Here is a 61,120-nt window from a genome sequence, read left to right as displayed (position 1 = left end):
AGGGGAGAGGAGAGATGTTATTGGGGGAAGAAGATATTGGGGGTCAGGATATCATGGAATATCGGGAGTGGGGAATATCTTGGGGAGGGGAATTACATGGGCAAGGGGGAATATCAATGGGAGAGATTGGAGGCAGGTATCAGGGACGGTGGAGGGGGAGTGTCATGATGGGAGTGACACTGTGGGAGTGGAGGAGCGAACATCACAAGAGGAGTAACATTGCAAGGAATGGGGAAATATCATGGGGTGTGGTTAAATGGAAGGGATCATCACAGAATGAAGCACAGCAATGAATGGAATATATCATAGGGAAAAGCATGAATAGGGTAGAATATTACAGAGAGAAAGGGAATGGAGGGAAACTATAAAAAGGGTGAGGAAATGGAGAGGTATTATCACACGTAGAGGGGTATCACAGGTAGAGGAAGAGTAGAGGATGTATAATACAGGGAGAGGAATGACTGGGGTAGATAATATGACAAAGCGAGATGGAATGGAGGGAGATTATCACTGGGAGGGGGGATGGAGGGGACTTATCTCAGTGACAAAAAGGTATATCATAACATGAGGGGAAAGGAGGGGGACTGGCATGGGGAAGGGATTATCATGGAGACGGTGGATAGGGGGGATTATCACTGTGAGGAAGGAGAATATCATAAGGTGAGGGAGAATGGAAGGGACTTTATCACAGAGGGAAGGGATTATCATGAGGACAGGAAATGGAAAGGGAATATCTTAGGGTGTGGTGGAATGGAAGGAGATTATCACTACCATAGTGGGAATAGGTTTAATACAGGAGGATAGAAAATAGAGACAGTTATCACAGATTGAAGGGAACGAAAGAAGTTATCAGAAGGAGAGGAAAATTGGATTAGAAGTATGGGGATGCAAACAGTGAGGGAATGCCATGTTATCACAGATTTACTTTACCACAGGAGTGGGGCATGAAAGGGTTATCAGTAATGCAAGGTGATAGTCAAAGATCAGAAATAGATGGGTAAGTATCACACAGATATGGAAGAAAGGTTAATTTTTCATTGGGGGAAGCTCTAATAGTGAAAGGCTCTCACCGGGAGAGTTAATGGAGAAGGAATTGAGGATCTTTCTTATCGGGAAATGTTTGATCATTTTCATGGGATAGAAAGGAATGGAGTCACGTTATCATAGAGTGTGGGAATGGGCAGGCATTATGAGGTTAAGGAGGAATAGAGGGGGAGTAACAGAGGGTAGGCATAAAATGAAGAGGATTATCAAGAGCAAGATAGGAAAGAAGAGCATTAATCACAGTGTATGTTGGCCAATAATCACATGGAAGGAGGTAAGAAGAACGTAGAGGGATAATCACATGGAAGGGGGTAACAGGGAATGGAGAGGAATGTGGTACTGGAAAAGTATAGCTGGTCAGGCAGCATCTGAGGAGCAAGAAAATCGATGTTCGGGCATAAGCACCAGACTCTCAATTCTGATCTCCAGCATCTGCAGTCCTCACTTTCTCCTAATGGAGGGGGATTGTCAAATGGGAGGAAGTAGCAAGGAATAGATGGAGATTATCTTTGGGTACATGGAATAAAGAATGATTATGATGAGAGTAACAGAATGCAAGAGGATTATCATGAGGGGGTGTCTCATGAACTACTTGGAAAATTGCGCTGATACTTGAGTCCCACTGTTGCTAGAGTGTTAGAGATTTAATCAAATTACTCAAAGTCCCCAGTTACTTATCTGATGAACTCAGGTTAACAGAAAACACTGATTAAGTTTCTATACTTAACAAGAAACTACTATTAGTTACAAAGATGTCGATTCTGACCAAGGACAAACAAAACAATAAATCATCAACATAACTCTACTATCTGGAACTCTGACACCTTTTTTTTTGTAAATATATTTATTAGCAATTTTTTTTTACTTTACAAACACATAAGATAATTGAAAAAAAAATCAATAACAAATATCAGTATAATAAAAAGAAAAAAAACACAAATTACAATACAACTACTACCTACTAATCACTAACCTACCCTATAATACAAAGCAAACCCTAACACTGTGCAAAGCAACACCAAAAAAAAGCAAAAAAAAACAAAATACAGAACAGCTATGCTCGGCGCTGAACTCCCAAACAAAGGAACGGGAGCATTGTATTAACCCGTATTAACTCGGGAGACCCCCTCCAGGGCTCAGGGCTTCACAAATCTAATCATCCTGGTTAAACAGACACCCTAGTTAAGATAACTGACAAATCTATATCCAAATAACTCAAGTAGGGCTGCCATGTCTTATAAAAATTGTCTGTTGTGTGGTGCACCATGTTGTAAAAAGGTCCAAGGGTATGTGCTCCATAATTAATTTCTGCCATCCCAGCAAGCCCAGTGGGTTCTCAGACACCCAATTCATCAGAATATTCTGTGCACAGTATGCAAGAATATTAAATAGTTTCTTCCCATGCCCATCTAAAGATGGTAAATTCGGTAGACCTAAGAGGAGAGATATCAGGTTTACTTTGACTTCAGTCCTCAATACCCTCCCTATCTCTCCCGCCACAGCGCTCCAATAAACACAGAGCCTGTGGCATGTCCAGAAGCAATGAGTAAGAGTATCTACACTTATTTTACATTTGGGGCACACTGAAGATGCCTCTTTTTCAAACTTTGCCAGACGGTCTGGTGCCAGATGAGTCCTGTGCAGAACGTTTAACTGCATAGCGCATGTCCTATTACTGATTGAGATCTTTCGAGCATTCTCCCATATGTTCTCCCATGTTTCAGAAGAGATCTCCACAGCCAGCTCTTGCTCCCAGACCTCACATAAAAGGTTAATATCCTGCCAGGCCCTGCCACCCAGCAGGCGATGGAGGGCACTAACCGAAAGGGTGCTTGTGAAATGTAGAAACAACCTCTCTGTATCGGGCTTATAAGGCTTAGTGAGAAGCATAGTCTTCTTCTGGATGAAATCCCTAACCTGAAAAAAATGGAAAAGATCTCTGCTGGGCAACCCATATTTGCAGCTCAGTTGCTCAAAAGACATCATAACCTCCCCCTCAAACAAGTTTCCCAAACTATAAACTCCTCTTGCTGCCCATAGTTTGAACCCTGAGTCCATGAGCCCTGGTCAGAACCCAGGCATGCCAACTCTAGGTGTAAATGGCGAAGTCTTGGTTAAACAACCCTCACTCTGACGCATTGCCCTCCATGCCTTGACTGTACTAGGTTCTGGCAATGGTCCATAACTGTCCTCACTATATCCATGAACAACAGGTTCACAAGAAAGCACTTTGCCTGGGAGGCCTCGATATCCAGCCATATTGAGTTTGGATCGTTACCTACCCAATCACAGACAAAGGACAGCAAGGAACTCAATTGATACCTCCTGATGTCTGGAAAATCAACTCCTTCCCCTCCATGAAGCAACTGCAATTTCGTAAGTTTGATGAGGGGCCGCTCACGATGCCATACAAATGAACCAAACCGCCCCATAAACCTCCGCAGTGTTGACCTGGGAAACATTATAGGGAGCATACGCATGGGATAAAGCAAACGATGAAGAACATTCATCTTAATGAGAGATATTCGGCCCACCCATGAAATTGGAAGAGCCTCCCATCTCTGGAGATCTTGCCTAATATTGTCGAGTAAGTGAGCAAAGTTAGTCCGAAATAACAGATCAAACTTGAGGGTAATAAAAATGCCTAGGTATCGGAACCTGCCCGTGACCACTTAAAAGGGAACTTAGGGCCACCTTCAACTTCTGGCACATCCTTAAGGTTCCCCAAAGGCATAGCCTCCGATTTTGCAACGTTGATCTTATATCCTGAAATAGTCCCAAATGAATTGATACATTGTATCAATTGGGGTACAGAGGTCATCGGGTTCACTAAAAACAGAAGGACATCAACTGCATACAGTGTAATCTTGTGTGGCCTCGATCCCACTTCCGCAGCGGTTATGTGGATGTTCTGATGAATGGCTTCTGCCAGCGGCTCTATCACCAACGTAAACAACAACAGTGCCGACTACCCCTACCAATCCTAAAGTTCCCAGATTTCATCCCATTGGTGATGACCGTGGCCAGAGGGTGGCGATATAAACCTCTACCCACCAGCAAAGACTCCACCCAACCCAAACTGTTCTAAGACATAAAAAAGATACGGCCATTCCACCCAGTCAAATGCTTTCTCTGCATCGAAGGTAGTCACCAACCCCTGAATCGATCGTTGCTGACAAACTTGGACCACATTCAACAACCTTCTAATATTATTAGAGGACCTACGGCCCCTTATAAAGCCTGTCTGGTCCTCTTTAATAATATGGGGCAACACCTTTTCCAATCTCAGCAGCAGGATCTTAGACAGAATCTTGAAATCTGAATTTAATGGAGAGATGGGCCTGTATGAGGCACAATCCTCAGGAACCTTTCCCTTCTTAAGAATTAGGGAAATATTAGCTTCTCTCAAAGATGGTGGTAAGCATCTATGCATATAGGAGTGATTGTACATCTCCAACATCGGCCCTGACAGAATTCCTATAAACTCCTTATGAACTCACCCGGAATACCATCAGGGCCAGGCGCTTTCCCACTCTGAAGTTGCCTAGCTGCCTCCTGTATTTCCGGAACTGTCAAGGGGGCATTAAGGAGAGAGGCCTGTTCCAAGGTTACCCCTGGGAGGTCCAGGTTTTAAAAAAGGTCTCCATTTTAGCCCTCCTGTCCTTGCAACTTTCAGCCCGATACAGTTCAGAGTAAAAGCTCTGAAAAGCCTCATTAATCTTTTTAGCGTCGAATGTAAGGACCCCGGCGCTGTCTCTGATTGCAGTAATGGATTGGGGAGCACGCTTTTTCCTCGTCAGGTACGCTAAATACTTCCCTGGCTTATCCCAGGCATATTCGAACAGCCTTTGTCTAACAAAAGCAAGTTCTTTCTTTGCGTTTTGTGGCAGTATTGAATTCAAGGCAGCCCGAGGGCCGTGATCCGCTGTAGCTTAGTCACCGAAGGCCGCGCAAAATGTGCTGCCTCCGCGGCTTTCAACCGCGTCTCAAGTAGACGCTGCTGTTCCTCCTTCTGTCGTTTCCAGCTTGCCGAATAGGAAATAGCTAATCCCCCAGCAAAGGCCTTAGCAGTCTCCCATAGCATAGATGGACTACTAGCCATGCCTGAGTTGATAGTCAAGAATTCCTGAAACTCCTTCAAAAAGTATTCTACAAATTTGAAATCCTTAAGGAGAAAAGGGTCCAAATGCCAGTGCCGCAGACCTAGCCCCTCACTCTTGGCCTTAACCTCCAAATACACTGCTGCATGATCAGAGATAGCTATATTCCCAATTTTACAACCCATAATCAAATCCAGAAGGGCCGAGGAAGCCAGAAAGAGGTCAATCCTCGTGTGATATTTATGTGGGTTTGAAAAAAAGGTGAAGTCCCTGCTGGTAGGGTGAAGACATCTCCAAATATCCACCAGCCCCAACTCCTTGCATAAGTCAACCATCTGCTTGGCCTGTGAAGAAATAGTTGGGGGCCCACAAGGCATCCTGTAAACTGTCGGATCCAAAAGACAATTAAAATCCCCCCCTATAATAATGTGCCGCGTTCCAAAAGCACTCAACTTAGAGAAAGCGCTAAACAAAAATTTGAGGGGACGTGCCAGAGGATAGAAAACATTTAAAATGCCATATTCCTCCCCATATATCAGGGCTTTAAGTATCCCAAACTGTCTATGCTCATATTTCACCTGCTCTAATAATGTAGGTAAGTACCGCCACTCCCCTACTTTTAGTAGTAAAAGATGTAAAGAATACCCGGTCATAACCCCCCCTGTTGTAATTTCAGATGTTCCCCATCCTCAAAATGGGTTTCCTACAACAAAGTGATATCAACCCTTTCCCTCTTAAGGCTAGAAAGCACTTTTTTCCTTTAAACAGGCGAATGACTTCCCTTAATGTTCCAGGTGCACCATTTAATAAGACCCTTAGCCATATCCCCTTTCAGAGACCCTTGAACCCCTGGGAGGGAGACCCCTGCTTATAAAGCGCCGAGCATAAGTAAATAAAGACTCATATAGTCGAAGAACTATATATACAAAAACTACTTTGCTGTAACTATAAACAACTTTTACTACCAAAAAACTACAAAAAACCCAACTATAAAACCTTGAAAGACTCTTCCCCCTGCCCACTGGGGACACTCACCCTACTCATCCCCTCCTTCACAGCTCCTTCAAACCCAGACTGTGCCCCAGCCTTAGATCGGAAAAAAACAAGGAGATGATCCTTAAATCAACAGAAAAAAGACCAAGTCAGGATGAGCACTCCACCCATCCCAGGCTTCATGTCACCCCTACTTGTGACTAAAAGAGAAACAGAAGAAACAAAAAAAAGAGGAGAGACAACAAAGATCATCCACAAAATTTCCCATCAGAAAATCCAGTTAATAAAAAAAGGAACAACTTATTCCAAAGTCTTTTACCCCCTTTCCAAAAAGGAAGTTATTAGGGAGAAAGAAAGGAATAAAAAAAAGGGAAAACATGGGGAAAGGTAGAAAAGAGAACAAACATTAACCATATTCTTCAGGCCAATCCATCTATTTTAAAATGTCCACAAAGTTTTTAGCTTTATCCACTGAGTCAAATATATAATCTGAGTCCTCATGGCTGAAACAAAGTACTGCGGGGTATCTCATGGAGTACTGGATGCCCAGGTTCCTCAGCCTCTTTTTAATTTAATCAAAGGACTTCCTCTTTCGAATTACAGCTGCAGAGAAATCCTGGAAAAACATGATTTTTGACCCCTTGTACAACAGTGCCTGTGGATCTTTTCCCAGGGATCTGGAAGCTTCTATGATATTTTGCTTGTCCTCATATGAATAGAAGTGCACTAGGACCGAGCAGGGGCACTGCACTGGGCCTGACCTGTGCACTGTAACCAGATAAGCCCTTTCAATCTGAAGCCTGCTGGACTCGATGTGAAGGCCCAAAAACTTCAGTAGTCAGCTTAGAAGCTGACTGGCTGCTCACCTTCCTCACCTTCAGGGAGCCCGACAATTCGGAGATTTATCCTCCGATCTCGATTTTCGAAGTTGTTGATATGGTCACGCAAGTCCCGCACCTCTCACTCCAGCACCTGGATCAGACTGGAGGAGGACTCCAACACAACTTCCAAGGCCTTAGTTCGACCCTCCACCTCCTCTAGCCGCTCCCCAAGACTCTTGATCTCCAGCTCATGCTTCTGCAGCATGGATGCGATAGGTTGGACCTGGGCATGAATCTCCCCACGGATCTCCGCAATTGCAGCCCCAACTTTCAAGGTAAGTCTCTCCATCGCCGCAGCCAATTCCTGTGAGTCTGTCAGGTCCTCGGGGGGTTCAGGAGAGGCTGCTGCAGTCTCTGGTATGCCTGGTGCTGCAGGGGAGTATCCGCCCTGCTGCTGTTTGCTTGCTCCTTTTCCCTTTGGCATTCTTCCCACTCCCAAATATTAACAAATATGTGTTCTGTAAGGGTTTAAATTAATAATTCCACCACATAAGTTGGCCAAGGATGGCAAAAAACACCGGTATGCCTTGGCTGTTAGGCAGAGCTGTCCACAGCAGTTCTACAGAATTGCCGCCATCTTGCCGAGTCCTGACACCTTTCTTAAACCCTGACACACATACATATACATAGACTGATAAAGCTAAACATAAGATGGATATTGTGGTGGAGGAAAACAGTACTGGGAAACAAAGTTCAAAAGCATCTTTGGCTTCCCAAATCCTTCTGATCTGCAGGTTTCTAATCCTTTCCAAGTACTGTACTGAAGACACGAACTACTACAGTCTCTCCATCTCTGGCTGAAGGTAAAAGCCTATAGTAAATTGTGTGACAGAATAGCTAGCTGTCTTCCAGCTCTTGTTTTTATCTTCCAGTTTTGTTTACTTACTGCACTGAGGTTCAGACATTTTCTCTCCTCAAGTCTAGAGGCTCTGCCTCTGTATTGTTCACACCCTCTCTATTCAATTACCTTGAAGCCAGTAAGAGGGTTATTGTCGTGCTGATGGCTCCTGGCTTCTGCAATTTATCCTCAATGCACAAAGCAATCAATGATCTCTCTCTGGGTGAAACTTGCTCTGCACTTACCCATAGGCACCATGGCATCTTATACATCTTCGCCTAATGCTTGAACAAAACGAAAAGTAAATACAACTCACAATGAGTTCCAACAACTTGTTTGTAAAGGTATACCAACTTCTTCCACAGTGTTTGGAAAAGCTGACCTTTTTCCATCTTGGTCCACAATCTAAAATAAAGAGCAATAAAAAGGTGTGGTCTTTACATACCTTTACCTTTACAAAAGATGAAACACCATTTCAATAAAGCGTTTCATCATAAGGTAAATGACACACAATAAAACATGATTTGGAGGTGCCAGTGTTAGACTGGGATGTACAAGGTTAATCACACAACACCACGTTATAGTCCAACAGGTGTATTTGGAAGGTCTGGCTTTCGGAGCACTGCCTGTTCATCTGGTGTTTGTGGAATATAAGACTGTAAGACACAGAATTTATAGCAAAAGTTTCCAGTGTGATGTAACTGAAATTATATATTGAAAAAGGCCTGGATTGTTTGTTAAGTCACTCATCTTTTAGAATGATCATGTTAGTTGCAGTTCTTTCATATGTAAATCCCATAATTTTTTAAAAGCTACATTCTCAAATGAACTTTAACAATAGATGCCATGTTGGCCCAGATAATGCATTGAAGGTGTGAGGTGCCCTGTGTGAGGCTGTCTGTGCCCCAATGTTCAGACTGATTCTATTTCTAAAAAAGGTATTTACAGAATCTTGCATAGATTCATGCAGTTTTTGAGCAAAATAAAATGTAATTCTACAAGTACAAATTCACCTCACAAATGTATATGTATGTGTGTGTGTGTGTGTATGTATATGTGTGTGGAGGGTATGAGTGTGAGACAGTGTGTGTATGTGTGTGAGTATTAGTGTAAAGGGGAATAAGTTTGTGAGAGGCTGTATGTGAGAGTCTGGGAGTGTATGTGTGAGCATATGAGAGAGAGCTTGTGTATGAGAGGGTCTGCGTGATTGTATGGGTGTGTAGGAGTATGTGTGTATCTATGTGTGTGCGTGTATAGTGCAGTGGGGTCACCTGTAGTGTGACATAAACCCAAGATCCCGTTTGAGGCCATCCCCATAGATACCGAACTTGGCTATCAGCCTCTGCTCGGCCACTTAACATTGTTGCCTGTCCCCGAGTCCGCCTTGGAGGATGGTCACCCGAAGGTCCAAGGTCAAATGTCCAGACTGCTGAAGTGTTCTCCGACTAGGAGGGAATACTCCTGTCTGTTGATTATTGTGCAGTGTTGATTCATCCATTGCCGTAGCCTCTGCTCAGTCTCGTCAATGTACCATGCCTCGGGGCATCCTTGCCTGCAGCATATGAGATAGACAACATTGGCCGAGTCACATGAGTACCTGCCATGTACAAGGTGGGAAGTATCCCCACCTGTAATGGTGGTATCCGTGTCGACATTCTGACACATCCTGTAGCATCTACCATGACAATGTTGTATGGTGTTGTCCTGAAAGCCGGACAGTTTGCTGCGAACGATGGTCTGTTTGAGATTTGGTGGTTGTTTAAAGGCGAGAAGTGGAGACATGGGGAAGGATTTGGCGAGGTGCTCATCCTCATTGATAACATGTTGCAGGCTGTGAAGAACATGGCAGAGATTTTCAACTCCTGGGAAATACTGGACAACCCTGTTGGTTACAGCTCATGTCTGTCTCCTGAGGAGGTCATTATGGTTTCTCACTATGCCACATCGGAACTGGCAGTCGATGAGTTGACCATCGTACCCTCTTCTTATGAGGCCATCTTTGAGTACTTCCAAGTGCCCGTCACATTCCTCCTCACTTGAATAAATCCTTGTATGCGTAGGGCTTGTCCATAGGGGATGTCAGTTTTAATATATTTCGGGTAGAAACTGGAGAAGTGTAGTATCATGAGGATATAATAAAACATGATACTTACTACTATCCATCCTTCATTCCCCTCCCCTTCTCATACCATGTACAATCATTCAGCATTTCTTAAAACTTTAAAATATTCTATCTTTTACACCCAGAACAACGCACCGATATCTTCTCCAGCAATGTGAATAATTTTAATAAACATTTGACTCACATCTATTGTCTGGCCAGCTGAAGAAGGATCATCTAAATATTGGAACCAGGGAGCAAAGACCATTGAACTGACTTTCCAATTTTTATCGTACATACAATAATCTATTTCTACCCGATTTGTTTGTCTGTATGTGTGAGGAGAGCTTATAAAAGGATTAGAGTTTTGATTGGTAGTGTTGCATGCCAATGATTTATATTTGTTTACCTGTAGTTATAATATAAATAATTATAATAAGTAATCATTCTTTGTTAGTACAGAAGCCTGTCCATGCTTTCTGTCAACCTTGGTCAGAAATGAAGGTAAGTTGGGGTACTGCCCATACTTTTTAAAAATGATTTAACATTTGGTGCGATGCTGGAAATAATGGGGTGTGATTATAGAACACGCTACCCCAACTGGTTATAACATATTGTAGTACATCCTGATGTATGTCCACAGTCTTATTGTACTTCTTAAGTGGTCTTACTAAACCCTCCCATTGTTTGTCCTTTAAATACAAGAACACAGCTAACTGTTCCAGTGTTGCTTGTTGACTTGGCAAAATGTCAGATGTACGTTTTATAAATTTTACCTTTCCTTTTATCTCAATCTTCTAGTATCTGTTAGCTTCCATTACTTTTGCCATCTGGCACAGATATTCATCTTTACCCTCTTCCCTGTGATGATATTGTTTCAACATGTTTAAATGACAGAATTGACTCTTCTTCCTGTGATCAAAAGTGTCTATCAGGTAACGTCACTCTACTAATCCTAACTACCTTGTAATGTACCACTGAACTTTGCTTTTGGAAGTTCACCTCACAAAGGCAATCATCCAATACTTTATCTCTTTGAAACATTCTAATTAGAGACATAGAGATGTACAACATGGAAACAGACCCTTCTGTCCAATTCATCCATGCTGACCAGATATCCCAATCCAATCTAGTCCCACCTGCCAGCACCTGGCCCATATCCCTCCAAACCCTTCCTATTCATATACCCATCCAAATGCCTCTTAAATGTTGCAATTGTACTAGCCTCCACCACTTCATCTTGCAGCTCATTCCATACACGTACCACCCACTGTGTGAAAAAGTTGCCTGTTAGGTTTCTTTTATATCTTTCCCCTCTTGCTCTAAACCTATGCCCTCTAGTCCTGGACTCCCCCACCCCAGGGAAAGACTTTGTCTATTTATCCTATCCATGCCCCTCATAATTTTGTAAACCTCGATAAGTCACCCCTCAGCCTCCGACGCTCCAGGGAAAACATCCCCAGCCTGTTCAGCCTCTCCCTACAGCTCAAATCCTTTTGTTGCATGATCATTTGCACATTCTTTCATTTTTGCCTGTGAAATTTTAAATTTCCTTCTGCTACTTTACATACTCATTAGAGGCAAAACAACTGCAGATGCTGGAATTCAAAGTAGACAAGCTGGAAAAACACAGCAAGCCAGGCAGCATCAGGAGGTGGAGAAGTTGATGCTTTGGGTGTAACTCTTCTTCCGGAATGGGGGTGGGTGTAAGGGGAGCTGCAGACAAAAGGGGTGGCGGGGGCAGGGTGGTGAAGTTGGGATAGGTGAAGACAGACAGAGAGTCCGACCTGGTTGGTCAGTGGGAGGAATGAATCAGGTAGGTGGCTGGGAGAAGTGGAAGGGAGGGATAGGTGGCTGGGAGGAGTAGAAGGGAGGGAAAGGGCTGGGAATGGAGTCGGGGGATGGGAAAGAAGTGAAGTTATTTGAAATTGGAGAACTCAATGTTGAGTCCTCCATGCTGCAGGCTGTCCAGCTGGGAGATGAGGTGTTCCTCCAATTTGCGTTTGGTTCATTGTGGTAATTGAGGAGGCCAAGGATAGTCATGTTTGAGAGAGAGTGGGAAGGGAAATTAGAATGGGCAGTGACTGAGAGGGTGAGTCAGCCCCTGCAGGCCCAGCTGAGACACTCGGCGAGCCATTCCCTAAGTTTACGTTTGGTCTTCCCAATGTAGAGAAGACCACATCGGGAGCACCTGATGCAGTAACCTAGGTTGGATGAAAGGCAGGTGAACCTTTGTCTCACCTGGAAGGACTGGTTAGGGCCCTGGATGGAGGTGAAAGGAGTGGTGTGCCGGCAGGTTTTGCATCTTTTCCAGTTACAGGGGATGGTACCTGAGGGTTCTGGGGGGGGTTTTGGGAGGGTGGTGCAAACCAAGGACTGGCAACGAGAACGTCCTTGTGGAAGGCAGAGAGGGATGGGGAGGGGAAGTTGTTCTTGGCATGGGGTCTAGTTGGGGTTGGCAGAAGCATGGTGGCTCAGTGGTTAGCACTGCTGCCTCACAGCACCAGGACCCAGGTTCGATTCCAGCCTCGGGCGACTGGCTGTGTGGAGTTTGCACATTCTCCCCGTGTTTCCTCCGGATGCTCCGGTTTCCTCCCACAGTCCAAGGATGTGCAGGTCAGGTGAATTGGCCATGCTAAATTGCCCATTAGTCAGAGGGAAATGGTCTGGGTGGGTTAGTCTTTGGAAGGTTAGTGTGGACTTGTGGGGCCAAAGGGCCTGTTTCCACATTGTAGGGAATCTAATCTAATCATGATGTATTGGATGCAGAAACTATTGGGCATGTAGGTGAGGACAAGGGAGGCTTTTTTTATTGCATTGTGGGGGGTTTAGGGTGGTGGAACAGGGATTGGAAGTGGTATGGTGGAGGGCTGTCTGGATGACAGAAGGGGGAGAAACACGTTGTTCAAAATAGGTGGACATCTGGGATGCTTGGGATTGGAATGTTTCCTCATCTGAGCAGATGTGGCGGTGGCGGAGGAATTGGAAGAACAAGCTAAAGTTCTTGTAGGATTCTGGGTGGGAGGAAGTGTAGTTCAAGTAGTTGTGAGAGACTGTGGGTTTATAGTAAATATCCAACTGGAAACTGTCGCCAGATATGGAAGTGGAGAGGTCAAGAGGATGGGGTAGAAGGTGTGGGCAAAGTCAATGAACTCCAGTTCAGCCCTGGGTGCAGGATGCTGCACCGATGCAGTCATCGATGTTACAGCAGTTAGGGCACAGTGCCTGTGTAGGTACTGAAGAGGAACTGTACAACAGAGCCGACAAAGAGGCACATGTAGCTGGGGGCCCATCCATGTGTTCATTGCAACCCCCTGGATTTGAAGGAAATGGGAGGAGTTAAAGGAAAAGTTAGTAAGTATGAGGACCAGTTAAGCGAGGTAGAGGATGGTATTGGTGGAGGGGGACTGGATAGGTCTGTTGGAGAAGAAGAAGCAGAGGACGTTGACACCATTCTTGTGGGGTATGGATGTGTACAAGGACTGCACATCCATAGTGAAGATTAAGTGCTAGGAGCCAGGGAACTGGATGTTACTGAAGAAATGGATGGCATGATTGATGTTGCAGATGTAGGTGGGGAGTGCCTGGACCAAGGGGGAGAGGACGGAGTTGAGACAGGACGAGATGAGTTCAGTGGGGGACGAGTGTGCCAAGACAATGGGTGAGCTGAGGTAGTTGGGCTTGTGGATCTTGGGGAGGAGATAGAACTGGGCAGTGCAGGGGTGGGGGACTATGAGATTGGAGGCAGTGGAGGGGAGATCATTGAAGGCGATGAGGGCACAGACCGTGCGAGTGATTTTGGCCTGATGGGTTGCAGTGAGAGGTAGGACATGGGGCAAGGGGAGGTAGGACATGGTATTGGAGAGTTGGCGTTTGGTCTCTGCAATATAGAGCTCCGTTCTCCAGTCTACCACTGTCCCGCCTTTGTCAGCGGGTTTGATGATGAACCAGGGGTTGGTGCGGAGAGACTGGAGCGCTGCACATTTGGAGGTGGTGATGTTGGAATGAGTGAGGGGGGTGGGGAAATTGAGACAGCTGCTATCACGTCGGCGGTCAGCAATGATGAGGTGTAGGGTGGGTACAAGGCCGGCGGAGGGGGGGGGAAACAAGTGGAGGAGGAAGAATGGAGGCTGGAGAGGAGGTCCTCAGAGGGAGGTTGGGTGTTTTTGTGCCACTTTCCCTCCTGACCTCCAACTCCCTGAGGCTGAATAGACCGTCCTCAGTAAAGGGCTCATGTTCATGCCCCTCCACCCCACATCCATGAATTCCACTCCCACCACGACATAGAGAACTTCTTCCACCACCTCCACCTCCGTGTCTTCTTTTTTGACAAAAACTGCCTGGTTTGCTGTGTTCTTCCAGCCTCCTGCTTGTCTACTTTACATACTCATGTCAGTCTTTCTAGAAACATGGACATGTAATTCAACATTGAGGATTCATAGTTTTACCTTAAGAATTTTTTCTTAATTTTTTTTAATGGAGATACCTTATGACCATAAATCAATTCAAATAGATTCAACCTGGTAGATTCATTTGAGAAATCGCTGATAGTAAATAGTAAGAAATCTAAACTTTTGAAAGAGGAGCGATTGGGCTTGTATACCCTTGAGTTTAGAAGACTGAGAGGGGATCTGATTGAGATATATAAGATTATTAAAGGATTGGACACTCTGGAGGCAGGAAACATGTTTCCGCTGATGGATGAATGCCGAACCAGAGGACACAGCTTAAAAATACGGGGTAGACCATTTAGGACAGAGATGAGGAGAAACTTCTTCACCCAGAGAGTGGTGGCTGTGTGGAATGCTCTACCCCAGAGGGCAGTGGAGGACCAGTTTCTGGATTCATTTAAGAAAGAGTTGGATAGAGCTCTCAGGGATAGTGGAATTAAGGGTTATGGAGATAAGGCAGGAACAGGATACTGATTAAGGAAGATCAGCCATGATCATATTGAATGGTGATGCAGGCTCAAAAGGCAGAATGGCCTACTCCTGCACCTTTAGATTAGATTAGATTAGATTAGATTAGATTAGATTAGATTAGATTAGATTACTTAGTGTGGAAACAGGCCCTTCGGCCCAACAAGTCCACACCGACCCGCCGAAGCGCAACCCACCCATACCCCTACATTTACCCCTTTAACCTAACACTACGGGCAATTTAGCATGGCCAATTCACCTGACCCGCACATTTTTGGATTGTGGGAGGAAACCGGAGCACCCGGAGGAAACCCACGCAGACACGGGGAGAACGTGCAAACTCCACACAGTCAGTCGCCTGAGTCGGGAATTGAACCCGGGTCTCTGGCGCTGTGAGGCAGCAGTGCTAACCACTGTGCCACCGTGCCGCCCAATAGACCTATTGTCTATTGACTCAATCCTATGAATTTTCATGACAGTATGCCTTAATCATGGTTTTGAGAGTCTGATACTACCTCACTAAAGTTCCGTGACTGCAGATGAAATACAGTTTGTAGGATCAATGAATCCCTACATGATGGAAGGAGGCTATTTGGCGCATTGAGTCCACACCAACCCCCCCGAAAGCTTCCCAACCAGACCTATCCCCATACCCAATCCCTGGAAACCTGCATTTCCCATGGCTAACCCACTGATTCTACACATGCTTGGACACCATGGGCAATGTAGCAAAATCAATCCATCTAACTTGCACATTTTTGGACTGTGGGAGGAAATCTGAGCACCCGAAGGAAACCCACGCAGACATGGGGAGAACGTGCACTGAGCTGCCCTCTTCAATTGACTTCCAATTGTTTTAATCCAAACTACTGATGATGACCTGGAAATCTTTAGATATCAAGTTAGAATTCTGATAAGATTGTATTTCAATTTGTCGTCCATAATGAGTGTAGTAGCATCCTGCATCACCTTCAGTCTCAGCTTCAGTGTGAGCTGTATTTGCTAACTTACATCTGCTATCTGAACCTCAATTAATGAAGACACACAAACATGTCTTTTAAATTATCCTCATTCTTAAAGAGAGTTTTGACCACTGTAACATCTGCTTGTGTTGTTATCCTGGCCTCTGGTGAAGACATTTGTTCCAGCATTGCTCTGATCACCAAATATGATAGAAAAATACTTGAAACCTGTTCTTGTAACTGTTCCATCTCTTGAACTTTCCATAATAATAAGGTAAGTTATAGCTTTCATTCCAGCCATGCCCAAGACTGTTCACTCCATTCACAGGTTGTTTTTAATGACTACTGGTCCAGGTAATAAGTCACATTCCAATTAGAATTTGTACAATGGAACCAGCATATACTCTCCACTTTTCACACACTTCAGTTTTCATTGAACTCTCTGGAAGTAAAACGAAACACTTTTCAACCATTAAAGTTCAAATAGCCCATACCACTAGTATATGGTTGTATTCTTTGATGTAAACAGGGTGATCTTCCCTTTAGGAAAAAGAACCAATTATTTCATTACACTAATCACCTCTCCTGTGCTAAGAAGCAGTGTTTATCTATGGTCTCTTACATGTATCTACTCTTTGATCTGTGGCATTTTCCTACATTTTGCTTTTATGATGTATACTGGGGAACCCAAAAAGTCCCATGGGCTTCCCTCACAACTTCAGAATTCTAAATAAATGTGTTCCACTTTATTACAATGGAAACACTTCGGTTTGCAATTTTCATGTTCACCCTCTGTATTTTCCTTTCAGAGAAGGAGAAGTTGAGGGCATTCCCAACTGTCCATTCTTTACCCTAGCTACTTGCGTTCCTCACATTTTCCCACTTTCTATACCTTCCATATATATGGGAGTGACTCAGAAAAGGTTTAGTTTTTGAATAAAATCATAATCATCAGTCATTACTGCTGCCTGTCTAACAGTTTCAACCATTTGACCTTCAACATGGGTTCTTATCACAAATAGACTGATCACTCAAAGGGTTTTATATATGGTGTCAACTTCTCATGCTCATAACCAACTAATGTGTGACAAGGAACAACATTAGGCCACTTGACACTTTCAGGCAAAAGTGAGGAATGCAGATGTTGGAGATTATAGTCGACAGTGTGGTGTTGCGGTTGCGGTTGGAGGGGTGGGGTTCGAGGGCGGAGATATGGGAAGTGGATGAGATGTGTTGGAGGGCATCATCAACCACGTGGGAGAGGGAATTGTGGTCTTTAAAGAAGGAGGCTATCTGGTGTGTTCTGTGGTGGAACTGTCAGTGTTGATGTGTTGAGACGGTCACCATTGATGGAGAAACGTGGACATTTTCTACAAACCCACCGACTTCCACAGCTACCTGGATTACACCTCCTCCCACCTACATCCTGTGAAAATGCTATCCCTTATTCCCAATTCCTCCGCCTCCACCGCATCTGCTCCCAGAAGGATCAGTTTCACCACAGAACACACCAGATGGGCCTCCTTCTTTAAAGACCACAAATTCCCCTCCCATATGGTTGATGATGTCCTCCAACGCATCTCATCCACTTCCCTCTACCCTCGACCCCCACCCCTCCAACCGCAACAAGGCCAGAATGCCCCGGTCCTCACCTTCCACCCCTCCGTATACATCACATCATCCTTCGCCATCTCCACCACTTACAAACGGACCCCACCACCAGTGATATATTTCCCTCCCCGCCCTATCTGCTTTCTGTAAAGACCGTTCCCTCCATGACTACCTTGTCAGGTCCATGCCCTACAACAACCCACCCTTCCCTTTTGGCACCTTCCCCCGCCACTGCAGGAATTGCAAAACCTACACCCACACCTCCCCCTTCACCTCCATCTAAGGCCCCAAGGAGCATTCCACATCCATCAAAGTTTCACCTGCACTTCTACATATGTCATTTACTATGTCCGTTGGTCCTGATGTGGTCTCCTCTACACTGGGGAAACCAGCCGCCTACTCGCAGAGAACTTCAGAGAACATCTCCGGGACAGCCGCACCAACCAACGCCAACGCCCTGTGGCCAAACACTTCAACTCCCCCTCCGCCAAAGAATACAAGCCCTGGGCCTCCTCCACCACCAAATCCAAGCTACCCGATGCCAGGAGGAAGAATGCCTTATCTTCCATTTTGGGACCCTCCAACTACATGGGATCAATGTCAATTTCACCAGTTTCCTCATTTCCCCTCCCCCCACCTGGTCCCAGATCCAACCCTCCAACTCGGCACCACTCTCTTGAACTATCCTACCAGTCTGTCATCATTCCTACCTACCTGCTCCACACTTCCCTCTGACATATCACCATCATCCCTCACTTCCATCTGCCTTCCCAACTACCTTTCCCCACCCCACCCCAACCCTCCTACCCACATTGCTGATGAAGGGATATGCTCAAAACATTGATTCTCCGGCTCCTAGGATGCAGCCTGACCTGTTGTGCTTTTCCAGCATCACACCCTTGACTCTTCTAAACTCCAAAGCCTGTCTAGCCTTTCCTTATAAGACAGCGGTTTTCAATCAGTATGCTACAGTGTGCCGTGAGAACTGTCCAAGTGTACTATGAAATTTTGTACAAAGATAATAGAAATCAAGAGAAGAAAGTGAGGACTGCAGATGCTAGAGATCAGAGTCGAAAAGTGTGGTGCTGTAAAAGCACAGCAGGTCAGGCAGTATCAGAGGAACAGGAGTGTCAACATTGATATAACATTGTAAAACAAACTTGAAATATTATTGTATTTGATCATTCTTGATTTGTTGTATCCACTCTGTTACAAAATTTACCAGTAAGACAGTAACCACAGTAAATCTAATTAAACATGACATTTATGAACACCCAATTCAGCTGAAAAAAAAAATTTTGCCATGGAATTGTTTGCGTCAATGAAATACAGTCATAGAGTTGTACAGCACTGAAACAGGCCCTTTGGTCCAACTTGTCCATGCAGCCAGATATCTTAAATTAATCTAGTCACATTTAAAGAATATCCCTCTAAACCATTCCCATTCATATATCCATGCAGATGCCTTTTAAATGTTGGAATTTTACCAGCCTCTGCCACTTCCTTGGTAGCTTATTCCATAGTTCACACCACTCTCAGCGTGAAAAAATTGCCCTTAGGTCCCTTTTAAATCTTTCCCCTTTCACCTTCAATCTATGTCCTCTAGTTTTGGTTTTCCTGCCCTGGGAAAGAGACCTTTGTTTTACACCCTATCCATGCGCCTCATGATTTTATAAACTTCTATAAGGTCACCCCTCAGCCTCTGATGCTCCAGGGCAAATGGTCCCAGCCTATTCAGCCTTTCCCCATACCTCATAACACTCCAACTCCAGCAACATCTTTGTAAATCTTTTCTGAACCCTTTCATGTTTAACAATATCTTTCTTGCAACATTTTACCTGAACACATTTCACTACTCACCTTTGTTTTGCATTTTGGATATGAACTTCACCTTTCCAGCTTCTCATTTTACCTATTCCCTTCATAGTTCAAAGGTGTGTATATTTTACTTCTTCTGATAACACTGTCAGTTCCTTTGTTTACTTTTTAATCACTTGATCTTTTACTTGTTTAAGTCCATCAGCTTTGTAGATCCCTTACCTCACTTCTAGGTGATTTGAAATGCTCTTTCACTGATCGTTGCAGTCTTCTTTGTTCTTGCTGTTTCTGTTTCAAAGTACCTTCAAAAGTCTTTTCATGTAATATTTTTAATTTTAGTTCAGCAACTAACACTCCTATGTTGCAAAAAGCAGCTCTGCTTACTCCATTTTTTTAATGAGTAATAACGTGAATTTTCCTTCAATATATCCAGCTCTCATGTGCACAGAATTCTGAAGAGGTATAAAATGTTCAGCGCACAATCTTTCTTCATAAATTGAATCAAACAGAATCTTTTCACAAGAGGTCACTAGACTTCCAATTCTAAAGTTAAAGCTGACATTAACTCAAACTCTGATGGAGAATTTGGTATTATCCAGACATCCAAAATCAAAATAATGAAGCAAGTGTGAGAATGAAATCATGATGGCAGTAAAAACAACAAACATTAATAAAGTTACATTTTGTGACATTTTTAAGTGCAGCAAGAAATACTCCCTTTAGTTGTAGATGTAGTTTCTAGTCATATAATTAGCAATTTTTGAGTTGTCTCACTGAAAAGATTGGAATCACTGTTATAAGGCAATCTGCTCATTCCAGATATTTGTATTGTAACGCTTCTTTGAACTGCTTCCGATACATTAACATCCTTCCAAAGGTACAATGACCAGTACTGTACACAATACTCCAAATGTGGCCCTGGATAGCTGAAGCACAATCTCCCTATTCTTGCATTCAATTCCCTTTGCAATAAAACATAACATTCTATTAACTTTTCTGATTATTTGTTGTACCTACATCCCAACTTTCTTGCACTAGGACACCAAGACCTCTCTGCATCTCAGAGCACTGCAACATCTCACATTAGATTGTATGTTTTTTTATTCTGTCAAAATGGATAATTTCACACTTTAGCTATTTGCCTCCAGCACTAACTCATACACAACCAATATAGCTTTTTATAACCCTACAAACCTTCCCCAACTGCATTTATTTCTTGTGCTCTAGCTCCCAACTGCATAAGTAATGTCCAGTGTTCCCCGATCACTTAATTTGTCCCTCTATTTTCAAACAAGACGGAAAGAATGTCTGCACGTCCATTTCCTTAAATTGTGTAAAGGCTTGTACAAACATCCCTAAAATATTTTAATATAAATATTTCTTTATTGGAAATTAGATTATGACTAAGAATCTTCCCATTAGAGCCTAAATTAGCATCTAGTACCTTTCCCAATTTACTCGCCAATTCAATGAAATTGGCTTTTGAAATTTCACTTAAGTTCACTGGGGACAACACTGCCACCTGCAGGTAGTCCTTTACAATTTCCTGCACCATATCTTATTTGTTATAAAGAACCTAGTGTTCCTTTAATCCCTTATCACTTACTAATGCTACACCCAATCATCATTGTTTCAAAATAATCTCGCAAGAGCATTTAATCTTTTTCAGAACCCACTTGAGAAATTGTGCTCATACTTAACCTTTCGTAGCACAGTGGTAGTATCCCTACCTCTAGTTTGGAAGGCCCAGGTTCAAGTCTCACCTATTCCAGACTACCATCTCTAAACAAGTTGATTATCTGGGTGAAGCTTGCTGTGCACACACCCATGGCATCCCAAGCTCCTTGAACAAAGCAACAGTGTAATCCCAGCTCAGACTAATTTGCTTTTAAAAAGTACAACTATTCATACATAGTCATAGAGTTGTACAGCATGGAAACAAACCCTTCATACAGTTCTTGATTTAAATCATTTCCCATTTTGGTCCACCATCCAAAATAGAAAAAAAGAAAAAGAAAAATGTGATCTTTACAGAGAAACTGAGAGAAGTTGAGGGGAATTATCAGTGCAGGCGGGGAATTGGAGGAGGATTATCACTGGGATAGTGGGAATAGAGGGGACTGGAGAAGGAGGAAATGGATGGCATTAGCCCATGTGGAGCAGAGTAATCAAACAAGGAGGTGAAATGGAGGGATATTATCATAGCACAACATTGGAACACCACCAGAAGAGTGGGATATGTAGTCGGAAAAGAAGGTGATTGTCTTGGGGAGGGAATGGAACAGGGAATGGAGGGGAACGTGGGAGGATTTTCATAGGGAAGAGAATGAAGGTGAATTATCACATTGAGACTTTCACAGGGAAGGAAAATATTAGATGGAGATGGAATGGACAGGTATTATCACAGTGAGAGAGGTAATTGAAGTGCATTATCAGTGGGATAGGGAAATTGTAGAAGTATTATAGAGTCATGGAGATGTACAGCACGGAAACAGACCCTTCAGTCCAACTGGTCCATGCCGACCAGATATCCCAACTTAATCTAGTCCCATTTGCCAGCACTTGGCCCATATCCCTCTAAACCCTTTCTATTCATGTACCCATCCAGATGCCTTTTAAATGTTGTAATTGTACCAGCCTCCACCACTTCTTCTGGCAATTCATTCCATCCAAGAATTTTCCAGATTGGGGTGCGGGGATGGGCCGTGATGGAGGTAGATTATCCCAGTAGGAGGAGAATTGGAGATGTATTGTTACAGGTGAGGGTGGATTTAAAGGAATTCTCACTGGAGGGTGAAATGGATGGGGGGTTTTCCCAGGGAGAAAATTGGGAGGGAATTATCACAGGGGATGGAGGGATATTAACACGAGGAGTAGAATTAGAGGTGTATTACCGCAGAAGAGGTAAAGAGAGGGGCTATCACAGTGGAGAATGCAGGGAGATTAACAAAGGGAGAAATTGGAAGGGGATTATCACAGGATGAGGGGGTAATGATGCAATTTTTTCCTTGTTCCACAAGTTTTTCGCTGTGGGTTTTGTTTCCCTGGTGTTGCTGGTTATCATTTCTTTCTCGTTAATGAAAGAAAGTAAAACTGAAGTGTGGCCTCGAGATCTTTTAACAAGTTCTCACACCTCGTGTCATCCTCAAATGCACAGACGCAGAAATTGCCACCCGGCGGTCCACCGGAAATGACGCAGATGCCAATCATCGTTTCTCCATTGAATTAATAGATGGCTTTCTGAAGACGTCACAAGACCGCGCCTCCAGCCGCCATTGAACTGTAGATGTTGCCTTTACATTCCGAAGATCACCCCAGGACTTCAAAACAAGAATAAAAGATGCGTTGTACGCAGTTTGATTTTGTTCTATGTTGCTTTTTTGAAGATACTTCTACATGATATGCGGGAAAGTGGAACTAAGCTCGACTGCTCTTTCCAAAGACCCAATACTGGATTGATTCGCCGAAAGGGCGAGTTCTGTACACCTGGTGTTTAATTATTTAGATATTTGTATCTGTAAAATACGACAGTCTGAACATTTCTGATGTCAGATCTAACAGAAAAGTACTAAACAGACACCAAGAATAACTTGTTTATTCAGTTCAGGTTAATTTATGAAAGATTTTGAATTTGCTTTTCGTGAACACTTTTGATACTGAATTTGGCATTTCAGCATTGGTTGGTAGACGAAATATTTTTTAAAACTTGCATTTATTCAGCGCCTTTTTCGACTTGAGGTGGCTTAAAACGTTTTACGACGTAACGAAAACTTACTCTAATCAGTATTGTAATGTAGGAAGATTCCCTCAATGTCGATTAGCTGCCATCATCTTTTCAAAGGAAAGAAACTACTTATTTTTCTAACAACATTTAACTTTAGTATTGATATATAATATCCGAAATCCTCCTTTCGATGTGATGTAACCTCCAATTCATCTTTTCACTTTTTATTGTGAATTTTGTGCTTCGGAGAATCAAAAATTACGGAAACATGTTTTTGAATTGCTATCGACTCCGCAAAACCAAAAACTACGCGATATTTCTCAGAAATATATATTTCGGATGAAAGCATTTTCAACACTTTTTAACATCACCAGTATTGCTACGAAGAGCAAATTGCCATGTTTGTAAAAACAAACTTTTTTGTGTGTTCCTTTCGCAACACTTAGTGAGCCACATAAATGTAGAGCTAAATATCACATTTTTGTAAGAATGATTTCGTGCGAGATTCCAGCATCACCTCAACAAAATCGATCTTTTCTACACATTTCCGGGTTTCGTTGCACTATCCGAAAACACGTCCGGAGTTATTGAGCGGGAGTATATAGCTTTGTCGTGGTTTTCAAAAATTCTCCAATCAAAATGCGGGTATAATATTTAGCAGTGAATAAAAATAAAATTAAGGAAGTACCTTTGAGCTTGTATTTTCATTTGTTTTGCATACTTTGATTAGTGACACTGCGACATTCTAAAAACGCGTTAAGCAGTGAATCGGGCAAATGTATTCTCAGTGAAATTTATGTGTCAATTAAAAATTAAATATAGAGAATGAATGATTATTCAGAAAACTAATTTCGTGGGATTATATCAGTTCATTGCAATCTTGCGTTCCTTTCCTTGTCTCCCTATTTGCTGTGGCGGATGTACTCACTTCTAACTATTGAGTTTTCTGTTCATATCGGGTCTGTGATTCGGCTCCTCACTTTTGGCCCAGTGGCTCCATGACGTCGTCGAGGTTGGCGACGCAAAGTCTGCGATTCAAAATCCCAGTGAATTTGTATCCACATCACCGCAAAACAATACAACATCTGGAGCTTGCACATGAAATTTCAAGGTGATTTTCAGCGGTGATTTAGCACTTCTTAATTTTACTTCAAAGACTTTAAATTCACGCAACAGCGGAAAAAAACTAATTTTCCATACTTTACATGTGCCGATTTTAAACATTTTCTGTAAAAGGCACCAAGCAGAATGTTTCACAAATATCATACGTTACTTTATCTGCACACTATTCGAATTTTTAATTCCGTTGTAAATTTATCAGCATTTACTTTTTAGTAGAATGCAAGTTACTTAATGGGTTGTATAAATTATGATACATTAATGTTAAAAAGTTAAATGCATGGTGTCAAGCTGGTTTAGTTATTGTCAATTAAAACTAAGCGTTAACTTGTTTGTGTTTTCTTTTTCTAAGCATATTTATATAAATGATTTAGATGAGAATATACAAGGCATGGTTAGTAAGTTTGTGGATGACACTTAAATTAGTGGTATATTGTAAGGTGAAGAAGGTTATCTAAGGTTACAAAGAGGTTTTGATCAATTGAGTCAATGGGCTGAGGAGTCGCAGATTGAATTTAATTTGGATAAATGCAAGGTACTGCATTTTGATAAAACAAACAAGGGCAGGACTTAAACAATTAGAAATAGGACCTTGGATAGTGTTGTAAAACAGAGAGACCTAAAGGTTCAAGAACATAATTCTTTGAAATTTGTGTCACATGTAAATAGGGTGTTGAAGAAGGCATTTAGCACACTTGCCTTCATTGCTCAGATTTTTGAGTATAGGAGTTGGGACCACGTATTGAAGTTGTATGGGATTTTAGTGAAGTCTGTTCTGGAGTGGAGAAATTTGTAAAGAGAAACACCTATGACCACAAGTCCATCAGGAAGTGGTCAATGTGTAACATCTTCGGGACCTTATCAGAAAGGTAGAGGCTGGATACTATTGGATTGTTCTCTGAGCAGACTATCAAAGTCATTTGGCAGAATGCTTCATCACCAGAATTTTTCAACAAGCACCAAAACATTGCTTGGCTGGTGGTGAGAAGGGCTGTCAGATCCTTCATGTACACCCAGATTCTCTGTGCCATCACTGGCCTCGAAGTGGCTGCAGTGGGGTAGAGACGTCCCACATCTTCTGCTGGAATGTTCCTTTGCAACGGAAGTCTGGAGAAAGATGCAGTAGTCCCGAGCAACTCTGTGATGTAGGTTTCTCTGCTGTATGGTCGGTTCCCCGGAATGAACATTGAGACAAACATTGACTGTGCCTGAAAGAGCATCAACTTGGTGAATTATGTTCTTTGGTATGCCTGCAAGTTGTAGGTCTTCCAGAGCAAAACATTGACCTCGACCAAGTGTCACAGATTGGCACATTCCAAGGTCCAGCTTGGGACAGCTGCTGCCAAGGTACAGCGGGGAAAGACCACCGTCTAAAGCCTTTCTGCCGAAATGAAATGGGAGCATATTTAGTTATCGGACCCTCCCGATACCTTAAATATATGTAAATATAACCTTGTATAAGTAAGATGTGACTTTGGCTTGTTTGTTGGATTGAGTCAAATTCCAATGTTTGTTTGTTTCATCTTATACTACTGTACAGAACCAAACTGCTTTAGTGATTTGTACGCATATAAAAGATATTTTTAGGAATAAAGTATATTTTTGAAATTTAAAAAAAAGTGATGCCTCTTCTGGAGTACCTTGTTCAGTTCTGGTTGCCCTGTTATAGGAAGTTATTATTATGCTGGAGTGCGTTCAGAAAGGATTTACTGGTACGTAGCTAGGAATGGAGGATTTGAGTTATAAGGAGAACTCGGATAGGCTGGGACTTTTGTCACTAGAGCTTAGGAGATTGAAGGGTGACCTAACAGAGATTTATAAAATCAGGAGGGGTATAGATAAGGTGAATGGCAAATGTCTTTTCCCTAGGATGGGAGAGTTCAAATCTAGGAGGTATATTTTTAAGATGAGAGGAGAAAGATTTCAAAAAAACATCAGTAGCAACTTTTTCACTGGTTCGAGTGTGGAATAAACTTCCAGAGGAGACGGTAAATGCAGACATAGTTGCAACGTTAAAATACATTGGGATAGGTGCATGAATAAGAAATGTTTGGAGTGACATGGGCCAAGCACAGGCAGGTGGGAGTTTAGTTTGCGATTATATTCAGCATGGACTGGTTGAACTGAAAAGACTGTTTCCATGCTGTATGACTCTATCACTCCAAGTGTTATTTTTGAATTAGCAAATTTTGAAGAGGCAAAGATTGGAAGTTCTGACCTAAATTGCTGCTTGTTTTGTATCAAAGATCATGGTGAATTTCCTCGGGACTTTTCAATCTCATAGCTCTAACTTAATTACCCAGCTTGAAATACAATGTTATGGTCTTCACCTGTCACTGTAATAACAAGAGGTGTTTTTTTAAACAACCTGTTCATACCTGTTATTTCATACCTCTGGAGATGGGGGTGGGGGGGGCTTGAAACCAGACCTCCTGGTCAAGAAATAGAGATCACTGGACCACAGTGAGTAATAACAAGAGGATCCTTTCTTCCCACAGTGACTTTTATTTCGAGGGACAGTAACTCAATATTGCAACTCTACCATTTATAATTGTGTCAAATCCCTTGTCTCCCATTTCAAATGAAATAATAACTAGAATTAGTTTATGTATCAAACCATTTTATAGTAGCACTTATAAAAGTAGCAATACATTTCCAAATGTTTAAGGGACTGTTTATAACTATAGCTACTGATAACAGGAAAGTGGAAGTTTGTGAGGGAGATGGTCAGAGACTGTTTTGGTGAGTTCTTTGCCTACAGTGGACAATGAATAGTTTCCAGGCAAAAACTCATACTCTTCTCATAATAAAATGTGGCATGGGGAGTGTTATGAGGTTGGCATTTGCAGCTTCTGCTGCAGTTACTTTAGTGTTTGATTTTCCAAATGAGCATGTTGTAACAGCAGTTAATTAGGCACAGAAGTTAAGATGACATAAAAGTAATTACATTGTTCAGCCAGAAAGGTGGTTTACTTGAAGATAGTCATGATATCAAATAAGTATTTTCACGGGAAACTAAAAGCCATCTTTCTGAGAACCTGTAGTTTGACTCTTTGTATAAACTAAAGCATTTTAACCAGATCGCAGAGGAGGAAAGGTTAAAAGGACATTTAATAATAGTGTTTAAAATCATGAATGGCTTAAACGAGTAAATAAAGAGGAGACAGTTCACAATGGTAACAGGATTGATAACCAGAGAGCACAGGTTTAAGGCGATTGACAAAAGAATCTGAAGACACGAGGATAAAACTTAGACCAGTAGTTACAATTTTGAATGCGCTGAACATCCGGAAACAAAGCTACTCTACCAGCTGCTCCTACCACAGAACACAACCCTTAACCATCAAAATCCACAGAAAGTCCCTGGACAACATGATTCATTTCCCTTACCTTGGGAGCCTTCTTTCCAAGTGAGCAGACATTGAGAAATCCAACATTGACTCTAATGCAGCCTGCAGACATGTGAGGAATAGTATTCGAAATGCTTTCCCGAAGTTCAGCACCCAACTCATGGATTACAGAGCAGCCGTGGTTCCCACCCTCCTGTAATGCGTCAGAAATGTGAACCATGTACAGCAGACACTTCAAATCCCTGGATAAATATCACCAGCACTGTCTTCGCAAAATCCTGCAAATCACACATGACCAGTTGAAATGGGTGGGTCACATTGTCTGCATGCTGAACACGATACACCCAAAACAAGTACTCAAGTACCAGCTTGTTGTGAATTGAGTACAGACTTGAGAAGGGACTTCATTTGCCGAAGGAGTAGCACTCTGAAAGCTTGTGATTTCAAATAAATCCATTGGACTACATCCTTTCTGGCTTTGTCCACCCCAGTCTAACACTGGCAGTTCCATATCATGTCTAAATCTACCCAAGCAATTTAGGATTAGAAACACTAACTTTGTATTTACAAATACAACTCAACCCTGTGTCCTATCTGTTGATCTGGCTTAAGGAGGTAAGTGATGGTGTCATTGGAGATGTGAGCTGGATGGATTTTTCTTCTGCCCATGTTATTCTCTGGCAGTTGTTGTGAATATAGCATCTACCAATCATCCCAAACATGTTATTGCCCAGGTTCATTGTAGCATGGAAAGTTGGAATCTTTGGAATTGAGAACATTGCTTTGACAAATGTAGTTGTGTGTCAATCCTTTTTTCTCCTGCAAGTCCATATGCACCTATTCAGCAAGATTTGAATAGAAGAAACAAAGCTACTCTACCAGCTGCTCCTACCACACAACACAACCCTTAACCATCAAAATCCATAGAAATCCTGTTGCGCCGTTAGGCAAACTGCAAAGGATCAAGGCAGTCTGGAAGCTGGAGTTGATGTGAGCTATGACTAACCTGTCTAAGCACTTCATAATTATGGAGGTTAGAGCTACCATGTAATAGTTATTGAGGCACACTGCATGATTTTTATTTGGCACCAAGATGATGGTAGTCTTCTTGAAGCTGGTAGAGATTTCAGATTGTAGTAAGGAGGAGGTAAAAGATGTCTGTGAATATTCCCACCAGCTGGTCCACACAGGAACTAAGTCCACAGCCAGGACTCCATCCAAGTAGGTCGCTTTCTATGGGTTCACCCTTAAGAAGCCAAGCTAATGTCTGCAGCAGTGACCATGAGGCTGCTGGGTCAAGAGACATTGTTTCACTGACCTGTTCAAAGTGAGTGGAGAATGTATTGAGCTTGTCAGGTGGAATGTACTGTTGCCCGCAATTCTGTTCAACTTCACTTTGTAGTTTGTTATGTCATGTAAGCTTTGCCACAAATGATAGGTGTCCATGTGGTCAGTCTGGATCTCCACCTTAGTTTGTTATGGCCTCTTGGCCTCCCAGTTGGCTTTGCGAAAGGCATAACCGGATTTTCTGTGCAGGTCAGGGTCACCCAACCCATGGGATGCCTCAGAGCTGGACTTCAGTAGGGAGTGGATCTCGCAATTCATCCACGGTTTCTGGTTGAGCAACGTTTGGATTAACTTCTTTGGCACGCAGTCATCTGCACACTGAATAATTAAGGCTGTAACAGTAGCGTGATACTTGTTTAAATAGGCCATTGAGTTCTAGAATATGGATCATCCATCAACTCTAAGCAGTCCTGTAGATGTCCTTCAGTTTCCTCAGACTTACACGGCACTACTTTCTGCATTACATCCTCCTGCTTCAATTTCTGCTTGTAAGCCAAGCAGTGGAACACAGAATTGTGGTCTGATTTTCCAAAATGTGGATCGGTTGGAGTGGTACACGTCCTCTACGGTTATGTAGCAGTGATCAAGGATTGTCAGACCTCTGGTAGGACAGGAGATTGTTTGTGGAATTTTGGTAGCACATTCTTGAGGTTGGCCTGGTTGATGTGACCAGCTATGATGAACAAAGTTTCAGGGTATTTCGTCTCAAGACAGTTTGTAGTGTTGTATACTTCATCAAGTGTAGTCTTTATTTCTGGGGGGGGGTGGGGGGGAAAGAATGTGGACAGCTGTTAGAATAGTGGAGGTGAACTTGTGCGGCAGGTAGCATAGATAGCATTTTACTGTTAAACATTCTAGGTCCGGGGTGCAGTAACTCACCGGGGTCACCAGGTCTGAGCACCAGGAGGAGGCAGATCCCACTGCCTCATGCCTTGCCTGAGAATGTCGAGCAGTCCATTCAGTGAATTGGGAAGCCCCCAGGTTGTCAGGCACAGTCAGCTGAAGCAAGAGTGAGCCAAGTCTCTGTGAAACAGAGCACACAGCAGTCCCTCAATTCTCTTTGGGAAGTAAATCTAGCTTTAAGTTTATCCAATTTGGTCTTAATGGCTTGGATATTTGCAGGAGTATGCAGGGAAGGGTGGGCTTGAAACCTTGGAGTTTCAGATGGAGTTTCAAAGAGCAATTAAGTCATGCTGCAGCCTTACAGGAATTTAGTGAGAGTGCGCCTGTGATGAAATTTTGTTCAGTGTGTGGTTTTGGAAACCACAACTACAGATGTACATAATTGCCTTAATTCTGATGCAGTGAAGGTTCACTCGATTGATTCCTGCATTAGAGAATTGCCCTTTGAAGAAAGGCCCATTCTACTCAGTCTATATTCTGGATTAGTGGTTCTGGAAGAGCACAGCAGTTCAGGCAGCATCCAAGGAGCAACGAAATCGAAATCGGGCAAAAGCTCCCTGACCTATCACCTTCATCCCCTCCCCCACTCACCTATGGTACTCTATGCTACGTTCTCCCCACCCCCACCCCACCCTCCTCTAGCTTATCTCTCCACACTTCAGTCTCTCTGCCTTTATTCCTGATGAAGGGCTTTTGCCCGAAACATCGATTTCGTTGCTCCTTGGATGCTGCCTGAACTGCTGTGCTCTTCCAGCACCACTAATCCAGAATCTGGTTTCCAACATCTGCAGTCATTGTTTTTACCTCCTATATTCACTGGAGTTTAGACAATCTCATTGAAATCTTTGAAGGCTTCACTGAGTAGATGCTGAAAGGCTATTTCAGGATAAGGGTACAACCATTTCAAATTGAGATGAGAACTTTCTTCAGAGTGGTCCTAATCTTTGCAATGTTTTATCCCAGAGGGATGTTGATGCTCAATCCAGGTGTACATTCAGTACTGAAATCAATAGGTTTTAGGTCTGTAAGAAAATCAAGGATATCAGGTGAGAAAGAGTTGAAGTTGAGGATCAGTCAAAAATCTCTGAATGATAGAGAAGGCTCAAATAACTTACTCCTGCTCTGAGATCCTACTTATCATGCTTTTGTAACATAAACCATACAGGTGTTAGATAGACCACTCCTAGAATAGTACAGTTTTGATCCCCTTATCTGGGATATACTGGCATTGGAGTAGTCTAGAAAAGATTCACTAGATTGATCCTGCATATAGAGGAATCTTCTTAGGAGGAGTTGTTAATTAGGTTAGGCCTAAGGGGATTCACAAGCTAGATGTAGAAAGGTTATTTCCCTTTGTGAAAGAGTCTGGTATCAGAGGGTATAATCACTGAGGAAGGGGTTACCCAGTTAGGACAAAGATAGAACATAGAACAGTACAGTACTGGCCCTTCGGCCCTCGATATTGCGCCATCCTGTCATACTAATCTGAAGCCCATCCCACCTACACTATTCTATGTATATCCATTTGCCTGTCCAATGCCGACTTAAATGCACTTAAACTTGGCAAATCTACTACCGATGCAGGCAAAGCATTGGTTGGAGGAAGAGCGCCTCATCTTCCGCCTAGGAACCCTCCAACCACAAGGGATGAACTCAGATTTCTCCAGTTTCCTCATTTCCCCTCCCCCCACCTTGTCTCAGTCAAATCCCTCGAACTCAGCACCGCCTTCCTAACCTGCAATCTTCTTCCTGACCTCTCCACCTCCACCCCACTCCGGCCTATCACCCTCACCTTGACCTCCTTCCACCTATCGCATTTCCAACGCCCCGCCTCCAAGTCCCTCCTCCCTACCTTTTATCTCAGCCTGCTGGACACAACTTTCCTCATTCCTGAAGAAGGGCTTATGCCCGAAACGTTGATTCTCCTGTTCCTTTGATGCTGCCTGACCTGCTGCACTTTTCCAGCAACACATTTTCAGCTCTGATCTCCAGCATCTGCAGTCCTCACTTTCTCCTCAAAGCATTCCATACCTTACTACTCTCTGAGTAAAGAAACTACCTCTGACATCTGTCTTATACCTATCCCCCCTCACTTTAAAGTTGTGTCCCCTCATGTTTGCCGTCCCCATACTTGGAAAAAGGCTCTCCCTATCCACCCTATCTAACCCTCTGATTATCTTGTATGTCTCTATTAAATCACGTCTCAAACTTCTTCTCTCTAATGAGAACAGCCTCAAGGCCCTCAGCCTTTCCTCGTAAGACATTCCTTCCATACCAGGCAACATCCTAGTAAATCACCTCTGCACCCTTTCCAAAGCTTCCACATCCTTGTTATAATGCGGTGACCAGAACTGTACACAATACTCCAAGTGTGGCCGTACCAGAGCTTTGTACAGCTGCAGCATAACCTCCTGGTCCCGGAACTCAATCCCTCTATTAATAAAGGCCAAAACACTGTATGCCTTCTTAACAATTCTGTCAATCTGGGTGGCAACTTTCAGGGATCTGTGTACATGGACACAGATCTCTCTGCTCATCTGCACTTTGCATTCCGATTACTCCGGCCAAAGTGTATTACCTCACACTTGTCCACATTAAACTCCATTTGCCACCTCTCAGCCCAGCTCTGCATCCTCTCTATGTCTCTCTGCAACCTGTTCCATCCTTCGTCACTATCCACAACTCCACCGACCTTAGTGTCGTCCGCAAATTTACTAACCCACCCTTCTAAGCCCTCATCCAGGTCATTTACAAAAATGACAAACAGCAGTGGACCCAACACCGACCCTTGCAGTACACCGCTAGTAACTGGACACCAAGATGAACATGTTTCATCAACTACAACCCTCGGTTTTCTTTCAGCAAGCTAATTACTGATCCAAACTGCTATGTCTCCCACAATCCTATTTCTCCGCATTTTCTTCAATAGCCTACTGTGGGGAACACGTTGCTGAAATCCATATAAACCACATCAACCGGTTTACTCTCATCTACCTGTTTGGTCACTTTGCCAAAAAAGTCAATAAGATTCGTTAGGCACGACCTACCCCTCACAAAACCGTGCTGACTGTCTCTGATCAGATTATTCTTTTCTAGATGGTTATATATCCTATCTCTTATTAACCTTTTCCAACTTTACCAACAACTGAATTGAGGAAAGTAGCAAATCCTAGGAATTCTTTACTGCAGAGTGCTGTAAAGACTGCATCATGAAGTATATTCAGTGCAGAGACTGACAGATTCTTAATCAATAAAAGAATTAAGGGATCCGGGGGAAAGGCAGAAAAGCAGAGCTGCAGATCATCAGATGAGCTATGATCTCACTGAATGTGAAGCAGAACGATTAACTGAATGGTGCACATCTGCTCGTGTGACTTCTGAAGAAACTTTAAAATTAAAAATGTTGACCAATGTAAATTAACTACTATTAGTATAATTTAGTTTAATTTCTTATTTCTTCTTCAACGATAGCAGGAATTAATAGGTCATCTTATGAGGATGAGTTGGACAGGCAGAGTTTCTATCCACTGGAGCTTAAAAGGAATAACTTGATTCAACTGTATAAGTCCCTGAATGGTCTTGACATGGTGGCCCTGGAAAGGCTACTTTCTCTTGTGGGTAGTCCAGAACTAGGGGGCATTGTGTTCAAATTACGAATAACCCTTTCAGGGCAGAGATTAAAATATTTTTTTCTGAATAGTGAGAGAGTTTGGAAGTCTCCGGAGGTGGTTGGAGCAGGGTCATTGAATAATTTTTAAGACAAAGGTAGTTTGACTTTCTTGCCTGACAAGAACCTAAGATTAAGGAATGTGGAATTTAAAACACAAACCACTTACTGAAGAGCAGACCATACCTGAGGGACCAAATGATCGACTTCAGCTCTTAATTTGTTTCTGAATTTTTAGAATGTTATCAAATTATATTTCCACCATTTACAGTATCATCTGATGAAAAAACCCCAACTCAGTTTTAAAGTGTGATCTTTTCCCCTGAAATACAAGTCTTCAGAATCTAGTATTTACCAAATTATTTCTTATACGCACTAAAATATGCAAGCTGCAAAGCACCAAGACCATGATCTCTGAATTCACAGGTTAAATAAATACAATTTTACATCAAATTGCTGACTACTAACTTGTTTTCACTTTTATATAAATTCTAGCCAAAGGTGGTTCAAGAATAAAAGTACTAGCAAATGACCAATTGATATTTAGTATTGCTGCTTGACGATGCATTCAGTCGCTCATTAACTTTGAACATTCAATAAAAGAGGTTATAAAACCCATTGCTCAATGGGTTGTACAATTAACAATTGTTAACAATAAATAGATAGAAGCTATAGAAATCATATGAAGAAATAGTTATTTTACTCCAAATGAAAACTAGATTGAGCTCATTGAAAGGAATATAGCAATTTTAAAGATAGTTGTACATCATTTGCTCCAGAATAGCATTACTATTGATAACTACTGAAGGGTTTGTTGCCATGGGAGGGAGGGAAAGTCGAGAGTAGAATAACTCAGCATACAAACGAGGTAATAAACATGCACATGGCACGTCAAATAAGGAATGGAGGACCTGCAACAGAATCAGCTATGTAAACATAGCAAAGAAACAAAACACGCAAGGTACAATGAGATAGACCAATAACACACTTTAGTTACTAAAATCTGCAGAAGTAATTATTCTTTTGTATTTTATTAGTGGCAGTGAAGATCACCCTCTACCCTCCACATTTAAGTTGATTTTCTTTTTCATTCATTCATTAGTGAGATGTGAACACTGGCAAGACGGAGAATTTACTACTTATCCTACAATACCTTTGCAGAAGTGGTGTTAAGCTGGCTTCTTGAACTGGTGTAGTCCACGTGGTGTATGTCAGGTTTGTGACGTGTAATCTGCTAACCATGTTAGTGTAAAATACAAGTTATTGACGTACAATGCCATGATTGGGATCATCTTGATGAGATGGGCTGAGGAGTGGCAGATGAAATTTAATTTAGATATATGTAAGGTGCTGCATTTTGGAAAAGCAAATCAGGGCAGGACTTATACACTAACGGGTAATCCTGGGAAGCATTGCTGAAAAAGAGAGATATTGGAGTGCAAGTTTATATTTCCTTGAAAATGGAGTAGCAGGTATACAGGATAGTGCAGAAGGCATTTGCCTTTATTGGTCAGTGCAATTATTATGTGTGTTGGGAGTCATGTTGCAGCTATACAGGACATTTGTTAGGCCACTTTTTGAAATACTGTGTGCAGTTCTGGTCACCCTGCTAAAGCAAGGATGTTGTGAAACATGAAAGGGTTCAGAAAAGATTTACAAGGATGTTGGCAGGTTTAGAGAGTTTGAACTGTTGGGAGAGGCTGAATAGACCAGGGCTGTTTTCCTGGAATGTCAGAGGTTGAGGGGTGACCTTATAGAAGTTTATAAAATCATGAGGGTAATGGATAGTGAATAGACAAGATCTTTTTCCCCAGGATGGGCAAATTCAAAAATAGAGGGCATAGGTTTAATGTGAGGGGGGAAAGATTTAAAAGGGACCTAAGGAGCAACTTTTCCACGCAGAGAGTGGTGCATGTATGGAATGAGCTGCCAGAGGAAATGTTGAAAGCTGGTCCAATTACAGCATTTAAAAGACGCCTGGATGGGTACATGAAGAGGAAAGGTTTAGCGAGATATGGACGAAGTGCAGACAAGTGGGATTAGATTAATTTAGAATATCTGGTCAACATGGACAAGTTGGATTGATAGGTCTGTTTCCATGCTGTAAACTCTATGACTCTATACTAGAAACACTCATTCTCACTGCTCTCTTAACATCACAAACAAGACCAGCTACACCAGTGTAGTACAAATGATCATGTGAGAGCCACAGCAATATAGTTTTTCAAGCTTTGTTATTATAGAGTATAGAACATTACAGCGCAGTACAGGCCCTTCGGCCCTTGATGATGTGCTGACCTGTGAAACCAATCTGAAGACCATCTAACCTACGCTATTCCATTCTCATCCATATGCCTATCCAATGAGCATTTAAATGCCCTTAAAGTTGGCGAGTCGACTCCTGTTGCAGGCAGAGTGTTCCGTGCCCCTACTACTGAGTAAAGAAACTACCTGTCAACTGTCCTATATCTATCACCCCTCAATTTAAAGCTATGTCCCCTTGTGCTAGCCATCACCATTCGAGGAAAAAGGTTCTCACTGTCCAAAATATCTAACCCTCTGATTATCTTATATGTCTCAATTAAGTCACCTCTCAACCTTCTTCTCTCTAACAAAAACAGCCTCAAGTCCCTCAGCCTTTCCTCGTAAGACCTCCCCTCCATACCAGGCAACATCCTCACAAATCTCCTCTGAACCTTTTCTAAAGCTTCCACATCCTTCTTGTAATGCAGTGACCAGAACTGTACGCAATACTCCAAATGCAACTACACCAGAATTTTATACAGCTGCAGCATGGCCTCATGGTTCCAAAACTCAATCCCTCTACCAATAATGCTAACACACCAAAAGCTATCAACCAGGGTAGCAACTTTCAAGGATCTATGTATCTGGACACTGAGATCCCTCTGCTCCATCTATACTACCAAGAATCTTACCATTAGCCCAGTACTCTGCATTCCTGATTCTCGTTCCAAAGTGAATCACCTCACATTTTTCTGCATTAAACTCCATTTGCCACCTCTCAGCCCAGCTCTGTAGCTTATTTATGTCCCTCTATAACCTATAACATCCTTAGTCACTATCCACAACTCTACTGACCTTAGTGTCATCCGCAAATTTACTAATCCATCCTTCTACATCCTCATTAAGGTCATTTATAAAAATTACAAACAACAGTGGACCCGAAACAGATCCTTGCAGATCTTCTTCGCTAGCCAATTTCTGATCCAAATTGCTAAATCACCCTCAATCCCATGCCTCTATTTTGCGCAATAAACTGTAATAACGTGCATTTACAGTAATGGATTTTCAAAATTGAAACTGAAGATAAGGAAGGATCACCAGTGAACTTGAACTGAAGATATTCTAAATATCAAAGGATATATAAAGTATCTTCCAAATATCCAAGTGTCTGTATATAAATTGCTCCTGAATAGGACCACTGTCATGAATTTTGAAGGGTGTTTCACAGCAGGAGGGAAGCAAGGATAAAGAATCAGAATTCAAACATGGTGTAATAAACATAGATTTCAGCTTGGAATCAGACATTACTCGAATGGGGTCTCATCAAAAGCAGCGCTATTCGCTCCATTATTTCTAATGCGTTTTTTTTTCCAGTGGCCAGTGAACATGAGTTGTTAGGATTAGTACCTAAATATTCATCTAGGCAAAAGTGAGGACTGCAGATGCTGGAACCCCACAGCAAGTGGACTGCAGCAATTCAAGGTGGCAGCTCACCACCACCTTCTCAAGGGCAAATAGGGATGGGATATCAATGCTGGCCAGCCAGCAACACCCAAGTCCCACAAATGAATAAAAAAACTGGTTGAACTCTTCTTTTCTTTTTCAGGTCAGAAAATTCAATATTTTATTTATAAATCAGGTATAGAATGCACAAAGCATATATTTCCAGTTCCCCAGTGTAAGACAGAGGAGCAATCTTGTCATTCATTTCAAGGTTCCTTTGAAAGACTCTACTTCTTTGGTTTCACACTTTCAAATATACCAGCATCCCTCATGGCCTCAAAAGCCTTCATTGAATCATACTTCTTATAGAAGTCAGCATATGCTTTCTTCCTGGATTCACCTACTACAAACTTGAAGGTACCAGCTGCTGCAAAAGCTAAAGTAAAAGCCACAGCCAACTGAAATCGCAGACGTTTGGCCAATAGGCCTCGCATCACAGGCTTGGCAATCACAGCAGAAGACATGGTTTATTGCTTCTACTCCCAGTACAAGCTACCCCCGGTTGAACTCTTCTTACTGTTTATATTCTGTGCAAAAGTAAGAAACATACTTACATTGACAAAGCACCAAACACAACCTCAATGCTCCAAAAATGCTTCAGAAATGATAGTCGCCAGTGATTTGTGGGGGAAGACAGCAGATAATTTGTGCACAGCATAGTTCCAAAAACATAAATCAGAGAGATGTTGTCTGTTGTGGTGATAATCACGAATGATGTATACTGGTTAAAACAGCAAAGTTATCTGATTATTTCTGCAAGTTCCATGGAATCTCAAGTCCTTCCAAAATTAATGGATTTGAGTTTAATATTTCAAGCAACAGGGCCTTACAACAACGGAACACTCCAGTATACCTACCAACCTAAATATATTTGCTCAAGAACCAAATTTGATTGCAACCACAATCTTTGAATCAGGAGCAAGAGCACTGCCACTTACCCATAATGACACTATAATCTAAATGGTTTCACTTTAACATTACAGCCTTCTATTAAATCACACTTGGTTAAGAAATCAAAGAAATGTTTCAACTTATTACAACTTTCAAAGTTGAAATAACAAATTTTACAACATGGAACTTGCTCACTGCAGTTCAACGTGGATTAGCGTAAAACATCTCCAATTGCAGCAAGGTACAAATAATCACTTTAAAGTACTTATAATGGAGAGGATTAAATCAATCAATCAATTTCCTTAATCACTGGTCTAGCTTACGACTGCATCAACTGAACCATTATGGTCGTAGAGTATCATGGAGAAATTCGGAATTGATACTATGATTGATACAAATTAAGTTATTGAACAATCTCACTAATGACTTTGAGAATATAGTAGTAAATTTGCAGATGACAACATGGAATAGCAGTCAAATGACTGATAAAAGAAACAAGCAAAATGGAAGTAAGAGACAAATGCAGAATTAGAGTGAGTCGGAGGTGTCAAACGTCAACTTGCACTTGAATCAAAACTTTTAAGAGTCTCCCATGGCACAATTCGAAAAAAAAATTAATTCTGTGTAACTTCAAACTTTGTGCACAATTATTAATTTGTATAACTGAAAAAAGTGTATGGATGTATACCAACACTGCATTTTATTATTCTTTGTTGCTAAACTGGGCTGTCAATTATACACTTCTTTTACGAATCAAACTTTTAATTTACAAACTTATTTAAATTACATTGGTTCAGTTTTTATAAGATTCAGATAGCTTGCAACGTAACCAAAATATTAAATACAATGAGTTAATTTTTAAAAAAGGAGCTTTCTGTAGAGGGAAGTGCTTTAAATGAAAAGGCTTTCATCTGTTGTGAAATATCAATAGCTACATCTTGCACTACTGTTTTAACTTAAGATCCATTTTTGTAAGTTGGAATTAATTAAACACAAAATATGAAGTTAAACATTTTACATGTAAAACTACTTCCATCAACAGAGACCCCTCTCCAGCAACATTAAGAGATTGACTGTACAAGGGAAACTAACATTTAAGTTTTTGTTCAAGTCCATATACAAGTGCCTCTTTTCATTCAACTTAAAGCAAAACTGTAATATTTAACCAATGGGACTTGGATCAATTTATCATCCCTGTGGTATTAGCAATGCAGTCATTAATCATATATCAGAACAAAACGCACATGGCTCAGGCATCCAATTCAGTTCACAAAGGAAAATGGTACATAACCCACTATTCAATATCACATTTCAGGTCTATGATACAAACACAGTGAATGGAATGAACTAATTGCAAAATTAGATTTACTTTTTACTGGATACTCAGATGATGAAAAGATCAAGAGTTACAATTAACAATTTTATTTTAAAAATTGATGTAAAAAATCTTAATTCTATTTCTTACTTTAAACAGGATTAATTACAACATTAATAACAAGAATTTGATAAAAGCATAAACAAGAACAATGTTTTAAATGAACTCATTTATGTTGAAAATTAATAACAGGACTGTCATAAAATAAGCTAAATACCCCAGTTGAAATTCCTGCTTTTAGCTGTTTAAGTCAATTGAATTAGCATAATAATAATTTATAGGGCATTAGTGGAACTGGAAGCTTTTTCCCTTCCATTCTAATAGTGAAAATTCCACTCTACAAGGCATTAAAATACTTAGTGAACACTGCACCACACAATAAATGTGAACACAAAAAGGTCTAGCCCTGAAATAATTTTATACCCACAGCCATCCTTCAGGAAGAATGTTTTTTCAGGCATGGATATGGAATCTCAAAATAAAACCACAAGGTTATTACAATGCACAAGTCCATGTTGCTACAGCTTATTATTGCATAAAACAAGCAAAACAATGTGATGTAATTTTCACTGCAACTCACCTGTTGAAGAAAAACAAAGAGGAAACAAAAGGAAAACATAAAGGGGGGGGATGAAATAGTGATTAATAAAGATAAAAACAAATAAACTTGGATCAAAGTACAATCTAAAGGGTCCTACTGGACCACTGCAGATTGACCCTAGCCTGGCTTCCCTCTCATGTCACTTACTGATCTGGAAAACAATGAGCAACGGCACAGCATTTACAAATGTTAAATGGCAAATGTTTTCTTCTTTTAATAAAAAAGCAGCCACGTTTAATACCTCTAGGCAGTACACTGCCAAATATCTCCAAATTGTGTGTTAGGAGAATAACACTCATTTTGTAGTAAAATGTCTGTCTAAAAACATCAAGGTTTGATAAAACATCTCAGCTGTGGTCAGTGCTGTTTGCTGTTGGTTTCTTCTTCTGATGTCCCAGCTGTCCCATTGTGGTTGTTAGTTAAACCTGATCCAAGACCATACAAATGTCCACAGTATTTTGTGTCATCAATGTTGTCTTCAAAAAATAACTGAGAAATAAAAGTGTAAATATTTAGGATAAATTTACAACGAACAGTAAACACTGGACAGGCATTTCTCAGGATCACCTGTGAACAAAGCAGTAATCTAGCCCCAGAACCTAAGGTTAGCTAATCTAGTTTGTGTACTGCATGGTACCATATCACAATTAATGCACTTGGAGGTGCAATGGAACCAAAGTTTGTGCAGCAACGACTACCGAATTTCTGTTGGCCAAGCCCACAGCATTAACATTTATTGTCTCCAAGAGGGAAGCCACAATTCTGAATTTGCACACTCTTTTTTTTCCTTTAGATAAATAAATTTTAGTCTTTGATTTCATATAGTTTTAAATACAGTAACTTCATATTAAAATTGCATCTGGCAACAATAACGGAGATAAACTGAGTTCTCATGAAACTTCCAGTCAAAAAGTTTTCTCACCCCATACCTCAGGAAAACAGGTTTACTATTTGTTTATATCATAGTTAATAGATTGATTTGACTTCTGTAAAAGTTTGTACCAGTGATCAACTCTTAATATAGATCAACATTTTAAAAATAATTTTTCTTGACATTTGTCACTTCCATACCTCCCTCATTCTGAAGAAAGCCATGCCTGTCAATAGTGAATCTGAGCCTGCCTGGTGCTGTCGTCCAATTCGCTCCAACTCAAGCTGTTCAGCAACTTCTTGTAGACCACCCTGTGGAAAATGTCCACTCACTGTTAAATGTGACTGATTAATTTATTTTAGACAGCTATTTCAACAACTAAATTTGCTAGCACTGTTTTAGTTCAGAAGAGAATGTTATTAGGAAGATGACAAACTGGGATAGAAATTGGATTGAGCCAGCCTGCTGATGCAGAATGAACGAGGTATCATCCCTTTCTCAGAAAGAGGAAACCTAAGGCTGTAATGGCCAGAAGCCTCATTTATGTTTGACTGACAAGCTACAAGTACCTCCTGGATGCCCTCAAGCAGATTGCCAGTGACGACCATTTGGATTTCTGCTGCTCTGTCACTGGTAGTGGGAGGAGACAATGATCAGGAGTGAAAATTGAGGCAGTAGGCAATGGGGACCTCAGGGAGGAGACAGATAAAATATTCAGTGGTGAGCTGTGGTTGCCATGTGCAGTTGGGAAGATGTTCCTGCGCTTGAAAGGAAACAAAACCACAGTGAAATGAATCACTATGGTTGATATAAACTGAAGACTTTCATGGTTTTAGATGTTAAAAACATTAAGGGTATGGAAAGTAAGTGGAAATATGGCCTTTAGATAAAGGATCTGCCATGGTCATATCAAATAGTCAGGGCACTTCAAAAGGCCCCCACTCATAGTTTGTGTGTTTTACTCAATAAATAATAAATGTTTAGACTTCAGAAAAAATTTTGCCAAGTGCATTACAATAATTTTAGCCAATGACAATTTCCCTAACATTTGTAAAATACTGACATATAGATAAGTACACACTGACAAAAATTCACAATACCAGCCTACTTGGAATGATTTCCCTAACATTAATGGCACCCATCACAGACACATTTAGCTGAATTACTACTGTTAAGTTGTGATTTTCAACCTAACCAGAAAACATGCAATTTAATTTCAATTTCATGCAAATACCTTAAGATTTTTACAGCTTTTCATCAGATATTTCACATCATAGATAGCAGGAAAGAACAAATGCAGGATATCAAAGAATTCTTGCTCTTCTTCTGGTAGTCGTGAATGGGTTAGAAGCTTGATCAAGTAGCCAAAGTCATAACCACTGTATCAGATACAAATTTCTCAAGGTTAATACAATTTTAATAACTTGTATATTAAAGTGGCAGTTTGATGCTTAAAATGTAAACTTACAAGTTTTTTAAAAAAACTAGTGTTACAAGACCAGAAGAACAAACAGAGATCATAAAGATTGTGAAAATAAAGATTACTGAAAAGAAACGCTCTTTTCCCCATACATTTTCACCCAATGCAACACACATCTGACATAGTAAATGAAAAGGTAGCAATGTTTCTGTGAATATTTTTATACAGCTGTTAAGTCATAAATCTGTGAAAACAGTTAAATGTTCCGAAGGATTCTCCTTCTCAACCTCTTCCCTCGCCTGAGGCAGGTGACCCTCAGATTAAACCACCTGTCATCTCTCACTGATGAGAGTAGAGTCCTCTGGTTCACGCTTATTATGGTGACTTCACTGCTGTCAGTGATCTGTGGATACACACTAAGATGCTTCTGTTTTGTGATACCTCAAAATCAACACCCGACCAGTTATTGTGCAATCCTTTGCCTTGTTTTCCCTCCACCTTCTTTGTGCTGAATTCCTCCTGCAAATTCCTGTCCACCTGGTGAGTACAAGACATCTTCCTACAGTTCCAGTTTGCTTCCTCACTATCAACCACATGGCCCATTTCATTATCATCTATAAACTTATTAATCTGGGTCCCTACATTTATATCTAACTTGTTGATATATATCTTGAAAAGGAATGTATCTGGCACTGAGCGCTGAAGAACCCCACTGGAAACACCATCACAGTCACAAAAACAGCCATCAGACATTACCTCTTACTTCCTGCCACTGAGCTAACTTTAGATTTAACCCTAACAAAAAGATCTTGGAGTGCAAGTTCATAGTTCCTTGAAAGTGAAATTGCAGGTAGATCGGATAATGAAGGCGACATTTGATATGCTTGCCTTTATTGATCAGTGCATTGAGTGCAGGAGTTGAGAGGTCATGTTGCAGCTGTACAGGACATTGATTAGGCCAATTTTGGAATACTACATGCAATTCTGGTCTCCCTGCTATAGGAAGGATGTTGTGAAACTTGAAAGGGCTCATAAACGATTTAAAAAGATGTGGGAGGGTCTGAATACGCTGGGGCTGTTTACCCTGGAGTGTCAGAGGCTGAGGGATGACATTATAGATGTTTGTAAAATCATGAGGGGCACAGATAGGGTGAATAGCCAAGATCTTTTGCCCAGGGATGGGGAATTCCAAAAGTAGAGGGCATAGGTTTAAGGTGGGAGGAGAAAGACTGAAAAGGGACCTAAGGGGCAACTTTTTCACACATGTATGGAATGAGCTACCAGAGGAAGTGATGGGAGACTGGTGTAATAACAACATTTAAAAGGCATCTGGATGGGGAAGTGAATAGAAAGGGTTTAGAGGGATATAGAACAAATGGGACTAGATTAATTTTGGATATCTATTCAGCATGGACAAATTGGAGCGAAGGGTCTGTTCTGTGCTGTACAACTTTATGCCATTTTCCCTTGGACAACGTGGGCTTTTATATTTTAGAAATGTGTGTGCCATATGGGATATTTTTCAAAAGCCTTACTAAATCCCATGTCTGGCTATCAACTTACATTCTTCGCTGTCCACTACATCTCCAATTTTGGTGTCATCTGCAAACTTACTGACTATACCTTCTATGTTCATATCCAAATCATTTATATAAAGGACGAAAAGTACTGGACCCAGTACCGATCCTTGTGGCACTCCACTCTGTAAACAGGCCTCCAGTCTGTAAACATGCCTCCATCACCACCCTGTCTTCTACCTTTGAGCCAGTTCTGTATCCAAATGGCTAATTGTCCCTGTATTCCATGAGATGTAACCTTGCTAACCAGTCTCTCATGGGGAACCTTGTCAAACGCCTTACTGAAGTCCATATATATCACATGTAATGCTCTGCCCTCATCAATCCTCTTTGATTTTTTTTTGAAGAAGCAACATTCAAGTTTGTGAGGCATGGTTTCCCACACACAAAGCCATGCTGACTATCCATAATCAGTCCTTGCCTTTCCAAATACATGCACATCCTGATCCTGGAGGAAGTGCTGGATGTCTTGAAACACATAAAAGTGCATACATCCCCAGGTGTACCCTCAAACTCTGTGGAAAGCTAGGGAAATGATTGCTGGGCCGCTTGCTGAGATATTTGTATTATCGATAGTTACAGGTGAGATGCTGGAAGACTGGAGGTTAACTAATGTGCTGCGACTATTTAAGAAAGGTGGTAAGGACAAGCCAGGGAATTATAGACCAGTGAGTCTGACGTCGTGGTGGGCAAGTTGCTGGAGATAATCCTGAGTGATTCAATTAGCTATCTCTTGATCATTGTCCAGAATATAGTTAGAAAACTGGTGCTTTCAGCGAGCTTATCTTGCCAGTAACCATCCTTCACTTCTCGGATTGTGAAGACCTTTACCAAGAAACTTCTAGCAAAATTCCTTCAATGATTGGCATGATGTAATGAGGTCTCTTCAGAACTTTAGTTCAGTTCTTTGGGTTAGTGACTATTCTCAGCTTTCCAGGTTATTTCACTACTACTATACTGTTAATCCATTCTGTAGAAGTTATCACCGTCTTAACTCCACCTTCTTTTTCTCGCTATTCAATCCTGCCTTATAGGCTGGCCTTTTTGAAAGCTGGAGTTTTCCTTTGCAGATGCTGAATTGATCTTACACTGTTATCTGCTTAAAAATTATATTCCTCAGGAAGATATCCTAAATGTGTAAGTACATGATTTTACTTCTCTAGGCCTGTTCTGCAGTTTATGGCGTAATACACGTTGCATATTGGAGAAATGCACTTACTGAAGGCATGGAAATTTATTCAGTTCAAAACTAATGTCATACCACATCCAAACTACTCTTTGAATAGCAAAAAGCTATTGAAACCTTAAGCAGTAACAGGCGTGAGTGGCTACATCAATATGAAATAACAGAAAGCCAACCATTGCTAGAGTTGAGTATTAAGAGACAGCTCAAGTAGTAACTGGACATATATGGAGTAACAGTCATCTTGATCATATATGGTGGAACAGAATGACCATAGGTATTGTTGCAACCTTGGGCAGTTACAACTGGAGAAACTGGCCTCCATCAGTGAAAAATCAAATCAGGAAGATATTAACTCATCATCTGCACAGAGCACAGATGAACCATCAGTCCCAGAGGTCCACACCTCTCCAACAATAGAAATGAAACAACAGGTACTTTGGCAACTGTAATTTGGAATTAAAAATGTAATTTGGGTGAAGGCATTATTACAAAGGTGAACATTAAGAGATCTGCACAATTTAAAAACTACAAATACAACGCATCTTCAGAGAGATATTCCGATTCTGTTTCAGGCAAAGAAACAGAGATTATGTTTAATTATTAGCACTGTCTCAAGAGATTAGGGGATACAAAAGTCTCAGTTCACATGTTATCCACTAAAATGTTAATTAATTTTTAAACATTTTGTTGTGAGAAAGGTTCAGCTGCGATTGGATTATGTTTTACTACAAGACCATACACTGATAGAAGAACAGACATCTTGTCAATTCCGAATAATTTCCATTGTCATCCTTGCTTCTGTTGACACAAGGTCTAGATTACCTAATTTATCTTAAACGATTAATCTTTCTACCCAGTTTTAAGCTCACACAAAGAATGGTCATAGGGATGAAATGGCAGCTGGTTCCTACTGTACTGTTGCAACATAAGCCAGTGTTTTCAGGACAAGAGTAAAAAACAAAACCAAAGGGAAGTGAGAAGCAAATGATTGGCTCATAAACTAAATAAATCAGTGTCAAATACTCCATTTTGTTTGGAGGGACCAACCTGTGAAACGAAAGCCATTTGACATTATCGCACAGCACCACCCCAGATGTCATGAGGAGCTCTGCAAAATAAGAAGTTTCAATTCCTTCTTCTTCATGTTTTTTGAACTGTAGCCCAGATGTTCTCAGCAGATCTATTGAGTCTTGTGAGTACATGTCCTCCCTTTAAGATAAACAATTTTCAAAGTATGTCTTGCACTTCCATTAACAATAGAACATAGAACAATACAGCACAGAACATGCCCTTTGGCCCATGATGTTGTGCCGAATATTTGTCCTATCTTAAGCACCTATCCAATTGCCGTTTAAAGGTCACCAATGATTCTGACTCTGCCACTCCCACAGGCAGCACATTCCATCCCCCCACCACTCTCTGGGTAAAGAACCTACCCCTGACATCTCCCCTATACCTTCCATCCTTCACCTTAAATTTATGTCCCCTTGTAACACTCTGTTGTACCCGGGGAAAAAGTCTCTGACTGTCTACTCTATCTATTCCCCTGATCATCTTGTAAACCTCTATCAAGTCACCCCTCATCCTTCGCCGTTCAAATGAGAAAAGGCCTAGCACTCTCAACCTATCCTCGTACGACCTATTCTCCATTCCAGGCAACATCCTGGTAAATCTCCTCTGCATCCTCTCCAAAGCTTCCACATCTTTCCTAAAAATGAGGCGATCAGAACTGCACACACTACTCCAAATGTGGCCTTACCAAGGTCTTGTACAGCTGCAACATCACCTCACGACTCTTGAATTCCATCCCTCTGCAAATGAACGCTAATACACCATAGGCCTTCTTACAAGCTCTATCCACCTGAGTGGCAACTTTCAAAGATCTATGAACATAGACCCCAAGATCCCTCTGCTCCTCCACCTTACTAAGAACCCTGCCGTTAACCCTGTATTCCGCATTCTTATTTGTCCTTCCAAAATGGACAACCTCACACTTGACAGGGTTGAACTCCATCTGCCACTCCTCAGCCCAGCTCTGCATCATATCTAAGTCCCTTTGCAGCCGACAACAGCCCTCCTCACTATCCACAACTCCACCAATCTTCGTATCATCTGCAAATTTACTGACCCACCCTTCGACTTCCTCTTCCAAGTCATTAATAAACATTACAAACAGCAGAGGACCCAGAACTGATCCCTGCGGAACTCCACTTGTAACTGGGCTCCAGGCTGAATATTCACCATCTCCCACCACTCTCTGACTTTGACCAGTTAGCCAGTTCTCTATCCAACTGGCCAAATTTCCCACTATCCCATGCCTCCTGACTTTCCACATAAGCCTACCATGGGGAACCTTATCAAATGTCTTACTAAAATCCATGTACACTACATCCACTGCTCTACCCTCATCCACATGCTTGGTCATCTCCTCAAAGAATTCAATAAGACCTACCCCTCACAAATCCGTGCTAGCTGTCCCTAATCAAGCAGTGTCTTTCCAGATACTCATAAATCCTATCCCTCAGTATCCTTTCCATTACTTTGCCTACCACCGAAGTAAGACTAACTGGCCTGTAATTCCCGGGGTTATCCCTATTCCCTTTTTTGAACAGGGTCACAACATTCGCCACTCTCCAGTCCCCTGGAACCACCCCCATTGACAGTGAAGATGAAAAGATCATTGCCAACGGCTCTGCAATTTCCTCTCTTGCTTCCCACATAATCCTAGGATATATTCCGTCAGGCCCAGGGGACTTGTCTATCCTCAAGTTTTTCAAAATACCCAACACATCTTCCTTCCTAACAAATATCTCCTCTAGCTTACCAGTCTGTTTCATATTCTCCTCTTCAACAATACAGTCCTTCTCATTTGTAAATACTGAAGAAAAGTACTCATTCAAGATCTCTCCTATCTCTTCCAACTCAATATACAGTCTCCCACTACTGTCCTTGATCTCACCATTGTCAATAGAATAACAATGTTATTCTATTGACATTAAAACTCTCAGTTAATTTAGTTATTTTTCAATAAATTGAAGTAACCTTTGGAAGTTTTTTCACCCATTATGCATGAATGATTTCTGTAGTAAAAACAGAGTCTCTAAGTGTGAAGAACTAAATTTAAAATCTTGAAGCTAATACACATTAAGGAAATTAAATACCAGCCAGTTAAAATGCATCAAGAATCCCCCAATCATTTAGCATTTTTATCCAGTAAAAAGGGGCTACATAAGAGGTAAATCTTCAATAAAAGTCAGTCAACCTCATGCATGGCACTACAACTTCCATTCGTACATTTGGAGAGGAGAACTGGAATCCTGCTCCCAAATAGTATCCAGCAAGCCCTATTGCAAGTGTGTTTGTGACACTGGCTCAGGTGCAATAGGATTAAAGTAATTTGTTGCATAACATCCACTTGGCTGTGATTCTTGAGGAGGAAGCAAGGACTGCAGATGCTCGAGATCAGACTCAAAAAGAGTGGTGCTGGAAAAGCAGAGCAGGTCAGGCAGCATCCGAGCACAGCAGGAAAGTTGACTTTACAGGCATAAGCTGCCTGACTTGCTGTGATTCTCAAGGGTTGACTAGGACGAGCAACCAAACACAGCAACAAATCACAGGAGAACACAGTACTGCATTTTCCTTACTTACGTAAGGTTGAATTTAAAGTTGAATTGCCAAGTGGAGGTTCCAGGAGGATACTGGTTTTTCTCATTCATAAATGTCAATCCCAGTTGAATGATTTTCAGCAAGTCCACATTACATCGAAGAAGCTGGTACTGGTAATCTACAGTGCTTCGGAATTCTCCGATTGGTCTTACCACAACACCAGGAAACTCTGTATCCTAGTAAATTTTAAATATTTATTATCAAAAGTTGATCAATTATTAATAATTCAAAAATGTTGTAAATTAATGATCTAAGCGATATAAAATATAAACAGCTCATGAACTATAATATGGATTACAGATAACACTTGTTAACTGAACACAGAAGAATTTCATTTATGCTGAGAACCAGTACTGAAATAACTAACTATTGTAACAATTTTCACACTGGATAGACATTTAAATAATTAGGTAAAAGAATCAGAGGGGACAGAAGAAAAATATTTTTGGACAATGGTATGATCTGCAATTTGCTATCTGAAGGAGTGGTGAAAGCAAATTCAATGATAAAAAGTTTCTGAAAAAGAAGAGGTAATTATAATACTGGAAGAGGGAACATTTAAGGACAATGAAGAACAATGGAGGGGGACTAATGGATAGCTACTTCAAAAGAGCAGGCACAGACACAATGGGTCAAATGGCTCCTTTAATGCTATATGATTCTATTACTGTGCTAAAACCCATTCATACTGTTTGGCAATTTCAGGAATAGTATTTCTGCTGTTGATCTGCATGCTAGCAGATATCCACAAAACATGAAGGTTAAAAGACAAGAAATATAATAAAAATGTGGAAAAAACATTTAAAGTAGTTGGAGAAGAGGCAGGAACAACAGTTGTGATTATATTTACAGTACTGTTTGCTAATTTGGGTACTTAAATACTTTTAAAACATCATTGATGAACTGATCATCAAGGAAGATAGAGAGAAACAAGTTGAAAGTGCAGAAATTGGAACCGCACTTGATTTTATTGTAACCATGATATGGAGGTGCTGGTGTTGGACTGCGGTGGACAAAGATAGAAATCACACAACACCAGGTTATAGTCCAACAGGTTTATTTGGAATCACTAGCTTTCAGAGCGCTGCTCCTTCATCAGGTAACTCATGGGGCAGAATCATAAGACACAGGATTTATAGCAAAAGTTCATGGTGTCATGCAACTGAAACAATACACTGAACAAACCTAGATTGCCATTAAGTTCTTCATCCTTTAGAATGATTTTAATGGGAAAAGATGTAGTGGAAGTCACTAAAATGCAGAATCCAGATACCAATAAAGATTATAGGGAACCTTGATTTTGAATTTAAAATTATTGGCATAGTGGAATGAGTCAGATTTGAAATGAAACTGTTACACAGGTGGAGGGAATTACTACCTCATGTTTCCAACCCAACAACATGGTGAATGTATAGTCTAATTTTACAGCAAAACAACTAGAACTATACCAGTTAATTCCTCCAAAGATTATCTAGATTAATGTAGACACAGATCATAATTATTCCAAGTGTTCATTAATTTCTACACAATTTGGTTGTCACTAGTAAATTATTGGAAGATTTAAGCCAGTTCCACAGAATAATTTGCTGGAAGAACTTTTTAAAGGAACTTTGACGTAAATGAAGTTAAACAGTGGCTATAAGGTAAAAGTAATATTCAAGAATAGACAGAAATTTGTTTTTAAAATACTTGAGTTTCAAACTACGCATTGTCAACAATAGAGTATGCAGAAAAGAATTTAGCATAAAAACCAAGGAGTGCACTTTTCGCCATACTAGGAAAAACAAAATTGTCTTGCATTTTTAATTTCTAGACTGAAAAATTCTTTTCCTTGGCACAGGAGTCATGACAAACAGGTTTGAGGAATTCTGCATGTTTTGGTACATGCTAATTCATGAAAAACTGTGATATGTATTCCAGCACTAAGGCATGCCACCTACTATTACTTGTGCCTGAATTCACACCAGGAGTGCTATTCAAATTTTACCCCTGTACTGACTGATACAAAAAGGTAGTTTCTAGTCCAGAAGACTTCAGGTTGAAAATTCTCATTGTTTTCACATTCCTCCATGGCCTTACTCTTCCCTATACCTGTAACCTCCCCAGCTCCACAATTTTGAGACATCTATGCTTTTTTAATCCTGGCCTTTTGAAGTTTTCAGATTTTAATTATTCTACTACTGACAGCTGTACTTACTGTGTTTGTGCTACATAATGTCCTTGAGAGACTTAGGACATAGTGCAGCACTAAAGAAGCTGCATAAACACAAATTATTTTAAGTAACCAACAAATTTATTTCTTATTTCTTTTCTCACTGTGTTTTGGTACAAAATGAATAATTAGAAAGCCATTGCAATGTTGCAACTTTGGCTTTGTTCAGCTTTTCTAGCATATGCAAACACATACCTTTTCATTAGTTTTATTGAAAAATATCACTCTCATTCATCAGGCAAAAGGTCTTTGTTTTATACCCACTACTATATTGATGTGGCAATATTCAAAGAGCAGGAATTTTTCCCAATTGTCCTAGCATTTATTCCTCAGCCAACTTAATGGAAAGGTAGACGAATGATATCAAGTCGTAACGCTAATCCCATGTTTTCATACAACACAAAACAGTAATAGTACATCATTAGCTGTGAAGCCACTTTGGAACTCAGATCAAAAATGTGCTACATAAAGTTAATTCTCTTTCTTCATTCTATGAAACAGTATGTATAACAATTTTTCTTTTGAAGAAAATACATCTCAACCTTATCAATAAAAGTTTAAAACTTCAAACCTTTTTAAATTAGTGCTTTCCCAATTAATTTTCCTATCTATGCTTTTGGCTCACCTTTCTAAGAATTACAGCATGATATTCAAAGCTAGGAATTAAGATCTCTAAAGTGGCTAACTCACGCTTTTGTCTACATATTATAACCCAATCTCAATTGTACAGAGCCCATTCATCACTTTAATATAAACTAGAGCCCTTATTTTCTAGTCCATCTCACAAAAATTTATGTCTAGTGAATACCATCATATAAATATGTAATATTAAGAAACATACACAGCAAGACTTACTTCAATTCATTCCCTAGGCTTTTAACCAGTATTTTTTGCTCCACTGACAAAAGTGAAATATTAGATACTCATAACTGAAATACTCTTTCACATGGTTCATGAAGACTTACCATAGCTATATAGTTATATTTTTGAATAATTAAGCGAATTTTTCTCATCTCTTCTTCCAGGTTATTTGCCCATACCTCACGGATTATCTGACTGTGGTCTTCTTCTGCAGCTGGCATTTTGAAGAGGTTGCCAAAGTGGACTGATGGGCACTGGAAACAACAAAAAACAAACTGTTTAAGTCATGCTAATTCTAGCAAATTCAATGGTTTGCTCATGATTTTGTGCTGGAACTTTAAAACCACACTTTTTTTAAAACGACTGGTCTGCTACTGTAGAAGTCTGCAAAATAATCTCTCTAGCAGGTGGGGGAGAAAAACAAAACAAAAAAAAGCCAACCAAATTGAATGAGTTCACAGTAATTAGTCTAAGACCCATGTAAGCATTTTACAGATCACACCCTGGTATTGGCTAAATTAGTATTCATAGCAATAACATATTTAGATATTTAACAAGCTCAAGACAGATTTTTTTTTGTATAAAAAAAACTTCTCAAAATTAGAGTTGCCTTCTCTTCAGTTCCATTAGAGTACTCACTTGAATATAACACTGCCAGGAACATTTTACAGACCTGTGCAAATCTAACCCAGTTTCTATGTATTGTTTGATAATTTAAGGAATTTAAATTGCTACAACTTAAAGATTTAAACAAGGTAAAAAGATAACTGTGCCATGAAAAATAAAAATAAGTGATGAACTTAAATGGAAATGCTGATAATTTGGCTATATTTGGATACCATTTGCAGATAAGCTTTAAATACATTAAAAACAATTCAGTTGACATGCACTGTAATCTTAATATAGCCTTAACTTATCATTTATCTTTGCTTTATTTGTCACTGTCTAAATCGGTGAAAGAGTCCTCAAATTGCCATCAATATTTGAGAATAAGAACGAAGGCATGAAAAAAAACCATTTGCTCCTTTCAACCTGTTCTGTTGTTCAGGAAGATCGTGCTGATCTTCAACCTTAACTTCATCATTGTTCCTGAATCCCTCAATTTTTTTAATATTAAAAGCCAATCACAGCCTTGAACGTACTCAATAAGCGAGCATTAGAGACTTCAGAGACAGAGAATTCCAAACAGTCACGTACCTTTCTGTGAAAAAAGCTTCTTATTTCGGTTCTAAACGAGTGATAATTTATTGAGACTGTGATCCAGATTCCCCAACCAGGAGAAAATTTTCTCCAACATCTAGTCTGCAAAGTCCCTTAAGAATTTTATGGTTGAATTAGATCATGTCTGTTTTCCAAAACTTCAGAGAAAACATGCTTGGTCCATTCAAACTCTCCTCATTGGTTTTTGGAATACAGGATATCCAATCTGATAACTCACTCTCAAAGTGACTAAGGTAAGATTAAATCTGCATGGTATTCCAAGTATGATCTAAACAATGCCCCTACAAATTTGGAGCAACACTATTTTATTCTTATACACCAATCTCCTTATAACAAAAGTTAACATATCACTTGCCTCCTTCATTGCTTGCTGTGTTTGTGTGTTAACTTCGGGATTCATTTGCAAGGCCCTCTGAATGCAAATATTTCCCATTTTCTCACCATGCATAAAATATTCCACTTTATTTCCCTACTAAAGTGGATAATTTCACATCTTGCCACATTTTATTTCAGCTGACGTGTTCTTGCCACTCATCCAACTTCTTTATAACAAGTCTTTTTTGTGTCCTCCTCACCATTCACTTTTCTCCTAATTTTGCTATCAGCAGCAAATTTGGATTCATTTAACTCTGTCTCCTCACTTAAGCAATATTGATTGTAAATAGTTGAAAGCCAGCAAATACTGTTCCTTATACCAGTTAACCTGCCTATGTCCAATTTTCAGTTTACTCCTGTTTTCTGTCACCCCAATCTTGTAAACTATTGAGTATTATAATTTACATGAGAAGTCTCTGATTGCTAATCTATCAGATAGGTTTTAGCCACTTTCTCTGAGTTGTTAGCATTTTACAGTGTAAGAATTGAGAAAATGCATTAATGCTCATGTTGTGCATGTTCCACAAGCATTTTTAGCAAGCTGCATACATCTAATTTGTGAAATTCTTTACTACAGAGGGCTGCAGAGGCTAGTTCTTTAAGGCTATTGAAGTCTGAGATAGACAGACTTTTAATCACGAAAGGAATCAAGGGATATGGGAAAAAGCAGGAAAGTGGAGTTGAGGATTATCAGATCAACCATGGTCTCATTGAATGGCTGAGCAGATTCAACAGGCTGAATGGACTGCTTTTTCTGTTCCAATGGCCTATTGTGTAGCTAACTGCATTTTGCATTCAGCCAACTGTTTGTTTTTCCAATCAAGTACAATCATGACTAAATCACAATGAATAATTCATATTAAGTTACTTTTATTAAATCCTGTCCAGACTTATTGTGGTTTTCTTCCTAATTGGTGAAAGATATAATAAATTCATATAATATTGAAGTTAGGCAGGAGACAGGTTTTCCTTTTGGACCATTATGGTTCCATCTTTTCATATCTGTTTATATGTGTTTGGGGCAAAAAATAAAACAGCAACTTGATTTATCGCTTGAGCTTCAATTGTTTGTCTCTTGATTTGAAATGACATTGGCATTAATGCAATATTAAAATCTTGACACTAGGATCCAACACCATTTTCACTCTATCAGGAAATAACTTTTCATGTACAAGACTTAGCTTGTATGCTTTAATTCAGAATACAGATGATCTAAACATGTTCCATCATCTTCAATTCTACACCAAATATCGAGTGATCGAAGAATTTTGCGCAGATTTAATCATATTCAGTAGCACAGCACTATGTCCCATAACTAGTCATCTAATCCAAACTGAAGTTTACGTAAAATAAATTTCTCGGTGCGAAATCTACGGAGATGGCAACGTCGTCTTGATAACGGATTGCTGCAATAAGATGACATTCAAGTAGAGACTGTTGGTGTAATAGGTCTTGAATCAACAACATCAGGGTCAGGTATAAAAGAGAGTCCCAGGAAAAAGTAAAAGCGCGCTGGACGAGTTAACGGGCGGACCGTCTGTACTGCGCCCGGGTAGTGGCGGGAAGGTTTTAAACGTTGGGCTCCCCTCCCTCCCGCCCGGGAACCACGTCGCTTCTCAGCATCCGCTTCAACTCCGACAGGCCAAGACAGGCCAGGCCAGCCGTACCCCGTCACTGCAATTAAAACCCACCGCTTACCTTGTATCCGTCACTCGCCAAAGTTAAATATGACCTGCACTCACAGAGCGGACCAGCTTCCCATCCTGACTAACAGATTTCCTTGTTTTAATGTTGATTCGTGAGGCTCCAGCAGTTTGCCAACCACCCGGAGCGAATTGTGAAAGGACAATGACGGCAGCCGTGGACATGCGCACAGGGTGCTCGGGGCGGGGCTAACGTAAACGGAAACTGTCAATCTTTGACAATGAACTCAGAGTCCGCGCGGATCAGGGAGATGCTCAAGGTGTGGGTAATGTCCCTGCTTCTGGGTCAGGGGGTCCGGCTTCAAGGCTCATCTGTCCTGGAGGTAGCTCATAACATGTCTGAGCAGGTGGATTTAATAGTATCTTAACCGTGTAGAATGGGCTCCGCCATTCAGGCTTTAATCAGACATACGTGTAATTTTTCCACCAATTCCAATTGTAAATCAATATTTCATATTTTGGCTTTATTCAAAACAGGTTACGTGGACTTTACACACCAATGAGGGAATCAAGGCATGAGATTATGGTGGAATTCAGGTTGAAAATCAGCCAGGACATGAATGGCGATGTAGCCTCAATAGATTTTCTTGCTTACTCTCTCTTCCATCAACCTCCTCAAGTGGGACTTTCCTCACTACTCAGACAAATAACCGCACGGTCATAGAGAAACTGTAGCAATGGTTTCCGATCCTGTTATCTCCGCATCACTACTGAATAATCTCCTGAGTATCCATCATTAGCACCTCTAAAGATTGCAAACTCTACGAGAGACATCCCTGTTGAAGGGCTTATGGCCGAAACGTCGACTCTCGCTTCTTGGATGCTGCCTCACCTGCTGTGCTTTTCCAACGCCACACCTTTTGAGTCGAGAAACTGTACATGCAGAGTCAATCACTTCATGTATTCATCATGCAAAGTATGCAATTGTTGTTGCATTTACAGTATAATGGTTGGTTTTGCTAAATATCTTTGCTTGTAGTCATTTAGCAGAACATATGTTCATGAACATTGCTGACAGTTTGTCAAGTTGTTTCATCTTACATAATCAGGACATTTTGCAACAACAGCGGTTCAAGGTGAAACGAATATTTATATTGCATTAGAGGAGAGCAAGCCTCTCATTTTCCATGACAACTTCTCCACCAATCAGAGTTAACTTGTCAACCAATCAGTCCTGTCATTGAGCTGTACAACATGGAAACAGAAGGGCAGTGTTTGTCACTGGCCGCCCGGGTGTTTTCCTATCTTCCTGGTGGTGGAAATTGAATAAAGATTGGTGCACTTTGTGTCTTTCACTGTGTCTCACACCTGCGCACACACACCATGGGTGCTGAGGATAAAATAAGCACTACCGCACTTAGGTGGTAGTGTGGGGGTTAAATTATTTAAAAAAAACAAACAGGAGATTAGCCACACAGCACTGCCCTTTGATGCGAAGGGCAGTGTTTGTCACTGGCCACCCGGGTGTAAAAAAAAAGAAAATACATGGAAACAGACCTTTTGGTCCAACCCGTCCATGCCGACCTGATATCTTAAATTAATCTAGTCCCATTTGCCAGCTTTTGGCCCATTTCCCTCAAAACCCTTCTATTCATATTCCCATCCAGATGCCTTTTAAATGTTGTAATTGTACCAGTTTCCACCAATTCCTGTGGCAGCTCATTTCACATACGCCCCACCCTCTGAAAACATTACCCCTTAGGTCCATTTAAAATCTTTCCTCTCTCACCTTACACCGATGCGCTCCAGTTCTGGACTTTCCCAACCTGGGGAAAATACCTTGGCTTTTCATCCTATTCATGCCCTCATGATTTTATACACTACTCAGCCTCCGATGCTCCAGGGAAAATAGCCCCAGCCTATTCAGTCTCTCCTATAGAACAAACCCTCCAATACTTGTAACATCCTTGTAAATCTTTTCTGAACCTTTTCAAGTTTTACAACATCCTTCCTAGAATTGCACACAGTATTCCAAAAGTAGCCTAACCAATGTCCTGTACAGGCACAACATGTCCTCTCATGAAGTATCAATGTTGGTTTTCATTTTGAGTACGTATTCTTGCAAATGAGTGCAATTTGAAAAATTTTAACAAAATACATTTTTCAGCATTATTCATCTTCATTTATAGTTTATTTCTTCTTTCAGAGGATTTGGCCAGAGCTGGCTGGGTCAGCATTTATTGCCCAAACCCATATACCTTTGAGAAGGTGACTTCTTGAAACCTTGCAATCCATTTGGTGTAAGGACATCCACATGGCTTTAGTACATCTTGTAAATGGTATATACTGCTGCTGTTGGAAGGAATGAATGTTCATAGATGTGCCAATAAAGTGGATTGCTTTGTTAAGTTTCTTGACTGGTATTGGAGTCGAACACATCCAGGCACGTAGCGAATATTCCATCACACTCCTGACTTGTGCCTTGTAGTTGATGGACAGGCTTTGGGGAGTCAGAAGATGAGTTACTGGTTGTAGGATTCCAACCTTCTGACCTGTTCCTATGGACACTATTTATATGGCACGTCCAGTTTAGTTTCTGGTTAGTGGTAACTCCCAGGGCATTGGTAGTGGGGAATTTAGTGATGGTAACGCTTTTGAATATTAGGGCAGTGGTAAAATTCTCTTTTGTTGGAGATAGTTATTGCCTGGCACTTACGTAGCATGAATGTTATTTGATACATCGGTCCAAGCAATGATATTTTCTAGGTATTGGATATGGATAGGTCTAGGTTGTGAATATAGAGTTATGGTCATCTATGGATTGCTTAGTATCTGAGAAGTTATGAATAGTGCTGAACATCTCCACTTCTAACCTTATGATGGAGGGAAGGTCATTGATAAAGTGGCTGAAGATGTTTAGCCCTGGGACACTTCCTTGAAGAACTCTTGCTTGAAGATGTCCAGGAGATGAGATGACTGCCCTCCAACCATCATAACCATCTTTCTATGTGCTAGGTATGACTCCAATTTGCAGAGAGTTTTCCCTTGATTTCCACTGACTCTCACAGTCAGATGCATCCTTGAGGTGAAGGAATTTCACTCTCCCAGTGTGGAATTCAGCTGTTTTGTATTCATTTGAACCGAAACTGTAATGAAGTCAGCAGCTGCGTGACCCTGGCGGAATCCAGTCTGGGCATCAGAAAACATGCTTTACAAATTCAGCCTGTTGCTAGAAGTTGCATGACAACAACTTTAAACAACCGCTTTTCATTTTCCCTCATCAGATTTAGATTGACAGTGTGAGGAATTTGTATTGGTCACTCCAAGACAACTACACAAAAGTTACTCCTGAATCCTTCACTATACGAAGTGACTCAAGTTCATATGCCAATAACTTATTCCAAAGTATTTCAGATCTAAATTGTGTTTTCCACATTGTCAAAATATTGGTTACTTTTCCTATTCTATTTTAATTAGCATTTTAAACTATTTTTCCTTGTTTCCACTGATCTTACATCGTTGGTGACGTTACAACACATCAATCCTTCAAATTTCACAACAGAACTGTAAAAATGCAGCACAGCAAAAACTAAGCCCATTAAGGGATTTTAGTACATCAATTTCTAAAAGACATGATGAACCATAAAGCTATAGCTAAAGTGAATAAGTTATTCATGTATATTTCCAATGCAATTCATTATAAAATGAAGAATAACATTTTATCCTTGTATAAGACGTTGGTTGGGCCCTGGAGTATTGTGTTCACTTAAGGATTCCTCAGATGTAGGATGACGATGAAGCTTCGAAAAAGGTGCAGAAAAAAGAATTTCCAGTTTCAAGGATCTGCATTATTTTAAAGAAATCTGCATGACATGATTTGATCAACATTAAGATGACTAAAGGACTTGTTTGTGTATTCGTGGACGTATTATATTAACTGAATAGATTAGGATTGATGAGTCAGTCTTACATTAGGTCATAAATGTGCTCGATGTTCTGAAATTCATAGTTTTTTCAACAAGTATTGGATCTGTGAAATAGGAACTCGTACTTCCAAATGAAAAACTGGAAAAATAAGTCCTTAATTGCTTCTGTACTGTTTTGATTGGATATGACATCTGGTGAGGCTAAACAGCCATCCAGTTTTTCAGTTTCAATAGACGTCATTGCAGCTCCCAAGGCTTATTATTGTTACGAATGATTGGCTGAATTTCAAAAAGTCCAAAATGACATAACTCAGGACAGTTTTAGGAATTTATTAAAAGATAATGTGACTTTCATGTGTTAGTGATATGTTTGATTTTACAACAGACTGACCACTAGAGGGAATTTACATTTTCAAAATTGAATTTCAAATGCTTCATTTAATAGTAGAAAATGTACAATATATTTTTTGAAATGGTTAAAAAAATTAAGTTTCCAAAGTGTGTATTGGGTGAGTATTATGGACGTTGCACGACGTGCAAGGAGGATTATGAGATAGTGGAAGTAACTCAGGGAATGAGAGGACATGGAGTTATGAAGGTGCAATGGCATTATGAGGATGCACATGGGCAGGTTGAAGGCCTGATCTTTGTCACTAAAACTGGTAAACTGAAGAGGGTGTTATAGCCTGCCAACCTCAACACCTACCTACCTTAATTGTTGGTTTGGACTCACCTCCAGAGGCAATCCAGTCCCAGCCAAATTGAAGATGCCTTTTAAACAGGATTGGTTGGGCAATGTCCTGATTTGGCATATTCATTTAATCCTTGAAAATTCAGCTAATTGTGTCCAATTCAGGGCATTTACAGATGATTACAGAAGTGAAGAAAGACCACAATAATTATTCCAGAAAAAAAAGGAATTCAGTTAAATTGATAAAGCCAAACAGTTCTTCATGAAGATTTTGAGAGAGATTTGACAGAGATGCTCAAAATCACAATGTGTCTTAACAAAGTACATTTCATAGAGAAAATCAATTACCACTGGCATTAATGTAGAGAATAGCAAAAGATTCACAACAGTATGATGAAAACAAATTATATAGTAAATGGTTAGAATCTGGAATGCACCACCTGAACGACACTTTCAATATTGGATGTTAAAGGCAGATTTAATAAGAATCGGAAGTCTTAAATAAAATGCTGAGACTGTCGGAGCGGGAGCAGGAATTTGTGTGGGACAAGTTAATTAGCTCCTGGAGAGAGCCAGCACAAACAAAATGGGCTAATTAGCTTTCTGTGTTACAAAAGAATAAGACATTTTTAAAAAAATCTAATAGCAGGTAAGACCAACTCTTATTACTCGCTGAGAATCTATGGGACTGTAAATGTAGCTTCGCAGTGGGAAGTCGCAGGTTGATCATGGAGCAGCTTAGGCTCATAATACTTCCTTACGCTGGCCGCCATCTTGCCTCCCACGTGACGGTGTAATTTGCATCCATTGACGTCAGGACAACGAGCGGCCTATTGGCCTGTTCCCAGGATGCCGCGCGGGCGGCGTCTTCTATTGGCCGCTGCCCCAGAGCGTGGTCACCTGACTGGTAACCTGCTTTCGGTGACGTTGGTGGGAGGCAAATTACAAGGTCATCGGTTTCGAAGCTGTAGCTTGGCAGCTGCTGGCAGCCTGTGCCAGCTGGCTCTTAAACCTCTCAGACATTTCCAAAACAAAAACTAGAGCACAGATACAAAGTTATACTGAAAGGGAGGGAAATGGGAACAATGACTCTTGAACAACCTTCTACAAGTACATCTGTGACAGTCACTGGAGAAGATAGATGCCAAAATCTCACAGTACCTGAAAATCAAAATACACTGAGGAAGACCCTTGTGGACGTGAGGCTACTGAATTCATACCTCAGTTCCATTGGAGAGACCAGACAAATTTATGAAATAAAGCTTGACAAACTTGATTGCATCTTGGCAGATTTTATTGTCTCTGTACGTAAAAAGAATGGGGACGAATTTGAACCCAGTTCACTCCGAGGAATTTTGGGTAGTATTGACCGGTGGTTGCGACGTCACAAGTATGGCCATTCTATCTTTCAAGGAACTGGAAACCAGTTCAAAAAAACAAAAGATTCTCTGAAGGCAAAGCAAAAGCAACTTAAGGAAGA

At 40.8% G+C, this 61,120-nt stretch overlaps 1 protein-coding gene, 1 long non-coding RNA gene and 1 pseudogene across 6 annotated transcripts; 1 reads left to right on the top strand and 2 right to left on the bottom strand.

Annotated features, from left to right (window-relative positions):
- Positions 1 to 27,148: 27,148 nt before the first annotated feature.
- On the bottom strand, positions 27,149 to 55,216 carry LOC122556615 (CCR4-NOT transcription complex subunit 7). Of its 4 annotated transcripts, none has more exons than XM_087995311.1 (8): positions 55,123 to 55,186; positions 51,889 to 52,038; positions 48,694 to 48,887; positions 46,093 to 46,254; positions 42,097 to 42,241; positions 41,063 to 41,173; positions 29,687 to 29,830; positions 27,149 to 29,561 (listed from the first exon to the last, which is right to left on the bottom strand). In XM_087995311.1, exons 2-8 carry the CDS (start codon positions 52,003 to 52,005, stop codon positions 29,556 to 29,558), a joined length of 879 nt encoding a protein of 292 aa, XP_087851437.1. In that variant the 5' UTR covers positions 52,006 to 52,038; positions 55,123 to 55,186; the 3' UTR covers positions 27,149 to 29,555. The 4 variants fall into 4 exon arrangements, with proteins under 4 accessions (XP_087851437.1, XP_087851434.1, XP_087851436.1 ...); XM_087995308.1 differs by lacking the exon at positions 55,123 to 55,186 and adding an exon at positions 53,361 to 54,432; XM_087995310.1 differs by having other exon boundaries at positions 27,152 to 29,561; positions 55,079 to 55,216.
- On the bottom strand, positions 37,212 to 37,639 carry LOC122556618 (cytochrome c oxidase subunit 6C-1 pseudogene; annotated as a pseudogene).
- A 17-nt stretch (positions 55,217 to 55,233) lies between the features above and the next one.
- LOC148147524 (uncharacterized) lies at positions 55,234 to 56,369 on the top strand. Of its 2 annotated transcripts, none has more exons than XR_015759730.1 (2): positions 55,234 to 55,406; positions 55,561 to 56,369. It is a non-coding gene; the product is annotated as an uncharacterized LOC148147524 (long non-coding RNA). The 2 variants fall into 2 exon arrangements; XR_015759729.1 differs by having other exon boundaries at positions 55,234 to 55,430.
- The last annotated feature ends 4,751 nt before the right edge of the window (positions 56,370 to 61,120 follow it).

The sequence above is a fragment of the Chiloscyllium plagiosum genome, unplaced genomic scaffold (assembly GCF_037043375.1).
Source record: "Chiloscyllium plagiosum isolate Xiang-an unplaced genomic scaffold, Cpla_swu_hap1 HiC_scaffold_16, whole genome shotgun sequence".
In the NCBI taxonomy this organism is placed as follows: Eukaryota; Metazoa; Chordata; class Chondrichthyes; order Orectolobiformes; family Hemiscylliidae; genus Chiloscyllium; species Chiloscyllium plagiosum.
Note: the sequence above shows the minus strand (reverse complement) of the source record. Positions and strands in the feature narration are given on the sequence as shown.

Excerpts from the sequence above, each read along its gene's own strand:
- LOC122556615 (XM_087995308.1), bottom strand. The coding sequence starts at position 53,453 with ATGCATGGTGAGAAAATGGGAAATATTTGCATTCAGAGGGCCTTGCAA. Across the intron at positions 48,888-51,888 it reads AATATAACTATATAGCTATG|GATACAGAGTTTCCTGGTGT; the intron begins GTAAGTCTTCAT and ends AAAATTTACTAG. Across the intron at positions 46,255-48,693 it reads AACTTTAAATTCAACCTTAC|GGAGGACATGTACTCACAAG; the intron begins GTAAGTAAGGAA and ends TTTATCTTAAAG.